This window comes from Diuraphis noxia, unplaced genomic scaffold (genome assembly GCF_037042655.1).
Source record: "Diuraphis noxia isolate RWA-SAM2 unplaced genomic scaffold, SU_Dnox_SAM2 contig0004, whole genome shotgun sequence".
NCBI classification, from domain to species: Eukaryota; Metazoa; Arthropoda; class Insecta; order Hemiptera; family Aphididae; genus Diuraphis; species Diuraphis noxia.
Genome location: NW_028301714.1, coordinates 20,015,117 through 20,075,054, shown reverse-complemented (window position 1 = coordinate 20,075,054; position 59,938 = coordinate 20,015,117). Strand labels below are relative to the sequence as shown.

The 59,938-nt window shown below is 31.0% G+C and overlaps 5 protein-coding genes and 1 long non-coding RNA gene across 6 annotated transcripts; 3 read left to right on the top strand and 3 right to left on the bottom strand.

Annotated features, from left to right (window-relative positions):
- Positions 1-6,107: 6,107 nt before the first annotated feature.
- On the bottom strand, positions 6,108-10,039 carry LOC107170780 (uncharacterized). Its single transcript, XM_015520975.2, has 2 exons — positions 9,055-10,039; positions 6,108-8,361 (listed from the first exon to the last, which is right to left on the bottom strand). Exons 1-2 carry the CDS (start codon positions 9,506-9,508, stop codon positions 8,312-8,314), a joined length of 504 nt encoding a protein of 167 aa, XP_015376461.1. The 5' UTR covers positions 9,509-10,039; the 3' UTR covers positions 6,108-8,311.
- A 290-nt stretch (positions 10,040-10,329) lies between these two features.
- On the top strand, positions 10,330-20,244 carry LOC149055823 (uncharacterized). Its single transcript, XR_016191318.1, has 2 exons — positions 10,330-10,870; positions 10,945-20,244. It is a non-coding gene; the product is annotated as an uncharacterized LOC149055823 (long non-coding RNA).
- A 10,979-nt stretch (positions 20,245-31,223) lies between these two features.
- LOC107170779 (uncharacterized) lies at positions 31,224-36,204 on the top strand. The gene is made up of 4 exons (XM_089225233.1): positions 31,224-31,381; positions 31,723-31,951; positions 33,854-34,066; positions 35,642-36,204. The coding sequence occupies exons 2-4, from the start codon at positions 31,725-31,727 to the stop codon at positions 35,790-35,792; spliced, it is 591 nt and encodes a 196-aa protein (XP_089081359.1). The 5' UTR covers positions 31,224-31,381; positions 31,723-31,724; the 3' UTR covers positions 35,793-36,204.
- Positions 36,205-38,633: 2,429 nt separating this feature from the next.
- LOC107171435 (uncharacterized) lies at positions 38,634-41,861 on the bottom strand. Its single transcript, XM_015521677.2, has 2 exons — positions 41,701-41,861; positions 38,634-39,101 (listed from the first exon to the last, which is right to left on the bottom strand). Exons 1-2 carry the CDS (start codon positions 41,741-41,743, stop codon positions 38,938-38,940), a joined length of 207 nt encoding a protein of 68 aa, XP_015377163.1. The 5' UTR covers positions 41,744-41,861; the 3' UTR covers positions 38,634-38,937.
- A 6,303-nt stretch (positions 41,862-48,164) lies between these two features.
- Positions 48,165-54,039, top strand: LOC149055822 (bumetanide-sensitive sodium-(potassium)-chloride cotransporter-like; the record flags this gene model as incomplete). Its single annotated transcript, XM_089226956.1, has 12 exons — positions 48,165-48,203; positions 48,261-48,449; positions 48,518-48,748; positions 50,688-50,823; positions 50,905-51,116; positions 51,196-51,434; positions 51,514-51,675; positions 51,968-52,071; positions 52,175-52,289; positions 53,164-53,288; positions 53,691-53,793; positions 53,855-54,039. Coding segments are annotated over 12 exons (1,785 nt in total), but the record flags the coding sequence as incomplete, so codon positions are not given.
- A 1,393-nt stretch (positions 54,040-55,432) lies between these two features.
- Positions 55,433-59,089, bottom strand: LOC149055821 (uncharacterized). The gene is made up of 2 exons (XM_089227519.1): positions 58,929-59,089; positions 55,433-55,817 (listed from the first exon to the last, which is right to left on the bottom strand). Exons 1-2 carry the CDS (start codon positions 58,969-58,971, stop codon positions 55,654-55,656), a joined length of 207 nt encoding a protein of 68 aa, XP_089083645.1. The 5' UTR covers positions 58,972-59,089; the 3' UTR covers positions 55,433-55,653.
- Between the last annotated feature and the right edge of the window lie 849 nt (positions 59,090-59,938).

Sequence of the window (59,938 nt, the reverse complement as noted above, 5' to 3'; positions counted from 1 at the left end):
ATCTAAACATTATCATTGATGGGACGTCTCTGGAGGGCAATAATAGCATGTATAGCATTAAATAATAATCTTATTTTCCTCTAATATCCTTAAATTCCGGTAACGGCTTTCAATCTTTTTATTGAAATTTGAGTACGAATGGACTAACTCAAGTACAGAAGAATTAATGATAGAAAAAACAAAATATTTAGTCAATCTAATAAAAAAAAAAATATGACTAGTTTATTTTCTAATACTTACCGCTCCCTAAAAATTAGTCTTACTAGTGACTACTCTAGAACAAAATTGAATACCGATATATTCTGTTTTAGCAGATTATTAGGTACATAATGATTGGGAATACAATTTACAATGTAATATTTTAATGCAACGACAGTTACAGTATAATATCAGAATTATTCTACTCAGTTACAAACATTTTCAAATCAAAATAAATTATCTATTAAAATATTTTTATATTTTTTACCAGACATGGATTATTTGTAAATGTGTGTTATTACGTTGGTACTTTAATTTAATGCTAGTTTACACGATTTGTATATCTAATATATCTAACAGAGGACATTGTCTTGTTGTTTGGGTGTAAACACAATTTTTTATCGTTTGGTCATAGCCATTAAATCTGTTGACCACAACAACAGCAACAATAATAGCAGAAGGTAAATAACATTCGAAAATGTTCTAAAAATAGCTACATCTGTTTTTAACCCACAGTACAAAACAACGACCCACGTCACCGGAACAACAAAATATATTAATGTACTATAACATTATTATTAATTCTACTATACCACTAATTTACTACTACTCTATTATTATTATTTTAAATATTACTAGTGACATTAGATACAAATAAATACGCACAACGCTGTATCGCACAAACACGAGTTAAATGATTTATTTATATATTTGACTACAGTAAATTTCACTTTTTATAATAAACTAGTAAGAAACAATATCCCATATTTCCACATATTGTTTACGTGCGCCTCAAATAAAAATATTATTATTATCATACGTACGGCACACAATTATTAGTACAGCGGTCATAATAACAGTTCCGACGAACTTTGATCCGAGCGTGCGCACCGTTTATAAATAAAAAAAAGTCGATATTTTAATAACTTATTAATTATCCTACTATTTACGTATATTGTTTACCTACATCATCCACAATGATTTTTTATCGTTATCAATCTACGTCTCGTTAAATGTTATTGTGATGTGAATGTCAATATTATTTTGTTTTCGATTAAAAGTACACCGACAAACCAATAAAACTATATACTTAAACAGATATTATAACAATAATAATAATATTATTATAAAAACGACGACGTGGTATTAATAATAATAATAATAAACAATAATTTGTATAGCATAACATGACGTTGTCGGTTTTTGGTAGAACGGACGTCGGCGAAAGCGAGTACTCGACTCGGCCGTTGCGAGTGCCGAGTAGTTCATATACACTAGACGGGGTGAAAATGCGTCACCGACGGTAACCGACAACCGTACAAATAGGGTAGCCCCCCTCCCGCGCCTGGTGCGGTATGGAGGTGCGACTGACGTCATGCGCCAGTCGTCTGCCGCACGATCACAATTACGGTGGAATCGTGTGAGGGTGGCGGCTCGGTCGACGGAGGGACGGCGCGGCGCCCCCTGAAAGCTTTTCACCGATCCGTCAGCCACGATGACGACCTCGACATTGACATTTCCCATTAATTCCGCCGGTGCCCGCCAATAATATACTTAAATGGCAAGCGCTGTCGCCGGAAAACACTGTGCTTTCTGGACGAGCTAACCTAAATTAAAATTTGAACGAGTCGTTCCTGATTCGGCTGGGCGCGTACCATCGGCATCACAACTCATAGCTACCACGCGCGATTATGCTCAGATATATGTTTGTATTGGTCTTGGTCACTATTCCGCACCTCTGCAACGACGATGGGCAGTAAAGCTATATTAACTCGGCCGAGAAAACACCAGGAACCGAAAACCCAGAAATTCGAAGGTGCCGATAGATTTCAACACGTTACCCCCTCCCCCTCCCACCAAAAAAAGAACTAATTTACCAAGTACCTATATCAACGGACACATTGGTCGTACCGGATGCGTGCATACATAAGATTACGAGTACAGCGTTATAGTGTTGAATTACACCTCAAACGCGGTTTATTCAGACAGAAGAAAAATTTAAATTCAAAATTATATCAACTTTATTATTGTCATACATAGGTTGTAAAAATGTGTTAAAGTATTATGTAAATTGTCGAAACTAAATTGTTTTTACCATTTATGACTCAAAAAGTAATAATTAATAATAAGTTAATGAACAGTTCGGTTCCGATTGTCGTAATGTGCCCACGTTAGTTTATTAGCAGTATGCTCGCCGCTCTCTTATCTAATCGTATCCTCTTTTACGGCTTCGACAATAATTCATATAAATCAAGTTATTATGTCACGGCAACCTAATGTGGTTTCTTCCAAAATTACGAACTAAAGAAATCATTCTTATCAGCCCGACGACTTGCGTACGTTATGCGTAGTAATACGAAATCTCCACCCATCCACTGCACACGAAGACATTATTGCCGGCCTTTCAGAATTGGGTCACCATGTCACCAACGTACATAATAATATGTAATATGATAATATTATCATAAAGCGTTTTTCGGACAAAACGCCTTGGCCACTTTTCTTCGTCAACGTTAAAAAAGCTACCAATAACTATGATATATTTAAGGTTAAGTTCCTTCTTAAGAGGACGCCACACCCGCATGTGTTGTCTCCGTCTTACAAAACGTGTAACATAGCAAAATCTGTTTAGCGCGGGACAACTTTACTCCCTTTGTATTGATAGTAGAATTACCAAAATTCCACAACGTAAAGGGGAGAATATTATCTGTGCAATAGCGTCGTTATTTTTTTGATTACTTAAGTACACTTTAAGTTATCAGTTTGAGAACATAAGTGTTTTGATTAAATTATTAAAAATTATTGGTTAGTGCTATCAAAAAATAACGACGCTGCACAGATAATATTCTCCCCTATACGTTGTGGATTTTTGGTAATTCTACTATTAATACAAAGGGAGTAAAGTTGTACCGCGCTAAACAGATTTTGTTATGTTATACGTTTGTAAGACGGAGACAACACATGCGGGTGTCGCGTCCTCTTAACTCAACAATAATTGTTGTCGAAAAACCTCATACACAAAAGAGCATTCCACAATGTCATAATATTGTCAGTCTTACGGTCACACCAGGAAATATTATAACCATGACCCACGATGTGTGAAATGTGAAGAAGAACACAACTAGGATTCCTGTACCAAGTCACGCGACTCTCCGCCAGATGTGCCTTACGCAAGGGCAACCACACCGCCAATTACAAAGGCTACCCCGATTATACAAATCTTAAACGTCCTATACCTCCAATTAGGCGAGAGCCCCCCCCCACACCTACTCCTTCTCCTAAATACAATTCTACCAGAGTCGCTTCTGGTACCACTCAGCCGTCTTATGCACAAATCGCTTCATCCGGTCAAAATCTTTCTCGACCTTCTTCAAGGATCGAAACTTTGTTAACCTCATTTATCTCCGAATTCTCGAATATCATAATACATTTGGAATTGCTTATAATTGTGACTTACCTACTTAATAGTGAAATAAGAAGCGAAAGGAGGGGTTTTATGATATTCGAAAATTACTTCACTATTAAGTAGGTAAGTCACAATTATAAGCAATTCAAATTACTACTATTCCAAATATATCTACTCCCGTAATCACGCTATACCACATTGCAGTTAACCATCTTTTCTTTATCTGAATATTAATTATTTCTTATATTTTGTACGTCTATATCTATATTTTATATGGTCTCATCGTCATCGAATGTTCAAATAAAAAAAAAAAAAAAAATAAAAAAATACTACCTATTAATATTAATTATCTTTTGTGCTGTACATCTTGACTGTTTGCTATATGTTCGTTATCTATATCTATATCATTATTACTACTATTACTTTTATTATCATTTATATATCATTACATAATATGTATCCCTAATATTGTAATAATTGTTGAGCCATAATAGTTTATGACTATAATGGCTAATGAAAAAAGTTATTTAAATTCTTTTTTTAAAGGAAAAAAAATTATATTACAAAGGTACTTATGGGTATGTATTTACAAAATACAATAAACAAAAATATTTGATTTGTTTGAGAATATGTATTTAATTCGATTAATGATAAATGAAATCAAACAAAATGAAACTATAAAACCTCTAATCAAGTAATACTTATTACCGGTCTTACCATTACCTTGTGCCAAGGTACAAAAATGTATCATGAGTTGGAATATTTTAAAGTTTTCAAAGTACTATATAATGTTATACATTTTTATAACTCTCAGTAATACACTAACACCTGATTGGGCTGATTGATATAAATAAATGCTTTTAGATGCACCTAACTAGATGCTTGGGTGTTCGTATTACACTATTACCTAATCGCGATCGTTAACGATATATAAGAATGTGTCATCACAAGTACTGTTGAAACTTGAACATCAGTACTTAAGTACTGGTGACTTATTTATTATTTGTACTCCATATAGTTATGACGTAAAAGTTAGTGTCAATTTTTTTAAACTGTTTATTAGTTACTTTGAATTGTTTAAACTAATTATTACGATCGTAATATTATGTGATACATTCATTGTATCATCTAGATCGCTTACGTTTTCTGTTACACGTCATTCAGTCTGCAGTTATAGATATCGTATTATCATAAGAATCTTGAATAATATATAGATGAATATTGTCCAAAATCCATTTAGGGACAGGGTGCTTATGGACTTCCCTAAAGACCGTAAATGCAATTTGATTTACTTAATACTTACCTACTAATAGCAATCATCATTCATCTAGTGACCTTTTCTCGATTGATTACTTAGAACAATGATCAGAGACGTATTTAGGAATTTTATGTCCCAGGTAAGAAAAAAACGCCCCTTCCAACCAAAACTTCTTTAGTAATAGGTGTATTTGTAAAAAAAAAAACATGATAATTTATTAGTTTCTGAGTGATATTAATCTTTTTTCACCTAAATGACCTAGGTCATATCAAAATGCTCTCCAAAATTGAGTGCCCACAAAAAATTTAAAACTAGAGGCTTAAGTCCTTCTAAATACATTACTGACGATGATATTAAAAATTCATAGTAGGTATTGTCGGAGTATGATACATATTATAAACAACCGTAATTGCGATTATTTCAAGCTCCATTATACGTTTTCATTACAATTTTTTAGATAACTATTGTCTATTAAAAAAAATGTTAAGCAAAACTCTTGAAACAGTCGAAAAGTATCATTGACATATCACATATTTGAATCTTTATTTAATTGGAAATCTATAAATAGTAGTTGGATATCAAACATTTGAAAAGCTACTCTTCTAAGTACTAAGAAAAAAAAGTGTAGAAGCCAAAGATGCAGAAAAAGTCAACAAATCTGAACTATAAAATTACAATCGTTTGGCTCAGAATAATATATTAATATAAATGTTCGTAGTCCGCAGTCAGTACAGTAACACTTTAGGTATCATAAGAATTTTCAGTATCGGCCGTCGGGAATACCTCCCGTAATATATTATGTATTCCAAGATGTATAATACTTTCATTTGTTGTATAATAATATTTGAAGATCGATATTTGTTATTTACTAACACCTTTACTCGAACAGATATATGAATTTTATAAAATTTATTTCTCAACATCGGTGAATCGTCATGAAATTACCATGCAAATAATTGAATGACTTGTAATTTTATTTTTAAATCACGGATACACACAGACTCGTAACTTATTTCCTGTTCCATTATAATATGGTACACCGCTAGTTGTTCAGCAGTAATTCGAGTAGGAACTACAATAAGTCGTACCAAGGTCCAATTTACATGAAACTAACCATGTGTCCAAGTTAGCTCTATGCATTGTTCGGGTAATAATTCCGAAATCGAATACAAGAGTTATATATTAAAAATAGGTTATGTGGAAATGTTTAAGGTAAAAAAGTAAAAAAATAAATAAAACAACATATAGAACAATAAAAAATAATATTTTATTAAATAAGGATTTTTTTACAAATCAAAATGTAAAATACATTTTTCTCTTCCGGCACTTATACAATAAAATAGACTTAAATAGAATTAATTTTGTTTTGCGTACAGACAGAAAAATATAAATAAATAAACAAGGTAAATCATAAAGATAATTTAACATTTTTTTGTAATACAGCATAATTTTGCAAGACATTTTTAAGTACAAGTTTTTTGAAGTTCCAAAACAATTAGGTATATTAATACTGTGTACAATAATTAGTCTATCAATCAGTCTAATTCAATGATTTGTTTTATTGAAAAAAAAACCGGTGATAAAATTTATTTTGGTATCAGACATTGACATGGCAGGAAAATAACTTAATAAAATAAAAAGACTAGTTTCTTCTTTCATCAAAATATATAGTTAAACGTAACAAATATTTTTGACTATTGTATTTCAAAGGACAAGTTATTATCACATTCAGTATTGTAAATTGTAACTTATGGTTTCTAGACAAGTAAAGTTGTTATGGTTGTTTGGGCGCCACCAAAAATAAATTAATAAAATTTAGGTATGAGTTAATGATGTAGTTTGCTATGAACAATTTAAATCAAATTTATGATATCCACACATTTTCAAATAAAAAAATGAATGGTAACATAGTTTCTAATTACAAGAGAATGAATTTAAACTTTATTAAATTAATACCATTGTTAAAATTAACATGATTCAAGAAATAATTGGTTTTAGATGAATAATTGCATTACACGAGAGTTGTAAGTTAATTAAAATTATTATAACGGTTTTTTCACTTTTTTTTTAAAATTTAAAGTGAATAATTCAGAATTAGTGATGAGGCGCCCAATGTAATAATAGTATTTTTTTAAGCCAACTCCAAAACAATAACAGTTTTTATTTTCATGTTTTAGTAAACCCTATTTACCTAGATAAATAAAGATAAAAGCTGAATATCTTAAAAAAATAGTAACAAACGTATCACAGATTATACATGGTTGATTAATTTTTACCTATTATAAACAAAACAGAGTATCAGACTTAACTTACCAACCCATTAATATAATTTTTTCTTTATGATACAACGTAACAGCCTAATGAACATCTAACAAATTTAAGTACAGTCTATCATTGAGTATCCAGGAAGGACATATTTTGCCCCTTACAAACAAAACTACATTAAAATTATTTGCAAAAGAATACATTTTGTGATATGGTATTTTGAATTTTATTTGGTCAATCAGACTTATGGAGTGCGAGTTATAAATTATTGCAGCCAAAATATTCTATATAAATACTTTTCAATACATCTTAAAAATATTTAATTTTTGATATTTTATAAAAAAAAGCTTTTGAATGAAATTTTACCCCCAAATTACATAGATATTGATATAATATTATATACATTAATTTATACACTAAAGTAGGCGGGTTGGTAAGAAAGAACAATAAGAGCCTAACACAAGTAATTTATTTTAAATCTTGCCTAGAATCCTGTTGGATTTAAATAATATTGATTTTATATTTGACAATATCAGAGTATCATAAATTTAAAAAACCCTCATTTTTTGATCACTGTTAATGCATCAAGACATTTTCAACAATAGTATAATACATTAAACATTAAGGTTATTAGACCTTGTCCCCTATTGATTGATAGGCTTAAGTTATAATTATTCGGGCATCTTCTTTATTTTTCAAATAGTATAGTATTCATAAAGAACTAAAAAAATAATATTAAAAATAAACCATAATGCTGAGATAAGCCATAAGCTGTCAATATTAATATTTACATAATATAAAATGTAACTAATATTTTTTTTATATAATATAGGCTAGGTATCAACTTAAAATAGGCTATTATTTATACATTTTTTAGAATACTTTCTATTATTAACCAAACACACGACGCATCCATTTGAAAAAAAAAGTCAGCATTTTAATAGAGATGCGACTCATGTAATAAATAATTTATTATTCTAAACAAAGTGCCGGCACTTACCCTTGCACACAAGAGCACACTATAATTTGATGCAGGTTTTCTTGACTTTTTACGGTTTATTTCGTCATAGTGCAATATTGGTGCCCAGTGGACAGGACGTGACCATATTGGATACTGGCCGGCTTTTTGCTGATCTAGTCAGATTTGGTACTGACCGTTGATGGTCGTCACCTTTGGCCATATCTCAGGATCTTCTCCTCGCAATATCCTTGCTGGATACGGTTGATGTGCTATCTATAAAACACACATAAATTCTATTGTTAGAATAAAGTCTTTAGAAGTTATTCAAATTGCTTATGTTAAAATATATTGTATAAACTAGAGGAATCTATGAATAAGACCAGACTCAGTTGGTGGTAAATAATACAACCATAGAGTAGATTATATTATTTTAGATTTAATATTAACATCAATAAGACTTATAAATGGTTGCAATATTAATGATTTTTTTTTTTTACTTTCAGAAGCTTTACAAGTAACACTAGTGCATACCAACAACAACAACAACAATGTGTTTATATTAATTTTACAAAGAAGAAGGTTAAATTGTCATCATACATAGGTGAATAGCATGCATGAGAATACAACGAAATTCAGGTCATAAAAAATACAATGAACATTGGGCCATTAGTGTTGAACATAGGGTTTATCGGTGACACAGCAAACAGACCATGTAAAAGTTTAATCGTCACAAGCTAATTACTAATAATGCATTTACCCCAAAGGGAAATATGCTCAGAATAGCAAACAAGACAGATAAACACCTATATATCGACAATTGTCTTAATGAAACACGACAAAGCCTGATGGACGCACCGGGTTTGAAACAAGCAAACTCGACATTCCTCTCAAGCCGTTCCTCCGGAGATGGGTCACGCAGGGCGTATAGGGGTTGGGATTTTTTTTAATCTAGATGCTGACACTCACTGTCTTTGGACTTGGACGTTAGCGACCGTCTGAGCTTGTCAACGAGCTTCGAGTGGAACATGTTCAGCGACGACGTGGACGACACCTTGGGCGGCGACGAGGACGACGACGAAGACTTGGCGGGGCTCTGCAGGCTGGACTGCGAGTTCCGGGACGAGTTTCTGGACGCCACCCCGTGGTGGTGCTGCTGACTGCCGTGGTGAAAAGCTGTCTGCCTGGACACGCCACCGAGCGACCGGTGCGCCGGCGAGCCGACCATAAAGTCGCTGCCGGGCGACGTGGACAGCGACGGACCGTCGGCCGACCGGGAACCGCTGTGCAACCGCCTGGTGCCACCGCATGACGAAGCTGACGAGCCGGACGTCTTGTCGTTGGAGCACTCGGAAACGCGTCTGTTCCGGTTCGATTTGTAAATATTGTAATCGTTTTTCACAACAGGCATCATGAAAGCCATAATTTTTATATTGTCCAAGTGTCAGGAAAAAGAAAAAAATAATAACAAAAAATAAATATGGAATCGACAAAGAGTTTTATTCTTCGAAGCGAACGATTTTCTAACAAGTTCGACAGATTTCCGTCCAACAATCGTAACACGATTTTTCTTTTATTCCGTTTGTTAATACTTTTTTATTTCACTTTCCGTATGCGTATTGTTATTCCAATACGATTTGAATCATTAATAATTATTACGAGTCGTTATGCGTATTGGACCGATAAAATTATTTAAATTATTATCATCAACTCACACTAAAAGATTGTTACCGGTATGCACATCAGTCGGCAACTGGCGGGAATTTATAAATTCGATTTCGGATAAGGCCGTATATTATGTTTATATACGCGCGCGTTTATATCTAGAGAAAAAAAAAAACAAAACGTTTCAGTAACGATACTGATTTCGTTTCTCTATTTTACTCCACTGGACGAATCGAACGTTAAGAACGGTGCGCGAGTCGTGACTATGTGCAACGCAATGCAACGGAATGAGAATCACTTTGGCCGTGTGACCTTTCCGCCGTGCGTGCGGGAGTTACCACCTCCACCGCAGTCGCCGACGCCGCACCATCAGCACCGCACCGCACCACACCAGCCACACCGCCGCACCGCTGAACCCGCCATACCATAAACCCGGCCCTCTTCACCGCCACACCGCGGCTGGGTTCGTTTCACCGCCGCGCCATCTCCCACCGATCGGACAACGTTACGAAACTCGTCCCGCCGCCGCCGCCGTCGGTGGCCTCGGGGACGCGTCGGTTACACCGGTCGGTCGGCGTCCTAAAACCTGATCGGTTATGGTGGGCGGGCGAGGGGCATTAGGCATTCGTCGTCTGGATGTTATTGATCCGAACCGTCCCCGCGGCACTCTTCTCGCCGCTGCACCAACCGCCGACTCTGGCGTACGTGCGTGCGTGCACGTGTGGCAACCGCTTATACCGCACGTCCCCACACCGTCGTCGCAAACCAACGGTTTTCTCTACCCTCCTCCGCCATTTCGGGACGGCGGCAACGTTTTTATGACGAGACGACGGGTCTCGCCCTCCCGTTCAACCGCACCGCCGTCGTACCGTGGGGGAATATTGTCGGCTGCATTGCAGTCCCGGTGCTGGCAGATGGCGCGACACGTACGCGCGCGCCGATCACCACGGCGAACCGAATTCCAGTGGTTCCCAAACTCCAGAACGTTAACCGTCGCCATCGTCATGTCCGACGACGGCGTTGGCTGTACGTCGAATATTCTACAATATTCCACTCGTACAAGTACAATATTATTATTATTTTATATTATTATCATCGTCGCTGTCGTCGCCGTTGTAATGTAATTAAATATGTCTGCATATTATTATTATTTTATTATTATTCGTTTTTCGTTTACTTGTCCGTGACTCGCAGCATACTCATCATTATGGTGGTTTTTATCGGAGACTCAGAGCATGTCGTCATCGTCGTCGTGCACGTCCGACGAACGATGCGGAAATCATTGGATTTTTGCCTATCGTTTCCATCGAGTACTGTGCTCGAAAAAACGTTATTGTTACTAGCGTGTAGGAGCACGAGACGCCGTCGTGAAAAATAACCGTCCGGTCGCCATTTCCGGAGCAAAATCGGAAAGAGTGACACGTCACGGTGTATTCTGCCGTTGACCCCGCTCGTAGCTATATAATATTATTTTAATAGTACGTATTACGTTTGAATAATATTGTATAGGTATCGTGGCCGTGTCGTTTCTCGGCAAAACGGTCTCTCGCTCGTCGTACGTATTATATCACGACGCGAGATTCTTAGTATTATTATTCTTAAATATAACGTTGTTCATACTCAAACTTAATAGTAATAATAATTTTAGTAATGTTACGATATTCATGACAGGATACCTAACGTTCCTGCACGAATTTTTGAGAAAACAATTAAAATCGTACGCGACTCTAGGACAGTCTCAGTAGTACGTGTCTTGACCGCATTTATTTACAATTATATTATACCTACGACGTGGATATAAAATACATAAAAATAATTATTTTATTATTGTTAATATTTTTGTCGTCCATGTTTTCACGGATCTATTACTTTCGTGTTCGATTCTTCGATATTGCACGACGACCAAACGAGAATTAGGTCGTCGTCGAGAACGAATATAATATATTTTTCTCGATCCGCTCCGTTCGGGCGGACCGCCTTTTTACTGTCTACGTGTCAATCTAACGAATTTCCGATTTCATCCGCCTCGCCAACGTTCCACATAACACTTTTATATCATTATTTCTATGAAAACTATTCTTACGGTGTTGATAGTTGATACGTATTATATTATTATTATTGTTACTATCGTAACGATCATACACAAAGCCAAACTCAGATCCATAAACCCGTAAACACGGGGGGAAAGTTTAATAATTATTATATAAAAGTAAAAGTATCCGATAATAATGTCCACCGACTAATGAATGTGCTCACGCACAGCATTATGACGGTATAGTAAGGACTTCAAGAATATATCCTCTAAATTTGCGATACGAATGATGAGAGCAGGTGCACATTTTCGTTGCTTTCTGTAAATAAAATGTATTTATGAGCGATATGAATGATTATTAAACAAAATATTATGGTAGCAATGGCGAAGAAATATGCCCGCCGGTATTTGTAATATTATATTAAACATCCATAATCTATATGAAACCCAACATATATTTTAGCACTTATATTATTACTTGGCCTTTTTTCATTTTTTTTTTAAATGTTTTTTTTCTGGATAAAATATAAATACCGATAAATATCTGTAATATTCTTTGAATAGGGTCTGCGGTGGTGTCGTGGTGACGCAACACACGACTACTGCTTCGGTCATACTCATATTATAATGTGTATAATAAATAATAATACAGTTCAAATTATTATGTGACTAATAATTGTTAATATCGCTATAAAATTATTAAGTAAATAACACGCAGACCATGAGTTATATCTCCGGACCCCGGGGATATTGCTTTATAAAATTACAAATATAAACATATTGAAATACCCATACAACTATAAAGGTGTACGGTGCTACGGTGAAATGTGTGTTTGCGAATGACATAAATAATTGATGTCTGGGAAAGTGGGAAATAAAATATTACGATGTGCATGAATAGAACTCTGGGAAATAAAAAAAAAATACTATGTGCTCAATTTGGGTCACCATGGATTCAATTAAAAGTGACGAAACGATATAGTATACTACGCACTTATATACCTACGTATTGTACTTGTGCTTTAGTCAGCCAATAATTTGTTCCATTTACATAACATAATAATTTATACTATAAAATACCAATAAGTATTATTATTATTAATATTATTACCGTAATATCAAAAACCGAGATTTCGATTTGCCGCATTCCCATTCTTATTAATAAAACATATTATCTAACGCCATCGGTATCGTCCAGGATTCTGGCCACCGAACTCATATACGAGTAATTAAGTGAAAAAAAACTGACAAGTGAAATTGTAAGATTAAAAAAGTGCCCACGTGTCCCTACTCGGCATCGTCGGGCGGGGCGGAGCCGGTTTACATGCGAAAGTACCGATTTTTGCATATTTTTACATTAATCGTTTTGGCAGAATTTTCGGTCGTGTACGGAAAAAACAACATACTTGACGGGAAGTGACGAGCTACCATGGGCGAGTGACGAATAACTCTGTGGCGGATATATACATTATACAGCGTATACACAGTTCACACAGTGATAATGTTAATATACAGGGTGTAACAGAAAGACCTGACCAAAAAAAAAAAAAAAAATGCCAATTCATCGTATGACAATTTTTTTTTAAATATTATATAATGAATAAATAATTTAAGAAATATATTCATGTCAGCAAATTTTCAAATTCTAAAAAATAAACTACTTGATTTAGATAAATCTTTTTACCATCAAATTTTTTTTTATAACCAGATTCATAAATAGGCTATTTTGAATTTATCCAACATTTTTTTAATTAAATTAATTTTTTTTATTTTCAGTACTAAAAAATAAAACATAAAAAATGTATTATACAAGTAATGCTAGGTTCACTTAATGAACCAAAAAAGAAAAGAAAAATATTAATGTGAAAAAAAGTTAGTCCAAATGTCAGTTCTATCAGTTACACCTTGTATATATATATATATTTTAATATAATAATATGCATGGAACGGCGGGCGGCAATGTGACGCCTGCGCGTGCAGTTTGTACTAAAATAACTGAAACCTATATAATTCGTGGGATTCTGCGGAAGAGAGATAGACGACCAGAAGACACGAGCCACACATAGACTAGGATCTGGCAATAAAACTAACGGATTATTAACGAAAATCTGAGTGAGATAGATATATAGGAGAACAAGGCTACTATAAAATATTATCTACTTCAAAGAGTTAATAATTTATTCATTTCAACACGTTTCACCGATTACTACTAGAACCTTCGTATCATCCAATAATTATTATAGGCATACGAAATATATAATATTGTTATTATAAACGCATATTCTCGTGCATTTCTTGATCCAAAATAAGTCCAGCAGTACGGCCCCGTTCCTGCTCTCACATTCAAGTTTTAATTCGTGATCTTAAGAGGACGTGATACCCGCATGTGTTATCTCCGTCTTATAAGTGCGTAACATAGCAAAAACTGTTTAACGCGGGATAAAACCACTCAGTTCGTAATCCTAGTAGAAACACCAAAAGTTAACACAATATAGAAGATAATATTTTCTGTATCGTAGTGTTTTTATTTATTTGATATAATTAATAAGAAAAAAGACATTTTTTTAAAAAATAATTGGCCTTATTTGAAAAATTGCAATCTATACAGTATGTACAATAAGTAATATTAATAATTTACGGACAGTTGACAATGTATATGCATGTGAATAGAAAATCACACATTTAAGACACCTCTTAATATTATCAAGTTATTAATTTTATTATTCTTAAGTTTTTAAATCGCGACACCGATTCCTTTGAGGAGTCTTGTAGTGTTTCCAAGAAGTATTAGAGAAGCTAAATCGTTTGTTTGTTGGTTGGGAATATCTTGTAACTTGGCGTCGAAGTATTTGTTATATATAGGAATAGTTTCATTGATTGAGGTCGAAATTTAAGGTCTCGTTTGAGACGAATCGGGGTGCACCAGTGGTTATCTGCTGACAAATTTTTTGGAATGTTTGTATGGTCCTTTTATTTGAGGTCTTAGTTGAACCCCAGTTACGATACCAATTATACCAGATGTCCATATTGGTTGAAGCAGATAAATATAATATGTATAAAATTATTTTGATGGGTATGGTTAGGTTATAACGAAGTAGTGGCCTTAATAGATGGAGTCTGGAATTTAGTTTTTTACGCTTATCTTTAAGATGACAAGACCAGGTTAAGCGCCTGTCGAATGTAAGATCAAGTTATTAAACTTCATTCGAGTGGGGTACGATGATACTGTTGACTGATACGGCTGGGCAGTTATGAGGTATGAGAGAAAAAGTGACAAAGGAAGAGTTGGATTCAAAAAAAGTTATAATACTTTTAAATATATGATATTTTTAAGTTTTCCAAACATCAATAATTTTTGATATCTTGGTGTTATCGAAAAAATAAAAATGCTGCGACATAGTTAAAATTCTTCTTTTTTCATGATGAAAGTTTGGTTTCTTAGTTACAAATCTATAACTATAGTCTTCTCGGTTCTTTCTCGCGCGAAATAGTTTTTGCTATGTTACTCACTTGGGACGGACGGATACACATGCGGGTATTACGTTCTCTCAACATAAGAAAGTCATATTTTAGAATGCCGAGTTTTAGAATATAAGTTTTATAAACACTATGTTTTAGAAAATAAAACTTTTAGAATTTCAATTTTTAGAAAAAAATTTTTTTTCTGTTTACTCGTATATAAAGTGTTTTCTAATAATTCTTTCATAATAAAAATAAATATAATAATTGTTAATACTTATTAGCAATAGCTCTCATAAATTTTTCTAAATTAGAATTAGAATCATTAATTATTCCGTATTCGTTTACATATTTGCAATAAGTTTTGTTCCGTGTTTCATTGTACTTTTTTCTCTTGAATAGTTGTTAATATCAATAAAATAAAAATTTGATAACGATTATTGAGTAACAAAGCATTATGTTTATAAATATTTTGCATTTTGATATTTCCCGTCTTTCCGATCAAACATTAACTATATAACTACAAATTTGGAAAAGTATCATAATTTCTACATTCTGTATCGTAAATTCTGTTAAAAAATAAGACAGCATTTTATTTAAAAACTGTATATTTTATTTATTTTATTTTATTTTATAAAAGTTTCTTATTCTAAAATATAGATTTTCTAAATCTTGTCATTCTAAAACTTGATTTTCGAAAACATGCACCCAAATCCTTATAATATTATACCGTTGTCATGGTGTATCATGTATTTATGTGTATTTGTATGAATGTATGATGCTTCTCGTAGGTATTCGATTGCTATACAGTTATACATGTGTGATGATCACATTTTATTATTTTAGTTTTTCCTTTTGACGTTACAACTCACAAAGTCGATGATATCGAGTAGATATTCCTCTCACTTTATTTGTATATATCGTGTTGAAACTTGAATTGCACACATTGGTTGTATTCTTAAACTTAAGGCCTGGCCATATTGTATACAATATATTGCTGCACGCCTGTTAAGTATTCAAGTATGAGCCATGAGGTCGTGAATTACATATAATAAATATATATTATATATATATTCACTATGTCTATGTGGCAGTGGTAGCACAAAATTTAGTTTATTGTTTCGTATAATATTATATATTATTAATTTCATACTCCGTACACATGTGAATTGTAAATGTGTAATCGTTGACAGGTTGACGTCTACTCGTACAAAATGTACATAATATTAAAATAGTAAATAATACTATAGTTGGTTATCTATACTAAAACCAATTTACATAAACTATAAAGACACGTAGACGTGAAGATGCAATGAAAATATTCCGTTTGCAACATTCAAAAAATTGCTTTGTTCATTTTTTCAATACGAGTTGTGTGCCAAAGCGTAGTACCTAGTGCGTTTTTATTACTGGATTAGTTAATGATGGGATAATATAGTGAATTAAAAAGTTTTGTGAATCATAGAAACTATTTATATTTTATTTAGTCTTTTATTGCTTACTAATAATTGATTACAGAATCTGTGACACAGATTGAAATAACATGATATGACAATGACATTGCTATGTTATTACGCACTTAATACCTATATTCATTTTTGGTCTTCCGTGTGTTTTGTCATTTAAAATAAGCAAATATTACATTTTAAAAGTACACCTCTTATTAGGTACTCTTGAAAATACTGTTATGAATAATTCAAGTGCATGATACATTCGATGATATAATCAATCAGTAACCTCTAGAAATAATCTTAAGTTTGTTGTTACATATTCAAATTTAATATTTACCTATAGGTACTTATTTACAACAAAAGTTAATTTTTATTATAAATATAATTATTCATTGTGGATAAAAATATGCAACGTTATTTAAAATAGCATGTTATGAATTAAAATCATTATCGGAATATGCATTAATAATTAACACTTTTTTTAAATTTTATGTCCGCGAGATAACAAATAATCATTATCTCATTTTATAAATTAAAAATCATTTTCATTAAATAAATAATGAAGTAATACTTAACGATTAAGTTTATACACAGAAAAATGACTGATAATAGTATTATAATAATTTATAAAATATATTCATATAAATATATAATCTGACAATATTAAATTTAATGTGCCTATTGCCTAAGCTATTTATAATACTTACTGCAAATACTATGAACTAAAGAGTAAAGAACGTAAGCTTATATAGTTGGAAGTATACTGTTAAAACTTTAAAATAATAGAACTATGGAACATATTTATTTTTTTTTACTACAATATGTTACAAGACATATTCTTGGTTATTAATATTAATCCATACACATTTATATGGTTTGTGTTTGTTTATAGTAAGTACTGTATCCCAAATTATATTTTTTTTACATTTTTGTAATACAATTTCTAAGGGCTATTATTACTTTGTATAAACATCTGACAACTGAAAATCTACTGGTTCAAATTAACAACTAAATAATGTACTGTAAAACAAAGCCACAAAGGGGTTCTTATTAAAAAAAAAAATGATGTTTGTATTGCCACTTGACAGTCCATTCAAAAATTTTAAAACAACGTCTTTATTTAGTATGTATTTAAAAATTTTAAAAATCAGATTCCGAGTATATTGATTATTAAAAAAAAAAATTGAAGTTAGCTTGCTTGGTGAGCTAGCCATTCTGTATAAATATGATACACGGACTTATGGACTATGGTATACCTATTTATAGCCAGTATATATATGTATTAATATATTTATTTTTTGTTTGTTTTAATTTTAAATTTAATTGTTATTTAAATAATAATTATAAACTTAAAACGTTGTATAATTAAATTTTAATATAGTTTAATTATTGAACGTCTAAGATAATGTGTATGTGCTAACTTAACCTCATCCCTCTTTGTAAATTAATTTTTATAATATATTATTATTGATGTTGATGTACCCATGAAACTCTTATGAACAGTTTTTTATTTTCTAAGCTTTTGTTATTTAATTAAGGATTTTTTTATTTATCCATAGTAAGTTTAATAAATTTTAATAATTCGAGAACAATACACAGTTCTCATTTGAAAAATAATAACCAGCTGTCCTGCTACCATAGAACATTCCTTAAATGGTTTGAAATTTCAAGTGTTGAAAATAAAGCCTTTAAGCGTATTTAAAAAATCCAAAAATCAGAATTTGAATGAATGCTCTAGGTATTAAAACAATTATTTGAGTACCTAATTGATGAGTCATCTTGTATTATCTTGGTTTATTATAATAATTTAAAAGCAATACTTCACAGTTCATTAAATTTTACCTATATTAATTATTATTACTGTTTAATTTATTCAATATATCATGTAATAGGTATGCATTTATGATATTATATTCTTATAAATAATTATGGTAATTTAAATTTAATATTTACTATTTATAATTGTATAATCATTAAACAGGCAGCAATACAGCATAATATAAATTATGTAAAAAAATGTGAATTAATATTGTATATGATTTGTGTAACTTCGGATACCTAATGGACCTTAATATCAATTTAAATTTTAAATTTAGATTAATATAGGTATTATTTAAATATTTAAAAATGTTAACTGGTTTCAATTTTTTTCAGCAATTTGCTAATTGCTATATCGAAAACCAATTTATTCATTAATCATATTTGCACGATTGTGCCTAAAGTGTACATAAAAGTCATAAACCATATTAGTGTGTGCATTGTGTACAATTATGATATAACATATACGATATACGAGTAGGTACCTAATCATAAGCATTAAGCACGTGTTTCCTTATATTTTCTAACGTCTTACATATATATACATAAATAATTCATACATTATCACAGGTGTGAAGGTACTGCTATCGTCCTTCATATTTTAAAATGTCTATTGCTTACTAACTGTAAGCAATGTTGTAAGGTATTAGCGACTTCTAATACTTTTATTTTTATATATAGTACTTGATATATATTTTTTACTATTATTAAATACTGAGCACTATTTTATTCAATACTTTTTTTTATTCTTTTGATATTAAAATTGATTTATGATATTGTAATTATAGTTAAATACATTTACAGTTCTGCTGAGCATTTAATGTTTAAACATAAGCGATTATAATATTATATTATATTTACAAAGGTATACTGTGTTTATTTATTCCTGCATTTATAGACAATATAGACTATAATAACGATTTATATTTTAGTACCTACACCTTTTGAGTAATACTCACATACTTAAACTTAACTATAAGTATTATTTTAGTATTTGTATAATTACTTAAATCACTGATTATAAATCCCCTAATTTGAAATAGTGTGAGTCAATCATCAGAATAAATAAAGTTTGTACTTACTGTTTATAGACAACAGCTTCAGAGATTTTGTGATATTCAATCCAATCTATACGGTTATAAAATTATAAAATGCTTGTTGTACCTTTTATTAACCATAACAATAAGTAAGGCTAGGATGCTTATGGAATTTCTTTCTACTTATCTAATTTAATGCTAACCTAGGTACAAATTTAATTCATCTTCTACTGAATCAAATAATACTATTTTTACATTGAATATTTTTGTATAATTAATGGTTTTGTATTTTAATTGCATATTTTGGGATTTTAAAAATAAAAATGCATATTTCAGTAAATTTTTTAAAAAACAAATTAAAATAACAAACTATACAATTAATTCCACAATTTGTATACCTATATATGTATATATAAGTTTTATAGGTGGTAACTACAATCTACCACGCATTGATGACTGATGTAAAATATAAATTTTTATCATCGTGTTGGTTCGCCGTTCGGTACTACGATGCTTTTACCTAACGTATATACCTAGCAATAATATAACTTTGTGTACGGAAACGACTGAACAATATTAGTGTGACTTGAATTGCCGTGTCGTGTCGATCGAAACGTGTATATTATATGTAAATTTAAAAAATGCATTTAAAATTGTATTAAATAATAAAATATTTATGTTTTATGAATTATAATAATTTTTTGTGCGTATTTTTGTGTTTTTATTGGTTAAAAATGCATATTTTATCATTTTTTAGAGCATATTTCGTAATTTTTTAGTGCAAATTACAATAGTTGTAAGTGCATACATATCCGAGCCCTAATAATAAATATTATATTATATTATATCATTTATATTAAATATAATATCTTTAGGTCACATCACGTATAATATATAACATCCCAGAAATCAATTTTTCATCAGGCAGCATATTTTTGATTGAGTCATTGGTTGAGGAGTAGTGTGGCTAGGTTAGTAATTATAAATCTGTAGTAGTATGGTAGCATGGTCTGTGTACGTGAACATAATAATTAATTATTTAGTATCATTCTATTATATTTATAATTTAGTAATTTACATAAATTATCAAAATATAAATAAATAAAACAATAGGTAATCAATTGCAAATATAAATGAACAATTTTATCCGATTTACTATAATACTATAGATTAGTAGAACTTATAGTTTAATCAAACACTAAGTCTATTGTAGTATCAAAGGCGTGGTTATTCAAAAACGAGGAACCACTTTTTCTGTATATATTTCTTAATTTAACTCCTGTTGGTTCATATACATAAGACAAACAGTCACTTCCCGTTATAATTTTTTGTTTTTAACTGTTACTTGTATATTATTATGCCAATTGACGTCCAGTTTGTCATCAATTTCCATAAATCTAAATCGATGCCGTGCATGAAAGATGTTTTTTACAATGTTGATGCAGCTTGAAAATTATAAATCACACTATGGTTGTGGAACTAACTATAATTCAATTCTACTTATTCAACAATACTCGAAGGATCGTAATAAATGTATTCGTGTTATAGAGACAAGGTTATACAACTATTTAATATATAATGAGCTTAAAACATTTCATATGAACAAGAATGAGTTTATATGTCTAAAAAATTGTTATTAAAATATTATTACTCTAAAAAACAGCGAAGAGTAGGTAAATACAGTATACAGAGACTGCAGGCTGTTTGAATTCCTGTTCACCTATAGTTTTCTACACTACGGCCACAGTCCACAGGATAATGGTTCAATAAATTACAAAAAATTGATAAATCATTTAATTTAATTGATGATTGACTAATGTTTAAGATTCAGATGTAAGTAAGTTCATATAAATATTTAGGTACCAAGGTACTTAATGCATTTTATGTATAAATAGTGAGTGTTCCAGTGAGCAGTAATATAGTAACTGTATCTAGTATAATAACTATAATATAAATAAAGACTTCAATATTTTCAATACTTACGTAATACGTCGAACCTACATATTGATTATGGTAATGTATGTAAATAATATTTTAATAATAACACTGCGTTTCTGTATAAAATCTCAAAATTGTATATATTATAAAAATAATTTTTAATTTTATATAATATACAATAATTAATTAGATAAATACTGAATAATTAGTAAGCATAAAGTAAATAAAAATAATAATTTCCGATGAAATTTCGTTTAATTTAGAATTTAAAACATAATCTATATGAAGACCCGATTAAAAATAAATATGTACTAGAATACCAAACAAATACTTACACTAAAATTATAACTTATAGTTACTAAATATCAATAATGTATTGCAATAATTTACAAACAATAAAAACTAATTATATGTTTATATTATATTTAAATATATGTGTATGACAATGAATCATTTAAACTAAATTTTAGGTACAGCACAGTCATATTAGGTAAATGGTAAATGTATTTAAATATCTAATATCTATAAGTATAACGATTTTAACGTGTACTAACATTTGATTAATTCAAAAACTATTTTTAATATATTAAAATTTGAATTTTGGACGAATAGTGTAGGTATGAGTAGTAAAGTTTATTTTATAGTTTTGATGAGTGGAATAATGGACTAACATTCTGATGTTTACTTGTGCTATTTCGATCCGTTTAAAACGGGAATTACCCGTTTCCGCCAAAATTTGAAATGACCGATTCCGCCATCGCCCGTTTTCGCCAATTTAAAAAAAGGTTCGATTCCCGTTTCCGCCAATTTACCTGTTATTCACTTTTTCATAATTAATATACACAACATTTTGTCATAGTTTTAATAAATATAATAATAAAGTAAAAATCACTTATTCATAATTAATAATATACACAATATTTTGTCATAGTTTTAATAAATATAATAATAATACATAAATACATATAATATTTTGATATTTTGTCAAACTTAAAAATAAACTAATATCGCGTTATTCGTATGTAAAGAGTGTTGCATTTAATTATATTAAATAAATTAACAAAATATTATGACTTTTTAATTATTTCAATTACTGTATTTCTTAAAATTAGGTTTGACAAAATATCAAAATATTATATGTATGTTAATTATGAATAAGTGATTTTTACTTTATTATTATATTTATCAAAACTATGACAAAATATTATGTATTTATTATTTGATTTATTAGTTATTTATATATTTTTCAAAGTTTAATGTTATCAATTATCATATTATAAACGATGTACCTACAATCATTTCTAGTTAAAACTTAAATACACCTTAAAATAATAGGAATAATACTCCAATGAATACGGAATATATTATAATAATTTTATCGGGGATCGTTCGTTTGTATCTAACATTGCCTTGTACTGTATCATATGAACGTAGTTTCAGTCAACTCAAATTAATTAAAACATATTTTTACCAAAAATATGGAATATATTACAATAATTTTACCATAGCAGGTAAATTGGCGGAAACGGGAATCGAACCTTTTTTAAATTGGCGGAAACGGGCGATGGCGGAATCGGTCATTTCAAATTTTGGCGGAAACGGTACATGCCCTTTAAAACGTCCTCTCAATAAGGGTTGTTCTAAGAAATACTTTAAATAAAATACAATTAATTATAATAATAATTATATGACTTTGAATAATTTCTAATAAGAATTATAATATTATGTCGCATTAATTAATTATTGCTTTATTAACAACGACCCAGAGCTCGACACTTAAAAAGTTTTAGTTCTATAAATCAACTAAATATTTGATATCATAATATGCAAAAAGATATAAATTAGTAAATACTGCTTTAAATCTATTAATGACTGATTTTTGAGGTTAACATACATATTATAGATTTCAAAATATCATCTTGAAGCATGTTTACTAATTTAACTGCTATTTAACCGTTATTATGAAAAAAATAGTGGCATCAATGAAACTAAACTTGTCCAATTTAGCAAAATAACAGCAAAATAGTTACAAAACTAGCAAGAACGTATAAAAATTGAATTACAATGAAATAACTAAAATTGGTAATGCAAAAATCGTTGTCATTCTTTAAACGCTTAGATTTCAAAAAAAAAAATGTTACTTTTATATCTATGAAAAAAAAACCGAGGAAATGTATTTTTGGTTAAACTTTTAAGTATCTATAAACCTATTATAGGCTATAGTTATTTATTTGGAATTTAACGAAAAACAAAAAATTGTTTTTATACAAAAAAAAAATGTTATTAAGCAATGAATTTTTAATTTTTATATCTTATACCTACATATATGTTTAGCTTCTACATAGATAAAAATATGTCTATTGAAAACAATCATATTTTTCAGTCATCTCATAAAAATACACCACTGATTTATTTATAATACAAATACCTACTAAAATACTAGATACACCAAAGAATAGAGACGGTTTAAATTATGTGTCTTAGCTTTGAAGGTTTATCTTTGTCCAAATAATGTATAAATAGAATAATGCGATTCATATATATAAGCAATAAGCATCCTTGACCTTCGTCCAACTAATTTGACCGTCACAAAACAAAAAAAAAAAAAATTTAAATTATATCGGTAGATTATTGAAATGTTGAATATTAATATGGCTTTTTTTGAACATTTTATATAATATTTATCTTTATTAATCCGTTTTGAGTTATTAAAATACAATATTAACTATTAAGTCTTATTTTTAGGATTCGGGATTGCATTTGCGTGTTTTTTTTAATGGTCATAGATTATTTTATTCAAAACATAAATTGGTCATATCTCATATAGTCATATGAAATGGTAAAATTAAATACAACAATTTATTTTTCATTTTTTTCCACATACTATTATATTTTAAGAAAAGTGTTATTTAAAAACTTGCCACCACATTATTAGTGCAACATTTTATCATTCAATTAGAAACTTAATAAATTCTAGATTCATAAATTATCAATTATTAAAATTATTGTTGACTTTTAATATTTTTGTATATATTTTGTTTTTTCAAATATATAAAAAATTTTCGCTACAATTTTGATAATTTGAATTACATAATTTTTTAGGGGAAGTGGTTAAAACAACTCTACAAGTGGGTAGGTACATACATTGACCTTGCGCGTCGTCCTTCTCTTCAGTATATACTATGTATATAGTACATTGTACAGTACTTAGAAAACCAACTTTGTATTAAATTTTCAAGTATTTTGATAGAGCCCAAACATTTTTATCGATACTTCAAAAAAAATTCTCATAAGAATCGAAAATTTCAGTTGTCTATAAATAATTCAAAATAAGTTTAAAATTTTTGAAAATTAAACTGTGTATAGATAACACTAACATAAACATTTGGTGAAAATTTCAAGTATTTACAGTGATTAGTTTTTGAATTACAACCATATAAAAAATCGATTTGGTCGAAAACTTGTTTTGCGTAAAAATGCCCGTTTTCCGTCATTTTTTGTTTTGTTTTGAAAACTGTTGGAAAATGTTTAATTTTGACCTCTATAATAATGCACCAAGGATATTCTTTTTTACATCAGAAACCACCCCCAAAGTTTGAAATTGAAGCATTATTTCGACTAGTTATGCTGTACACAGACATAAAAAATAAAAACATACATCATTATAAAATCAATACATTCATCATCATCACTCCGTCCAGAATCTAAAACAGTTTTGGCCTTTAAAACTTTTAATTTTGTTACGTCATTGAGTTTTAAACAATTTTCAAAGTTTATTAAAATTCATATTTATTTCTTGCTAATCAGTGTTTTATTATCATTAAAAGGTAGGTCATCAATAATAAATACATATATTTTATAATTTTTTAACATGAACATGTGACGCATACCACCACCATTAATCAAATAGATCTGTTACACAATGTATACTACTATGGTCACTACTATACAGTAAATATTTGTTCGAGTAATGGGTTTACGAGAAAATGTGTTATGCAAATTGCAAGTTATTACTTGTAACTTATAAGTTATAAGTGTTATAACCTTATAAGTATACCGCAAAATTAAAATTTAAAAGTACCAACGTTGACATGTATTTAAACATTTTAAATATTGGTTAAAAAAATAAAATTGTATATGTAGGTAACTGATTATTGGACAACCAGTCGTTGGTCGTTGTAGTGATCACACTGGCAGGTCACCCAGCGTAGTGGAACACTTTTTTTTAATTGATCATGAATTTTTTATTAAATGCCAATACTATTTTATTGGTTAACGATGATTGTGAATAGTGAGATTAAAACGTCATTTTTGGTAACAAAATTATAAGGAACGATTGAATTTTTATTTATTTTTCAACGTAATTTAATCGAACGATAATTTGAGCACAATAATCTGTTGATATTTATAATCAGATTAACTTAATAATGAAATGCCAGTATATAATAAAACGACAAAATACTTAAGATTCATAGTAAATATTTTTTTGGTTATGCTAGAAATAAGAATTCTAGTAATTAATTAAAACATTCAGATTATATTATCATACGTTATCTCACTATAATAAATATTATTTAAGCAATTCATTTGTCATTACATTTTTATTAGGTACATTTTTAAACATACGTATATATATTACATATTTTTATAAGCTTTAGTGGCACAGGGCGGGACTAGGTATATAAATGTATATTATACCTATAATCTATATATCTATTATCTATATATATATATAGCTTATTAGTTAAACTTAGTAGCACCATAGAACATTATTACTATTTTCGATTTAAGATATATGACTATAATTATGTTAATAATGTGAATCAGTACAAATTTTCTGAGTATTTATAAGCTCTTTCTTCTCTAGGTGGGAATATTGCAAAAATCAACTCAAAATACAATAGCATTAATGCATTATACGTTGAAGATAGTCGGTGCAGTGTTATAGTGGTAACTGGTAGTGATGATACATTGGAATTCGAAATAAAAAAATAATCATACATTTTCTAGTGCAAGTATTTAAAATTTAAATATAATATAATATGTATATACTATATACCTATTAAAATAAGTAAAATCTAATTAAATAATTATTGCATACAAATTTAAAAAACTAAATATTCTTATTTCAATGTGTGTTATATATAAATGATAAATAACAAAAACGTATGTTTCTTATTAAAAAAAAAATATATTGAATTTATCTTCTCACAATATTTTCATCATCTAGTCCTAGTGATCGTTTAAAAATTTTCTTATTAATCTCTGTGAAAAAAGAAAAATCCAATGATATTGTAATAACGCAAAAATAAAAATAAAATAAAAATAATAATAAAATATTTAAAATAACTAAAGATAATACAACTATTAAATATAACTACATTAGTATAACTATTAAATATAACTTTGCGCAGTCGACGTAATAAGATAAATAATGGTTTTTTATTGAACACTTAGATTAAAGAAAAACAACACTGTTAAATTTCGATTTAAAAAAGGAAACGGTCCAGCTGTCGCTCGCAATATCTGGTGTCGAAGAGTTTTTACTGGTGCTCTTGCACTCTTGAGGTTGTTTTAGTGTTGGATGGTGCTCATGCACTTAAGAGTGGTGCTCATGCACTGAAGACTAGTGCTCATGCACTGATGGGAGGAGGCGACTTGGTCAAGCCAGCCAAGGTCACAGGCGGCTACATCAAAGGCCTCTGCGTTTCTAAAGATTTACCATTATCCTTGGTAGCAGAGGTCCTCATTGGGCCATCCCTTGTCTCTAGCGGCACGCCGGCACACAAAATAGATAAAACGCGCGGCGACACATTGTCACAACTACGTCTGGGTTCCTACGTGACCAAACAATGCAGATCGTTCCTTCCATCAGTGATTAAATACATTTATTGGGGTTTAATGGTTATTTGCGTGCGACATCTTGACCGTTATTTATTTTATTGGATAACTAAGCAATATACAATTATAATATGTGAGCATATCATTACAATATCATAGTTATATACAGGGCCACACAAGGGGTTATGCTGTTGGACCTGCGGTAATATTGTCAGCGCCAGTCACACACGCCTTCCACCGGCACTGAATATAATATATTGTATATTATTTTAATAAGACGTATAACACGATGCAATCAATGATGGACGATGTCCATCTAATAATATATTATATATAGGTATTTATTTGTTAAAAAGTTAAAGTTCAGTTAAAAAGTTATTTTTTTTTAACATTTTAACTTAACTAGTCAGTTATTTTTGTTTTTAGGTATTTTAGTTTATGAAATAATCTGAAATATCATATTGAAAATATATAATAATTTGTTAATGCATGTTAGACCGTTAAATGAAAGTAAATGGTCTGGTTGTTTACAGAAAATAGTAGGCTGAAACCCTTCCAGTCCGACCCTTAGTTCTACTGTTCTACATATTAATTTGCATTTATAATATATACAATACATATTATATATTATATATTTGTAATAGATTATAATTATCAATTCAGACAATTTATGACTTTTTTCATAATATAAATACATAGCACATCGACTATATCGTACATAGGTATTAGACCTAATTCTTTTACGATATGATCTATACCCGTCTGTACGATCTGTTGGAGTTGAGTATTGAAATATTATCAAATCCCTTAATCCCGATAACCCACCGACTAGGATTTAATATACAAAGTAATTCACCAGGCATGTAATTTTTTCCATTAATAACAAATTCATTCAAATTCCGATTTTGAATTTTTAAATATACTCAAAAACTATATGATTTAAAATTGCTGAGATGTTTTGCAGTATCCTGTGGCGATAAAAACTTCTATTTTTCAAATATCTAATTAGGTTCTTAGTTATTAAAATGTTTGTACTAATGATGATAGTAGTCTTTAAATATATTGGACGTAATATTGTAACTATAATATTTATTAGGCCATTTTTTTTTTATGATTTATGTTAGCGGATTAATGACTAAAATATTCAAATCCCTAAAGCCCCCAACCACCATATATTATGAGCCCATTGCCATGAACCTTTTGCCTTGAAAACACAAAGTTAAATAACTCAAGAACTACTTGTAAAAATGTTGATTTAGGTACATCAAATTTTCAGATAAATTATCCACTGAAATATTTGACACCTGCTGTCTGCTGAAAGGACAATTGACACCGAATATACAATTTATAAACACTGAATATTCAGAGTATAATCTTATATTATAATAATATAGTTAAAAAGTTTATTCTAATAAAATTCAAAGATAAAATATCTTGTAAGTATTAAATAATATAAAAAAAAAAATTCTTCAATCACTTTTATCATAACAAGTTCAAAATCTATATAAAATGACTTCACCGATGAACATGTGTATTGAGAGCCATCAAAAGTTTTACATAAACTGTCTGTGTTTCTTTTTTTGGTAATTACTAATAACTCATAAACGACAGTTAAAGGTTTCAATCTATAAATTACGTGTAATATATTAAATTGATAAAATGCTTTAGGTCTAGGGTAAGACGAACATAATATGTTGCCGTACACGAACACGTGATCACTTTGTGATAATATTTTTAGGTAGTTTGGAGACAGTCGATTATCATAAAATAAACACTTTTGTTTACTGATTACTGAGTGATTAGGTTCTGATTCCTGCTGTCATCATCCACTTACTCTCTAACACGAATTTTTTGGAAGAAATAGTAGGATATGAATTGTTACGGATTCTTCTTAAATTTTTTTTTTACATTGTTTTCATTTAGCATCAAACAAGTAGCTTCGTCTGTTAGTTTGGTAACTTCTTTTGCGTACATTTTAGAAGGAATATCGAAATTTAGCAACTGTGTACAGATACTAAGTATAGGTGTAAATTGTCCGTGTTCTAAAAATATTGAGGGCAAAATGTCCGATATCGATACCGTCGGTTGTCAATTGTTCGAATCGAATAACTTCACAGCAGGATATTCCTTAATTATTACAAAAAAACTTTAGAATTCGAAAATATGGCCTTTAAGTATATTTAAAAATTCAAAAAATTAGATATTGAATAACTACAATATTGAAGCAGAAAAAAGGGGGGGGGGTGAGCATCCTTAGGGCCAGTTGTACCGTCTACGGTTAAACTTCAATTACACTTAATCAGCTGATAACAGATATTTAACCATGCAAATTTGGCCAATTAAACTCCGGTTAACTTTAATCAGAGACGGTACAACTGGCCCTTAGTGATTAGTGAATCATCCTGTATACCTAATAATTAAAATTAGTCTTTTCCAAATTGACGATTGAGAATTTGGAATTATTTCGATAAAAATCGTTAATAAAATACAGAATAATTATCGCGAATCACTGTCAATGTCACAGACTCACAGCCCAAAGTACAGCTGACGTTTAGGCCATTAGGCACACGCAGACACCATGACGATAGATTTTACGAAATATCATAGACCAAAGTACACCAGCAGTCCAGCACACGGCATTATAGTGTATTACCTAACATTTTAATATTTTATTGTGTGCGCTGCACCGCACGTGTGTTCACCAATTTAGGGAACACTGTATTTCTTAGCCAGATTATGTTGGAATAAATCGATTTTTTTTACAAGCTAATGGTATATAGGTAAATCCACATTTTCAGATAAATTTAACATTTTTAACCCTCTCGGTACGCGCATGCGCAATGGAACTTATTTTTCTTTTAATAGCGGTATTGTTGATACCGAATTCGGATAGACTGAATTTTTTTACCAATTAACCATGCCACCATGGTTCTAAAACCAAAATTGACTGAATTAGAGCCGTACAAATTTTAATAAATAATACATTTTTACAATTCATTATAAGATGCATAAAACCATTAATAATTATTTATTATTGGTTACTATTTGAATACTTTTACGTATAAGGTTGTAATCAAATTTAATTAAATAATTTTACATCCATATTATGTTAATCTTATTTATAACACGTATACAAAATAATTCATACAAATATTCAAAAAGTAACCAATAATAAATAATTATAAATGGTTTTATGCATTTTATAATGAATTGTAAAAATGTATTATTTATTAAAAATTGGATGGCGCTTATTCAATCAATTTTGGTTTTAGAGCCATGGGGTCGCAATGACTTTAAAAAAAATGAAGTCTATCCGAATTCGGTATCAAAAATACCGGTTGCTATTAAAAACAAATAAGTTGCGTTGCGTATGCGCGTACCGAGAGGGTTAACATTTTTAAATTTATCTGAAAATATGTAATTATGTACAACTATAGTTTGTAAAAAAAATTCGATTTGTTCCAACATAATCCGGCCGAGAAATTCTGTGTTCCCTAAATTGGTGAACACACGGTATTGCATAACCAAACGTATTCAAACCGGCTGGGTCCAGAATTCTTTCAATAATATATTAAAATATTAGATATTTATTATATTTATTGTAACTAGATATTTAATATCGATACGAACGCGATTATCGCAGATCACAGTTGTACAGGACGCCTTGTATTCAGGTTGTTAAGAGCATACCGGTACACCATAGTTTATACGGTATGTACATATTACCGTTTATAAATTGTTCATCAATATTATTAACATTTTATTGTATGCACAAGTTAGTAGGTATAATCAAACGTTTTTAAACCGACCGGTTCGTGTGAAAAACTCTATTCTCTTTGGCGTACTTGAAAAATCCCCGGAATCGGTCACACTGACCCGCTGTAAAAATCACGTTTCTCTTTCTTTTTTTTTTCCTTTTTCCTCATGATACTTGTTCGTTGACGAAATGTTCTTTCTTTTCGACCCGGTGTCTGCTAGCGTTCTTTTCACGTTTTTTAAAAATTAATTTTTTTACATTTTTTCCGTTCGTTTTACAAATAACCGACCAAATACAGGTATTTATGAACGTCTTTCTTTTTTTAATCGCCTTTGAACGCTACGACGGCCGTGACAGTCACTGTTGAGTTCTTTGTAATGTTTTGTCTACAGCAAATGGCCGAGGTGTCTTGCAGTGAGAGGCATGTCACAATAGACGGTGTTGTTCCACATGGATTTTTATTTTCTATTTTCCCGTCACGGTTGTTAGTCCGCTCGAGTTGTCGCTCGTTAAGCATTATCCCATATCACATATTATGTTTTAAATTTTAGTTGCATTTTTTTTTTGTATCAGCAGTATTCATTTACTAGGTACAGTAATATAATATTTAAGTGTTATTTGTGTTTTGTTTCCCAATAGTCATGAGTGCTGGAGTTATGTGTTATCGGTGCAACAGGTCTGGTCATTTTGCCAGGGATTGCCGTGACAGTGGTTCTGTAAGTAGTGCAACTTTCAGCAGAGGCGGCAGAGGAGGCGGTGGCAGTGGTGGAATTGGTGGCGGAAGTAGTGATCGTGAAACAAATTGTTACAAATGCAATCGCAGTGGTCATATTGCCCGTGACTGCAAAGACAAAGACAGATGTTACAGGTACCTAATATTGTTTTACATTTTCATAGTTCGTTATGACAAAGCTTAATCTATAACTTACCCAAATGTTGCCCCTTAAAATGATCTACTTGTTGTATAATTTAATATCAATAACTGTGAGATATTGATGATAACTGAATCATTGTATTGTGATGCATTTTATCCATAGTGTAGGAAATATGATCACTACATATTAATATACTGTATTAGTGTTTATCTTTGTTGAATTATTATTATATGCCTACTGTGTATTCATTTTAATAAATTTGATTCACTTTATTTTTATTCAATTTTTTGGTTGGTATATAATTGTAAATCTAATAAATTTATTTTAAGCTAATGCTTAATATATTGTTTATAGATATACCTAATATGAAAGTTAATTGAAAAATGTTTTCTATCTGTTTTCACATTATTATGTATAATTTCATGATTGAAGATTGAGGTTATGTGATCATATTATTTTTATTTAATGGGTGTGTATTGAACCAGGTGTTTAAGGTTTAATATTATTTCTATTGTTGCATGTTGGTCATATAACTTATAGTTTAACATTGTATTGGTTTTTGCTTAAAAATTTAAATTGTACTTTGTATTTGGTACTTTCTTATACAATTGTGTATATATAAATTCCCACCTAAAAATTATATTGTTATGAAAACTAATTTGAAAGACATTCAATGTTCGTTGTTTTTTGTTACTATGTTACTATAATTTTAAAAGTACAGAAGATTTTTAATTTTGACCTACTACCTACTAACAATCACCGGTGAAATTGATGATCAGAGCATTTTTCTTCAAAAATAAACTAAAATTGTTGTATAATCATATAGGTATACATATTATATTTGTAATAAATTAATATAATAACAAATTTCATATTTTGATACATTATTAATTCTCAACATAACCTTTATTATTTTAAATTGAAAAAATGTAAGAAAAAAACCAGTTGATGACCCTTAAAATTTAATGGTTTGTAGACAGTATGCTCAAATATAATTAAAAATGACCTAGTTTGTTAAATAATTTTATCATAAGATATGTATAAAAATAAAAATACAGGTTAGAATTATTTAGTTTCAGCTCGACAAGTCAATTATTGATAAACAGACATTTTTAAACATGTGCTTACTTATTGTAATGGTATGTAACATTATATAATATACATGAAATATGTATGCGCTGTAGTTGAAAATAGACATATCTAGTTAAAAAATATGGTATTTGTTTAGTATGTGGTCTACTAAGATCATTATCTATATTATGTGTACCAATCTACGTAAAAACAAGATACATTTTTAAGTGATACACAAAAAGTATACACAATATTGCAAATCAATTTTTTTTTTTAAAGTAAAATTTTTGTTTTAAATAATGAAATAATTTTATGATGTTTTTGGAATATTTTGACATATTGTTGTAATATGCAAAACAGCAAAAGGCACGTGTATTCAATTCAATAGGTACCTATACATATTATATTATATTACTGGTATTTTGTTTGATTGATTTTTAAATTATTTAATGCTATTCTGTATAATTTTATGATTTTTAATTTGACTAAAAATATTAAACAAATACCCAAACATTAAGTCATGTGCTAAACAAATAGCAATAAAATAAAATAAAATCTGTTAAAAGAATAAAAGAATAGGGAACTTAATAAAATGTATTATTTAATTATTTATTTTTTATATAGGTAGGCATTTACTAATATCATAAAATTTTAATTTCACATCTTATCAATAATTAATCGTTTATTATTTATTAATGATCATTAAAAATAAATTATTTAGAATTATTCTTAAATATTGTTTAATTAAAAATGTGTTTTTTAGTTGAACATTTACTAAGTTCATAATGTGTGTTTTTAATTATAAAAATATTGAAATTTTAAAGATGTGATGGCGTTGGTCATATAGCTCGTGACTGTTCTCAATCTGCTAGTGAACCATCATGTTACAACTGTCGTAAAACAGGACATCTGGCTCGTGAGTGCCCAGATGAACGTGCTGAACGTGGATCAGGTGGCATGGGCGGTGGTGGTAGCAGTTCTACTTGTTACAACTGTAACAAGATAGGACATTTCTCCAGAGACTGTATGGAAAGCAGGTAATTGTTATATACTACCAGTTATTTGGAATAATTGTAAAGAGTAATAATTTTAATTATTATCCAAAACAAAGAGAAAACATCAAATAAAGCTTTTAAAATAATTTATAATAATATGCAACTTTTTCATTAAAGGAACACAAAAATAAGTTGTTTTAATTTGAAAGAAAGTTAAATTTTAAAGGTTTAACATTTCTATTTGCATTATTCATTGAGTTATGACAAATTGAATAAAAATGCTTGACTTCCTTTTGGTCCTGGCTTGCTGTAACTATCTTTTTCTTACATATTAAAATTGCATGAATGATTTACATTAAATTGTACTTATATTTAAAATATATGATTGTTGCACCATATATAATATGATTTTATGCACTGAGTTGTTGGTAGGATTAGAAATGTTAAGTTATTTTGAAATATTTAAAATTTCATAATAGCCATTTTTGTTACATACTGTACTGTGTATCAGTCACATATCGCTACACAATATGGCACAAACACCATAATTATTCTTTTAGTGATAACATTTTTCTAAACAACCAAAATTTATTGAAATTCTGATATTTCCATAGTCATAAAAACAAAAAGATACCCATTTATATGTAGAGCAAACATCAAAAACTTATTTGCAGATGGCTAAATCTTGTGAAAGTTAGTGCACTTTTAATAGGCAAGCTCAATGATATAACCTGGCTATTCTAAATGTTACTTTATTTCCTTGAATAATATATTTTTTACAAAGAATTTTGATCAAATTGTTCTAATTGCAATAGGCTATTTAATATTAAATATTAATTAATTGAAAAAAAGTAATTACCAAATAACTTAATAACCCTATAATAAATCTTATATTAATATATAAATACTTATATAAAATTTATAGGTATGATTGTTACTTAGACAACCTCATATGATTTTTATTATATTTAAATTTTAAAGCAAGTTATGAGTATTTCAAGATGCTTAAAAAAATTAAAATTTTAAAATACTCGCTTTTAATTTAATATATAATAAAAAGCATATGAGGTTGTCTAGATAATAATCTTACCTTTGAATTTTATAGAAGGTCAGTTCACTCTAATTTTTAAGCTAACGGAGCTACACGTGTTCTGCAGAACGTAAAATTTACTATATAATGCACTTGTAAGACGGAGACAACACATGCGGGTATCACATCCTCTTAACAAAAATTCATTTTACTCTGTTTTTAAAAAAGAGTGAATTGACCCACTATAAAATTTATAAGTAGATTATTGTCTAGGGCACAATATATGATTTTATTGATATTATTACTCTTACATGATCATTTTAAAATGTACAAAAATTGTAGTTTCAATAAAGTCATAACTTACTTCAAAATGATAGGTATCAATTAAAGGTTACATTGTACCCTAAATGATAATCATATGTAAAAGTTAAATTATAAGTCAATCACTCAAATATCAAAATTAACAGCTCGCAATTGAAACTTGTGAACTAAATCCGTTATTTTGTGTGTGTGTAAACATAAACATTTTTTAATTTTGTGTATTATCAATAAATAAAATTTATTAATTTATAATCATTTTATTTTAGAAATGGTGGTTCTGGAAATTATTCGGCCCTTTGTCGTAACTGCAATGGTTCTGGACATATGGCTCGAGATTGTCCGGAAGGTAACAAACAAAGTTGTTACAATTGTGGTGAACAGGGGCATTTGAGTCGTGAATGCCGCAAACGTAACTAGTTCCAGAGTTTCTACACCTAATCTAATTATCACATTTTTCAAATTCGAAGCCAGGAAAAAAACAAGGATAAACATATATCAAGAAAAATTATAATAAAATCTTGTTTTACATTCTTCTATCAATAGTGGTAGAATTTTTTTTATAACAATCATATTGTTCACATTATATTTGTGGGGATTAAGCTTCAAAATTTGATTTTTAATTGAACAAAACTTATGTATATTAATAACAACAACAAATTCAGAAAAATTGTTCAAATACTACATCTCAATGTTTATGTTTGTTCTTTGTCAGTCGGCCTGTTTTCTATATATAAATCAAACATTTATTGTATGTAAGGGATTTGTTATTGTATTGGTCTTGTTTTTTTTTTTATTTAATAAAACCTGGCTACACCGAGTTTATATCAAAGTGTTATCTTTAAGTTACATTTTGATGTAACCCAACAAATATTATTTTTTATAAAATTGTTCACAAAATAGTTTTATTTTTTCATATTCTTTACAATACTAATTTGGTATATACCATGAAAATAGGGAATCAGTTAAAGTATTAGAAATATTTATAAAATCAAAAGAAAAATATTTAATATCAATTTTCCAACTCCCTAATTTAATATAACAAATACATTTATTAATATTACTTTCTCTTATATATCGACACTAATTTACAAATTTAATTTAAAGTTCATATTTTAAATCTTGAAATATAGTACTCAACTGATTTATTGTAGTTCTATTGATTTGCGTGTTCAAAATGTTATTGCTTTGGTTAAATAAAAAATTTTGTGAACTGCATACAATAAATTGAATTTATAATTTATTAGTAAACAACAAGCGTCATCATTCCATTTACTTAATAAATATTTTAATCTCGATATAAATTATATATTGACAAATATTAAGTTTAATGTAGAATTTTACCTCAAGAATCTTTTGTTACTTAGATACTGTTGCAAAATATCCAATGATAATTCCCTTTTAATTAGGTTATTAAGCATTTAAATATTTGTTAGCTACAGGTATGAGGTTATTTTTTTATACAAAAATTCAAATTTGTTTTTATTTATTGAGAATATTGTGTTAAAATTTAAAATTGGTGATTGTTACAATTTATTATTTTTGAGATGGTTTCAAGTTGTTAGTAAGGATTAATTATTAATTTCTCATATAAAATTTACAATTTTTGTATCATTTAGTTTTTCTTAAAATTATTCTTCAAGTACCTATGTTAAATTTTATATAAAATGAAAAAAAATTATTTTTTGTTTTTATTTAAAATTTTAATTCATGACCTTGGTATATGATAAATAATTATGATAATCTTGAAACTGCCATAAAATAAATTTGGGATTCAGAATACTGGAAATCTAAGAATTGCTGATTAATTAGCATGAACTAAGAGTGTTCAAATATTGGATTTTTATTTATAATATATTTGTAGTTATGACTTAACACTCCAATAAATATTTGTCTAGCTTAAATATTTATTATTTCAATAGTTAAAACTAAATAACTTATAAACTAAAGGGGGTGCATAGTGGAGCATATTATCATGAAAGTTAGAGAATTAAGACAAAGTAGTGTCCATAATTTGTTGCCATGCTTGGAGGTATACGTAATTGTGAAATTAAACATCTTGATCTTTACTCACATTTATTTCTAAATACTATCCCTAAATTATATTTAAGTATTATAAAATATAAATATTTTTTCATATTATCATAATAGTATAATTTTGTTAAAAATCCAAAAAAAAAACTGTGATAGAATGAATTGAAGAAATTGAAGAAAAATAAGCAGTAACACAGTGTATGACTGCTGCGGCAGGTAGGTTAGGTTAGGTTAAAAATGTCTATAGAAGTCATGACTTACTATAATACCTATAATATATAAATATATAATATCTAATGTATTCAAATATTTTTTGGTGTTACAGTATAAATTATTTATGAGAAACCTTGTATATTAAATTTTCAATCCTTAACTATAATATTTAACGTTTTATCAAAATAACTTGCAAATTTTCACAACATACTGAATTCCTTCATATTCTAACTTTAAAACATATTATAAACAATATATGACTATTTCTGATAGTTATAAGTTTTAATTGATAGACGAACTACTTAGGTATTAAGAACCTTGAATTAAATTTTTTATCGACATTTACAGAAAAAGTACCTACTGAAATTATCAAATGTTAAATAATAAAGAAGAAGAATAAAAATATTTTTTAAAACGACCGCAATTTGAAGAAAAAGTTGATATATAATAATTTGGTCAAATTTACAAATGTCTATGTCTAAGGCTTTTAGGTCAAAAAAACAATCGATTTGTTAACATTTTTGGATGAATTTTCCATTTCAAATCCACTGTTACAATTCTAATATAATATATTAATATATAACATATATAATATATTAATATATAAGTAGGTACCTAATAGGTAATTGCTATTTGTTTAAGTAAAAAATATTTTTAATTTAAGTAATAGATGTATATATGTAATATTTGTATTTGAAAAAGGTCAAGGGCCCCACAAGGGTTTGTTCCATTTAAATGTGTAGAATTGTAAAGCCTGTGGACGTAACTGGAAAAAAATTTCGGGGATCCCTTGAACTTCTCCCCAGTATTACGGTAAAGCTCTCTAATTTAAAAACTGAGATAGCACTTATAACCTATAGGTCGGTTCTTAGTATATTAGAACTATATAATGTTGTTGAAGGCATAATATCTGCTGTAAAATGTTTCACCTTTCATAAAACTCTTGTTTAACTTACTTGATAAAATATTCTTGCACTTGTGTACCTATTTGAATTGGAAATTTTAAGGACAGCATTATTGTTTTTATGTATAAATGAATGTTTATTTTTTAGATACAAAAACAAGAAGTATACGTAATACTAATATGAACATTTTTTTTCTAACTAATAAAAAAATTAAATGTATACAAAAATTCAACAAGTTAATAAATCAATAATTATTTACAGTGTTTATATACGAGTGTCGAGTATTAATATAGGTATACATTATTACTTATAAGTAAATAAACGCGTCTTACAATTAATTGTGAGCAAGTATGAAATATATAAATGATCCTACAGAGTCATATGTATTGAAAAAAAAACACTTAATAATTTGATCATTTGCAGCACTGTTCAGATTTTCCCATCAATCCGTTACACCGTCGCCAAGTTTTGACCTTCCAGCCGGGTCCGAGTATGTTGCACCAGTCTCCGGCTGAATGTGCATGGCAGTCGAGCCAGCGACACTCAGCATCGATCGTTGTGGCTGCGACCAGTAACACTAAAAATTAAAAACAAAATTATTATTCCAGTGTACCTACCTTCATACATTCTTGTATTGTACGAACAGAAAATACAGAATGTCAACAATATTTTTAAGTTTAATGAAATAGTTTTAGCTGTTTATGCGTTAAAACTTATATTTTATATATTGTATATTACCATCGGCGTTAATGAGCATAGTAAAGTAAAAACTTTACACTCAACTTTTTAGCCTTCTTATTGCATATATGTTTTTAGCCCGTTCTAGTTAAAATCTTAGTTCTTGTGTAAAACAAATATATAATGCTTTAAATGAATTCGACAATTAATAATTAAATTTAATATGTAAGTGTAGGTATAATATACCGATAATCATTATCGGATAATGTGATCAATGTGGATGTACCATGTACGACTTTATATATGAGGAGAATCAAACTTCAATACGAATCAACGATAGCACATCAGGTCGGATTTGACCAAAAATACTAAACAGTGATGTGGCTATAATATTTAATATACAGTCTTACAAATTATTAATTAACAAACAAGATTTTCGATAATTGTATTCTTTACAAATTTTCATTGAAATAGGGGTAAACAGTTATAAGACAGGTAGGTATCAGGTATATTTTATATTTATTTTATTCTTAATGATTAGTTAGGACGAGTAAGAGACTTAAATTTCGATATTATTGAAAATAAATTTGAAATAAGACTAGGTATTGCTATACCTAGTCTATTATATTAATTTTAGAATAATAAGATTAATGATAGTATAATTTAACATAAAGAAGTTCATTCTTGAATCCTTTCTGCTAGTCTGACCCTCTGACCCATTCTATAGTATAAATACAGGCAATACAGCCTAATTTTCGAAATTGCTAATTGATTATCTATGAATTAGTTAAAATACCTACAAAATATGAAAATGCCAACATTTTTAGCTAAAAACGTCTGATAATTCAGCACTAAATTTTTTTTTTTTTTAAGTGATTAAAAACATTCATATTAGGTATTTACTTCAAATTGCAGGGAGGAGGGTCATATACGATCTAAAGCTTGCGCTAAGGAAATATTAGAGCTGTACATTTTGTTTGTTTGTTGTAAAAAAAGTGAAAAAATTTGACGATAATTTCGCTCGAATAATAAACATAATACATAGGTACTATCATAAATTATTAAAAATAATGTTATATTATACTATTAAACGGCATAATGTGTATAGATATTAATAATTTAAATAATAAATTCCTTTAATCAAATTTTAAAATTATTTAAATTGTTTAGGTTATTAATTTAATTTGTTTGTAGGTTTTTGAGTAGGTAGGGTAGGGTTGTCGTGTGTGTGTGTATGTGTGATAAGGATATGGGAGTTTACCAATTGCGCTCTGTCTTTTTTGTGGTCGATCGTCGATAGACCAATAATTGTGCTCAGTTGTTTTCAGGGATTATAAATTATAATATTATTCTACATTACACCTAGTATATAAAAATACTTTTATAAAAATATGTATTATAAATAGACTTTTTCAGTCAATACAAAAAAATTATACAATGAACGTCAATATTAATAATAATTGTACAATATAAATCTATACCAAATCATACACATAGATACACGTCAATAATAAATAATTAATATACATAAAAATATAAAAGACAGTGTGTGAAACGTACAAATTAGGCAGATAAAATATAGGTAATAGGTAGGTGGATAACGATCATTAATGATACCTAATGAAAACTAATAAACTATTGTTATACTAGTAATCTATCTCTCAAATTCATACTTTATAATATGTTCGTTAATAATAATAAATAAAATATTTTATATTTCGCCCTACGTCGAGTCGGGTTAGGTACTATTATCAGCTTGTAGCTTGTCGTATTTTCCCGTAATTTCGTATATTATGTTTTGCTTTAAATTAAGTATATTTGAATGTATATTAGTTAGCTTTTTTTTAATTGTGTATATATATATATGTAACTTTTTTCGCCGTGTAGTAACTTACTTACATATGTCCATGTAAAAACAAGGAACCTAAAATATAAGTAGCGCAATTGGTATACTGACCTAAAATACAAATATTGTTTTAGGCGCAACTGGTCCATGCCCAAGGATCATGTATACGTTGCTAAAAACCCAGGGCGGTCCCCCATTCGGGAGCTAACAACTGCGGCCGGTACGTACACTCAGTGCGTTTCCGCAGAACGAGCTTACGACCACGCCTCACGTTTAAAAATGTTTCGATCTCTTGATATTCATAGATAAATATTTATCATCAATATTTTAACGCTGTGTCTATATACGTCCGATCATGGTCGGTAAGATAAGGAGTGCCAGACTATGGTATATAGGAAATAAAATGTACACCCGACCCACGATTTAAGATATTCCTTAGATCGTGATATGACCTAATAGTTCCGTAAAACAAAATTTTATGAACTGCACATTTTAATTTAGAACTGCAGATCAGCACAAGGTCTGGTATGCTTACACGAATACCTGTCACCTTAGCGTTGACGTGGATGCATAAGTAGCTTGGTACCTACCTACTATTATAGGGCCAACTAAATTGATTAATGTAATAATGGTTAGGTAATTAATTACTTACCCACTGTGACGACCAAAAGAAGTACAGACAAGTTGCGATTCATGTTGATGTTTGAGTTGTTAAGCGAATAGTGAGTTGATAGAGTAAGTTCTTTCGACAGATGAATGGTAGATTATGTTGTCTGGGGTGTTAGACTTGTTCTTTTATAGGACGAATATTGATGATTGGATGATTACATACTAGGTGGTAATATTGTATTCATATTACAGTTATTAAACAATATTTGATTACTAGCCAATAATAATAATATCCGACTTTGTATGAGGATAAACGCTCACAGGAAATTCCCAATAGATAATAAACGAATAATGGTAGTGACTAATGAGTAATGGGATAGGTAATCAGTAATCAGTCGAGTCGTGGCAGCTCTTCAGAGCAGACGTACCTAGTGGTCGGTAGCTCTCCAGAGGAAGTCACTATCCAAGGCATCGTCAAATCCGTGCGCGAGGTGTGTTCTAAACCACGCCCAGCGTCCAAAAGCAGCAGCCACACGCACGCAGGCGTAACCACGCCCAGCGGCCAACCACGTCCGTTCCCGTGCGCGCAGGCGCACCAAACCACGCCCAGTGACTAACCACGAGGCACTCCGCGTGCACATGCGCAGATACCTAGCCGTTGGCTACTAGACCTCGTGTGCGACCACCAAGACAACAGTTCAGCCGGGACAGTGAACAAGACAAGTCGGACCAACAAACAGGCAGCCGAAGACAACACATTGCACCAGCGACCCGGGGCTCGGGCCCTTGGTAGCACAATGTCTTACACCAGCTCGGACGGTGAAATGGACCTCACTAACCGGGTCGTGGCGGCAATGACTGGTGCAGACGCCCTCAGTTGGAGCTCCGGCGCCCCGTTCGAGCCTGAGAAAAAAAAGATGAAGACCACAGAGACCTCCCAAGCCACCTTGGAACCACCTCAGGTCAACGGGAGCGTCTGGTGCGTGAGACTCAGAGAAAAACTGAACAAAACAAGGTCCATTCTTAAAGCAGCCGCCTCCGATACCAAGAAAATCATCGAAAAAACAGCGGACGTTTCCTTGAAGGGATACTTACATAGCCTGCTAGTTCAAACTGATGAGGCGCACCAAACGGTAGATTCCCTTCTCTCGAAGAAGGGGAATGTGCTGAACCTACCAGAGTTCGGACCACTTCACAGAGAACATACCAGCAACAAGAAAGTCTCCACTGCTGATGCCTCCACGGACATGATTCTGACCCCAGGTTATTGGGATAGTCACGTGGTCATAGAGTCGAAGGCGGTAACTGCTCGTAGAAGAACACGGAAACCAAAGTTGCCAAGCGGCCAGCTCCCGCAGGAAGTACAGACGGACGTCGCGATGGAAACTGACACGGAAGACTGGTCCCAAGTTGTCAGCCGACGCACCGGGAAAAATCTGACGACGGCAGCGCGTCAGCCCACCGCCGGCTCCCGCTCGCAGCCTTCAGGTTTTTCCAAAAAACCACCAGCGATACTCATTAAAAATGCCGACGGGAAGAGTTACAGAGACACAGTATTGGCGGTACGCAATTGTGGCCTGACCAGAGCAGAGATCGGCACCAGCGTCACCATGAGACAGACGCGGGATGGATGTCTTCTTCTGGAGCTTCCCAAAGGAGGAAACTCAGTCACAGCAGCCAAACACATAGTCTCAGCCATGTCGCTAAAGCTAGGAGACACCGTGGGTAAAGTTCTTCAGCTCGGCGTACAAGTGGAGGTCGAGGTGCTGGACATCGACGCAGCCGCCACCGCAACAGAAGTTTTGGAGGCTCTCCGTAACGCCATCCCTGGTCAAGGCGACCCAACCGTCAAGATCGACCGGGACGTAGTCAGTGATGTCAGGATATGGGGCACACGATCTGGACAACAGATTGCCACGGCAAAAATGCCTAAACACGTTGCCACCCAAATATCCAGAGTTCCGATCGGGTGGACCATGTGCCGGGTCCGACCCAGGACGCAGCCACCAGAGAGGTGCTTCAGGTGCCAGGCCTTCGGACACAACGCCAGGACCTGCACAGCAGAAGACAGGACTGGCGCCTGCTGGAAATGCGGTGTGATAGGCCACTCCATGAAGAACTGTACCGAGGCGGACGACCGTTGCATAGCGTGTGAAAACGCCGGACTGCAGAAGGTCACGCATAAGCCGGGCTCGGGCGCATGCGCTGCCAGGAAACAGTCGGGTGGAGCAAAGACGTCAGATGATTAGTTTCCTGCAAATTAATCTCAACGCAAATTGGTCAGCGGAGCAGCTCATGGCACAGACGGCGGACGAGATCGGGGCGGACATCCTCATTGTGTCTGAACCAGCTACCAATCACGGGCACGAAGATCGATGGTGCTTCAGCGCCGACCGCAAAGCCGCCGTGGGAACATCGTGTCACACAGCACTCAGCCACGATGGCCGGGGCTCCGGCAACGGGTTTGCTTGGCTCTCTTTCCGTGAGCTGACCGTTTTTAGCTGCTACTTCAGACCTGGGGCCACACTGCTGGACTACGGACTCTTCCTCGACGACCTCGAAGCGGCGATCCGCGCTAGGGGAAATGCCTCGATTATCCTGGCTGGTGATTTCAATGCCTGGAACATCGAATGGGGCTCGAGGACTAACAACCCTAGAGGCGGTCCGTTGTCCGATCTCGCCACCAGCCTAGGACTGATCCTGGCCAACTCGGGTACCACGCCCACCTTCGTGAGAGGGGCAGCCACCTCAATAATAGACGTCACATTTTACCGAGGTGTCAACGTTACGGGATGGCATGTACCTGAAACGGAAACCCTGAGTGACCACAATTACGTCTGCTTCAGCACGGCGAATCAGGCCCAGGCCCAAGTTCAAGCCGAACTCCCCGCCCATGCCCACCCTGGCTGGTCCGTGAAGAAGTTGAACGTTGACGCCTTGCGCGGTCACCTCAGCACCACGCGCCTAGGAGCCACAGTCGGACCCATATGCGTTGAGAAAGCCTTGTCCTCGGCGAATTCGCTTGACACTTTCCTGTTCGGCACCTGTGAGGCATCAATGCCCAGAAAAAAAACGGGTCCCCAGGGCAGGCGACAAGTGTACTGGTGGTCGGAGGAGATCGCTGAGCTGCGGCGGCAATCCCTGGCCCTCCGCAGGCGCTACCAAGCCTGCCTCAGACACGTAAACCAGCCTGGCGTCCAGGAAGCGAGGTACTTCTACATCGCTGCAAAAAGAAAGCTTCGCATAGCCATCCGAGAGGCGAAGAGCAAATCCTGGGCTGACCTCTGCGCTCAGATCGACTCCGACCCCTGGGGTAGACCATATAAACTCGTAATGAAGAAACTAGGCTCCCGCAACCCAGCCGCGGACTCCAGGGGCAGAGAGGCTGTCATCGCCGATTTCCTGTTCCCGGCAGCCCCCGTCACGGATTGGAGCTTGGCTCCTTCCGCAGCGGTGCACAACATCTTTCAGGCGTTTGACCCGGTGCTGAACACGATAGAGTTTACCAGAATCATTCCGGAATTCAAGCCAGAAGAACTCAGCAGAGCAGTCAACAGACTCGCATCGGGCAAGTCAGCTGGACCTTCGGGAATTCCCAATGAGATCCTCAGGGCTACCGTGTCCGCCCAGCCCAGCGCAGTCCTTAGCGTTTTCAATGACTGCCTCGACGCGCTGACGTTTCCAACATGTTGGAAGAGGGCACGGCTGGTGCTGCTCCGTAAGCGCCCAGACAAACCTCCGGACGCCCCGTCGAGCTATAGGCCGATCTGCATGTTAGACACCCCAGGCAAGTTGCTCGAGAGGCTCCTTCTCCAAAGACTCGAGGATCATCTGGACGAGCACGGGGGACGGAGAAGAGCCCCTAACCAGTTTGGCTTCAGGAAAGGATTCAGCACGGAGTGTGCAATTGGCAAGGTACTCGGCATCGCCGCACAGGCAGCCACCACCCCGAGAAAGAAAAGTATCTGTGTTTTGGTGACTCTGGACGTCAGGAATGCCTTCAATTCTTTGAGGTGGCCTGTAATCGATGCAGCTTTGAGGCACATCAACACCCCGGAGTACCTGGTGGAGATGCTCCGGTCTTGGCTGACTGATAGAACGCTGCTGACTGGTGAAGAGATGGCGGAGAGGCCGGTGACCTGCGGAGTGCCGCAGGGCTCCGTTCTTGGCCCAGCCTTGTGGAACGTCGCCTATGATTCCCTCCTGACGATGGACACGCCACCCGGGGTGCAGCTCGTCGGCTTCGCGGACGATCTCGCGGTCGTGGGAATGGCCGTGACCGGGCAGCAACTCGAAGACGCAATCAATCCCACACTCATGGCCATTGACGACTGGATGCGTAGCAGGGGCCTGGAGTTGGCTCATCAGAAGAGTGAAGCGGTGATCCTGTCTCGGAGACGGGCGTTTGTCCCACCTCGACTGACGATCAACGGCCACCTGATCCCACTGCGAAATGAAATCAGGTACCTCGGGGTCATTCTGGACAAGCGTCTGACTTTTGCAGCCCACACGAACACTGTCGCAACGAAGGCAGCCCGCTCAGCCGCTGCTCTGTCCAGGCTTATGCCGAACATAGGTGGACCGGTTCAGTGGAAGAGGAGGCTGCTAGCGTCCGTTGTAGAAAGTCAGTTGTTGTACGCCGCTCCTGTCTGGATCTCCACCATCACAGACGTCGCCAGAACGAGAGCGATCTTGATCCGTCCACAGAGGACCGCCGCCATGAGGGTGATCCGGTCCTACCGCACCGTGTCGGACCAGGCCGCTCTGGTTCTGGCCTGCATGCCGCCCGCCGATCTGCTCGGATTGGAAAGACGCAGTATCAGGTCCCGACTACGCGACGTTTTGGAACCCGGCGAACAACGACCTTCCAAAGCAACCGCAAAAAGCGAAGCGAGAAACGCTACGATCGGTGCCTGGCAGGCTAGATGGCAAGCAACCTCAAAAGCCGCATGGACGCGCTGCGTCATCCCTGACTTGGGGAGATGGCTGGGGAGGACCGTCCCGTGGGTGCCTCTGACGTTCCACATGACACAGGCACTCACGGGCCATGGTTGTTTCCAGTGGTACCTCCATCGTATGGGCAGGGCCACCAGTCCACGTTGCTGGCAGTGTGCAGACGACTCGGACACCGCCGAACACACATTATTCCAGTGCGTCTACTGGGAAGGATTTCGGGAAGCTCTAACCTCCCGGCTAGGTCGTCGTCCGAACACCATCGACGTGCCCGACATAATCTGCGGTCCAGTGTTCGAGACTCTGCCGCTGGACCCAATCGATAGGCAAGTGGTTCTCATAGAAGCCGAGGAAGTTTTTAAACTTTTTTACCGTATGGTGGAAAACATCCTTACCACGAAGGAGGATGAGGAAAGGCGTCGTCAGGCCACAGAAAGACCTCCGAATTCACCGAACTAATTAAAATTACGCATACCTATAGTTAAGTTTCAAAAAAATGTAGCCGAAGGCAAGTTCTTTACTATTGTACAACATCCATTGTAATAGCTAGCGAACGGGAGACTGGCCCGTCGCAGCTACTAAATGTGTAATTGGTTATTTTTATCAATAAACGATGGGGGCCGGAGGAGAAGTATTGGCACCATGGTTCCTCCTCCGGTTCTCGATACTAACGAAAAAAAAAAAAAAAAAAAAAGGTAATCAGTAATCACTAATCAGGATATTAAACACTTAATTAATCTACGAAGTCTACGAGAACTGAAAAAAGAATGAATTTTAATTTCCATTTTATACATTCGTATTTACCGACATTACGTATTCCAAAGATCGCGGGTAAGTAAACAATCAAAATATTAATTTATTCACATATTATTGTAAACATCACGCATTCACGTGTATATATCAATTAAATTATTGGAAAATCCCGAATAATATTTTGTATAATTATTAATTACCTACTAACCAAACTATGTTTGTGTTTTAAAATTATTGTGTATAGACATTATTAGTTAATGGAATCAAACCACTACAGGTTATTATAAGGTTAGGTCATGATATATTATCTCAGAGGTTTCTATTCATTTATTTTTTTTTAAATAGGAAAATCTCTACACCTATTGGTGTTCTTATTATCAAGCAATATTATTAGTATTTTATTTTGATTGCATATGATATTAAGAGCAGTTAGCATGTACCCAACTATTATTTCTATGTTTTTTTAGATTCTGAGTGGAGCGAGGAATGTATTGATTTTACCATGATGTGTGTTTTTCAAAAAAAATTTTTTCAGTTCATCACGTTTTGGGGCAGTAAAAGTGCTTCGATTTTTTGACTTCAAGTACCTCGTTCGATCAGAAAGTGAATCAAGTTGGTACTTTGGGGGGTCAAAAGTAAAAAATTCTTAATATTTTTCTAAATAATCGGAATAAACAAACTAAAAGTTAAAAAAGGAAAAAATGGGAAATTTTACGCACAATCAGTTTTCCACACAATTTCGATTTAAGTAGAATTATTTATAGGCATATGCAATCTTCGATCATTATTAATTTTTTTTAAATTCACGCTGGAGTTAAATATTCATCGGGAGATCTTGAAGTAAAACACAAAATAATATTAATTCGTCAAGAGAGCATAAACTTAATATTTATTTAGGTTCCTAGTACTTCAATACCAAAAGGAACATTACTATCAATACTTATTACTACAACTACGTATATATTATTAACAGTAATACCTGGATCGGTTCAATTGAGAGAAGCTAGTGGAAATGAAACCGAATTACATGATGGTTCTTTTACAAATTGTTCCTATAGAAATTGCTATGGAGGATTGAGCCACGATGTAGACATTTAATTAATGTGTATACTTGTCAAGCATGGAAATTAACATTTATTTTCTTGTGTTTTTAGTACTATACAACGATTTCCTTATGGCCGATTTCTATAGATTTAGCTTGTATTGCAGCTTCTATTAGTAATATTATATCAACATTAATATTTGTACCAAAGTTATTACAAATAATGGGACAAGATGATGTATTTCCACTTATTAAATATTTAGCGAAAGGCTATGGGAAAAATAACCGACCCTATCGTTCCATGATTTTCTTATTAATATGTATTGTTATAGGTAAAAAAGGGTAAAGTACGGCCAGCAAAACTAGGAGGGTGACCGTCGCGCGCATATAGTGGCAAATTGCCAGCTATTTTTGATGTTACCTTATATGATAATATAGTACATGTTGCACGGATACACAACATTTTTCATAAAACAGATGAAACATAGTTGCGATGATAACTATTCATTTAATAAATAATACGTTTAAAACCCTCGGCTTACATGAAATCAGTAGCCTGAAGCGCAACGGTCGTCCGTCTAGTTTTGGCGGCCGTACTATTGTTTACGTACTATTTACATAATAATATTTTATTTATACTAATTTGTAATTGTTAGCCATAATTAATAATATTTGATTAAATTTCAAGAGAAACTTGATTTTTTTAAATTTGAAAATATTCAACATTTTTATTAAAGAATATTATTATAGTTTTAATGAATAACAAGTAATAAATAGTGTTATTAATTAATACTTAATAAATAAAATGTCTAGAAATAGATTATCATTTTCAGAAAATTATATTTTAGATTCTGAACGAAGTGATGAATGTATTGATTTTACAATGATGTGTGTGTGTGTTTTTTTTGTGTCTGTGTACAGCATAACTAGTCGAAATAATGCTTCGATTTCAAACTTTGGGGGTGGTTTCCGATGTAAAAGTGAAGATCCTTGGTGCATAACTAAGTTTATAACTAAGGATTAAAAATACAACACTAAGTTTTCCATAAGTTTTCCATAAGTAGCTATAGAGAAAACTCGAAGTATCATTATAGGAAAAATTTTAAGTGCGTTTGAATTTTAAATTTTTACGAAATAGCGTAACGATAACGATTTATCCTGAAACGATTTTAAATATTTGTTATTATTCCCTAAAGTATAAGTCGTATATACTTGAAAATTTTATCAGTTATTTAGATTGGCATTTTCTTTACATGATTTAATTTTCAAAATATTTTGACTTTTTTTGAGATATTTATAGACGACTGAAATTTTCAATTTTTCTGAAAATTTTTTTTTGATGTGTCGATAAAAACTTTTTGGCCCTATCAAAATACTTGAAAATTTAATACAAAGTTCGTCATAGGTTATTCTTATAGTGAATAAAAAATCATAAGAATACATAGGCACAATTTTTTTTTACAAGCGTTTATAGTTCAAATTTTTACGAAATCTGTCGAAAATGCGAAAATTTGCAAGTAATTTTGAAGCTGAAAAATCATAAAATTTTTTTTGTTTATAATTAAGGATTAAAGGAATATATTGGTGTTTAAGGTCTAAACGCCCACTAGAAGAGAGAAGATATATTTTTAAGATTTCTACAAGAAGTATTAAATAACTCCATATTTACAGATTATAACTATACGGAATAAACAGGTATATATAAAGATAGATAAACAATAGTTAATGTATAAGGTGTTTATTGAGTATGGAGTTATTGGAATATTGAACACAGCAGTGATTATAATAGTGTATAATAGATTTTATGCCAGATATGGATTTGATAATGACAATAAAAAGTTTTAGAATTATCAAGTAAACTATGAGGTCTAAGATCTGAAGTAACATAAGCATGATTGGCCTGGTGAGGACAATTGAGATGATCAGAAAATATCTCGTAAATGATTGAATATTTTTTTATTTTTTTAAGGCTTCAAATACAAGGTTTATTAGCCTACAATGGTTTACATGTCTAGTGGTAACAATTAGTTAAAAGAAATTTGATTTTTTTACATTAAAAATTTAATTTACATATTCATTGTTTTAATGTGGCGTTGTTGATCCGTTGTGTTATATGTTCGTTGTGAGATTGGCCAACTTGATGCAATTTGTAATGGTTTTTCTTGTCTTGGTCCCGAGTGCGTCTTTGAGTGCGGATTGTATATTGTAGATTTAAATAGCTATAATTCACTACGGACATTAATATTTTATAACAATAACATATTAATTAATTGTGTTTTTAGATTTATAACAAATGGATAAGTCTTGCTGCAGCTGTTATCTGTATTTCATTAATGATATTTATTAATACAAAACAGTCATTAATTATTGCTTTTGCTGTATGTGTTATATATATAATTGCTCGTATAAAAAATGAAGGTTTGTTAAATTACATATATTACGAGCCTAACTAATAAATTAATCGATAGTTCCAATAATAAAAATTATATTCAATTAAAGTAAAGAAACGCGATTCTTCTATGAAAATACAACAAATTAAAACGATTATAAGAAGCTTGTACAAGGCCGATACTATAAAATACCATATTAAAAACTATTTACCTAATTTAATAGTGTTTTCTGGAAATCCTGAGTCAAGGAAAAAGTTAGTATCCTTAGCTCATTTGATCACAAAGAATAACGGTGTTCAAATGTGTGTCAGCGTTGAAAAGGTTAGATATAACAAAAAATGATAAAATGTGTAACATAATATAACTACTATAATAACATAATGAATATATATATTTAAAGATATCAATGACACCGAGACAAAAGAAAATATGCATTGACAAAGGGTATCAATGGTTGAGGAGTTCTAGAATCAAATCCCTATATGTTGTCCTTGATAACTTAGAATTGGATTTAGCAACTCATATGATATATAGCTGTGGACATGGACAATTAAGACCAAATATAACAATGATTGGATACAAGTCCGATTGGTTAAATTGTCCGTATCAAGACCTTCAAACTTATTTAAATATTTTCAAGTAAGTATAATCTTAATTGTTTTACAGTAAAAACCCACACATTTAACATGTTATGTTGAAATTAATAATTCCTTATTACTGTTGTAAATATGAATGACATGTCAACAATCGTGGTTCGTGTGTCATCAACCGAGGGTTATGATCTTCAGAATTTGTTAATTCGTGACTTTAATCACTTAGATCGCAACGAAGATATTTCGTGCGAAACGCAATCAAGTCAAAATATTGGAAATCAACAAAAGTATAAATATCTTAAAATATTATTTAAATTGTTTTATTCATTAAAGTTTTAAATTTCTAAACATATGTTGAGTTGCTGAAATACTCAGTCCGTCCGTTCGTTTAGAAACCGGAATTCAGCACGCTCGTAGAGTGAGCTTTCATAACTTGTTTAATTATAAGTTTTGACATTTTATATCCTAGGTGTATCAGGCTTTAGCCGAACTCAGTATTCGAATGTTGTTCATTATTAAAATAATAGGATTTATCTAATAATAGAAAGATTGAAATATAATCTAGGAAAATATTTTCAGGTCGGATGATTGCTATGTTAAAATAAACAATGAGGAATTTTCATTCGAGACGAAGAAACGAAATAATGGGACTGTAGATGTGTGGTGGCTGTACAACGATGGCGGTCGATATATTAAATAAGTATACTTATTTTTAAAGTAAATTATCTTAAATATTAATGTAGACAACTTGTTGAAGTAAAAAAACTGTTTTCAAATTGTATTTAGGGTTATCGTTGATCATTGCATTTATATTAAAACATAGTATTACGTGGAAAAATTGTAAATTTCGAATTTTTGGAGTTACAAACAAAGTTGAGTGTTTGTCGGAAGAAAAAAACAAGTAAAAATTATGATTTTATGAAAAATGTTCAATTAACTAGTAATTAAAGTAGGTACATATTTATTACGCTTTTTCCAGAGATATATTGTTTTCATAGTACTAAATAATTATTGAAATTTATTTTTTATTATTTTTAATTACATTATTTTGTGTAGGTATATAAAATCTAGAAATCAAATATGTACAATAAACATCTGTGGCTTGTACTGTATGGGAAATCGTTAAGTGATTAAAACTCCCCTCCCCCTTAAATAAGAAATTTAATCTTTCTTCATGAAAGTTACCACTCCGTTATACAGTATTAATAGTAATTTATGAAAAATTATTGTTAGCACAACTTCTTAACAAAATAATCCTGTGTGTATTACTGGTTTGTTACGATACCTACCAAATAGCTTATATGATATGACTTGATAATTAATACACAGCTTAATTACGAAATAAGCAGCCAGACATAAATTAATACTTAAGAAACTGAATTGTATAATATGAATAAAAATTAGAGTTTTTTCCCGGAATGAATAATTAGTTAAGTTTTTACTTTTTGTCCACTTTATATTAAGTCTTCTATAAGAATATTATTTTGGTTAATAATTTCCATTTTCCGATAATTATATCTTATTTGTTTTTCTTCAGAAATTTGGTTAAAATATTTTCATTTTCAAGTAATAAGTATAAATAACAATGCAAACTGTTTTGGAAAATTATTCACTATATTATAGTTTTACCTAATTTAAATGTCCAAAAATTAATAATTATTAAATTGAACATGACACATTATGATATTATAGATTATTTCCCATAAGTATAATTAAATATAAAGCCAAAAAAATAAATATAAATATATATAAATACACATTTATTTTTATTTTAGATTAGAACAGTTGCTATCACTGTATCGAATAGATTTTGACTACATAGATATAATTTTAAAAGAAAACACTGGTACTACAATGATGGCATATTTCAATTCTTTATTGGCATGCGCAGCTTCCAAAGGTAACATAAACTCATTGTTATATGTCAATTATCTATGATATATTATATAGGCATTATATGTAAAATTATCATAAAACTCTCTATATTATGAGTTTTGGTCCGTGTATTTACAAATAACAGGTTAAAAATGTTTTATATTGCACGTATTTTAACTAAAAATTCTTTATTATTTAAAAGTCTGGTTAAGGGCGGATAAGCTTACCAGGAAAATGGAAATTTCCTGGTGGGCTCTCATCCCTATTTTGGCAATGGAGCCTTTTATTTCATGCAGGGGCCTTTTTTAAAAATTTTGTGGTTGACCAAAAATTACCCACCAATGATCCCAGTTATTTATGAAATTAATTAATCAACCGTTCAAAAAGCAAAAATTACTTTATATAATAATTTGAATTTATTTTTCAGACAATCAGGATGATTTCAAATTACAAACAGAACATATTTCTGATACGTTATTTTTAAGAGATTTAATTGAATTACATTCATTTAGTTCTGATCTTATCATCTTGTAAGTATATTATTTAAGTTTATTTTTATATAAAAGATTGATTTAAAAAAATTAATTCCAGAACGACTCCAAAAGATGATGAGGGTATCAATATATTATTCATGTGTTGGATGGAAACGATTACTAGAGGATTGCCACCGTGTATTATAATCAATGGAAGTACAGAGCAAGTTCTTGCCGTCAATTCTTAAATCATTAATATATATATATCTAATATACATAGATTATACTTTATTTATGTATGCACTTTTGAACATTTTTCTTTTTCAATAATAACTAATAGGCATCTACCTACCTATTGTGCTATATACAAGATATAGATTATAGTACAACTGTTTCCAGAGTTGATATTTTCCAAACAATTTTTTCTGGGGTGCCAGGATGATGTTACCGCAACATAAGCACTGCTATTACTGAACAACGAGTTCTATAAATATTATTATTTTTCATTAAGTGCACCATTATTTGTACCAGTTAGTACCACTGAGATTGAATTTGTATACTTTACATACATTTTAAGAGTCATATCTACTTAGGGTTGCCAACTTTTAAATTGTTTAATGTAGGACAATTTTTTTCATATCCAATTTATATACCATAGTTTTAGTGGCATAGCCAGGATTTTTTTTAGTGGTTGATGGTGGGGGGGGGGGGGTACAAAGTAAAAAATTAAAGGACAACTAATATGGTAATTTATCCTGGTTAATGGTTATATGTACATATAAACAATTTCCATTCCCGCTATGCGCCATAATTATATTATGATTTAATGAAAAAAAATATACATCTAAGACTAATACACTATATTTATATCACTTTTATTGAATTGCTTATTGACTCTTTTGAATATTTGACTTAGAGAATTCAACATATAGTATATCATGAAAATTAATAGTAAATACATATTTAAATATTTAAAATAACAGAACAATATGGTTATAGGTCTCTTAGATTATCACAGATTACCACGATTTAAGATTAAAAAAAATATAAAAAGAAAATTCATTATGTTCAATATACGAGTAAATAGGTATTTTCGTAAAATGTAGGATTGTCCTACAAAAATTTATAGTATTGTTGGACGTAGGACAATTCAAAGAAATGTAGGACAATCCTCCCCAATGTAGGACAGTTGGCAACCCTATTAAATCTACTTTTTGTCATTGTAAACGACAATGCTATTTTGCTATTTTTTTAACAATCAAAAGATAAATACTTATTAATATCTATTATTAGCTTTAGAAATTATTCAATCATTGGTTTTTGTTATTTTATTATGAAATTAATTATATATATATTTATAATGCAAATAACATTTGATATCGTTTAATATTGATTCTTTTATTTAAATTTTAAAATGTTCAGATTTTCACTCAGTAGACAGTATAACAAGTCACTTAAATAGTACATCTTTGGAACTTCGATTAAATTAAATGAAAATGAAATTAAGATACCTTTTTTTATGAAACCTAATATATATAAGAAACCATTTTGTTGAACAAATTTAAGGCGGGTTTGACAATAGTCAATAAACACTTGAATTAATTCTGTTGGTGATTAAATCTATGAAGTTGTATCCTTGTTGGTCTGGAACTATAATTAACAAATATGGTGGTTCCAAAAAATCAATGGTACAGAATTATTATGTGAAATATATTTTTTGTTTTTTATTCATAAAAAAAGATAATTACAATTTACAAAACTCTAATAAGGTAATAAATCAATAATTGTTTATACCAGTAATAATGAAATTAAGTAAATGCGTCTTAAAACTAATATTGTGCGCTGGTATCAAATATGTAGATGGTCCTACAGAGTCATATAATATGTAATGAAAAAAAAAAAATAATATTGATTTCATCATTTGCAACACTGTTCAGATTTTCCCATCAACCCGTTACACCTTCGCCAAGTTTTGATCTTCCAGCCGGGTCCGAGTATGTTGCACCAGTCTCCGGCTGAATGTGCATGACAGTCGAGCCAGCGACACTCGGCATCGATCGTTGTGGCTGCGACCAGTAAAACTAAAAATTAAAAACAAAATTATTATTCCAATGTACTTTCATATATTCTTATATTGTACGGACAAAGTGTCAATATTCTTTAAGTTTGCAAAATAGTTTTAGTTCTCTATATATTATAATAATTAATAATAATAATCATAATAACAATAAATTATATATAGAAAGGAATATTATCATTGGCGTAACTGAGGTATTGGGAACTGAACTTCTTGAACAATATACTTAACCCCATATAGACGTTTTGTGCCTTTGTAGACGTCCTTTGCCCTTTTTGGTTAAAATTCAAACCCTTGCATAAGCAAAAAAAAAACTGCCTTGGAATTAATTCATAAGATGATTAATTATGATGTATTTATACAGGTATTTAATATACTAAAAATAGATTGTTAAATAAATTATCCAACTATAGAAAATAAAAAGGGAACTACCTAGGTAGTTCTCTCAAGAAAATTAGAGATAATAACATAATTGATGCGAAAATAATGGGTGTGTACAAATATTTTATAGAATAAAAAAATTCAAAGTATAGTATTTTGTGAACTATGTGACATATAATGTATTTATGTGCTACTTATAACTATATGATACTACTATTTACTGTGATGAATCTGAAATGTTTGTTTCTCAGAACAGAGTACATATTACAAATGTACATTGTTCGTTATTACCTATTATGTTTGTGGCTGGGATGTTTTGAATTTCCCAGTGTACAATAGGAAGATTATTGTGGTGGCTACAGGCGCTACAGCCTATTTGAACCCCAGAGTAGTACACTTGCGCACCGAGGGATATGGACAGATGCGCGCGAAAGATAAGGTGCTACCTGCCGATTTATAACCCATATATGCGCCCATTTCGTATTCAACGTTGTCGTTGTGATTCTTATTATTATAGATTATATTTATCTTAATAAATACTTAAATTATGTAGATTAGTAGATTATATTATTATAATCTATTATTTAGACAATTATTAGTACTTTAATAATTATAATTGTCTTTAAGATTATAATTTAAATTTTATAATTTTTTTAACATTTTGGGTTTAAAAAGATTAGTCAATATAACAATAACTAACATTAAATTTAAGAATTCTATGTTAAATAACACTTAATTAATTCACACTAAGTTTGATTTACTGTAGTCATAATTCATCTCACATAAAATGATTTAAAATACAATATATGGTTAAGTACATGCAATTATTATAAAAATTAATACTGTTGTTTTTTTCACACGTCATAATATAATAAAAAATTCGATAATTATGAGTGTAACGTAAGAATTAAAAATAGTTAAAATGGGAAAAATAATATGTTCAATAGTTTTGACTTTATAAGGTATTAAGAATATTGCTTGTATTGCTTGTATTCCAGAATAAAGTTTGGCAACGTCGCACGGGTTTAACACATTTTTATTAAAAATATTTCGGGCGCAAGTGGGTTATAAAAAAGGTGTGATAGGCACAAATAGTTTGCACCGATTGTGCGACCAGATTGTGGTAATGATATTATGAAAATAAATTAATGAACATTCGAATCCAATTATGTGTTATGCAATTATCAAACATAATAAATTATATTATAATTTTTTTAACTTTTTAATGACATGTGGGTGATGCTTCTAGCTTCTATACATTAATTATTTTGAACTTTGGTTTTCTAACACCCTAGTCCATGTAGCTATTAAATCCTATTATAGTTACACCCATTTGTATTTTGATATATGTTCAACAATATAATAGTTGCACATAGTTCTACGACGAAGATGGATAGTTTTCTTTCTTCAATGGCATGCGAAATGTGTGTCTACAAATCTAGGAATGTGACTACTGACTGGTGATGGTGAAGGAAAATAATCGTAACAAATTGTGAATCGCACAAAATTTTTTGAAATAATTTATGGCTATGAAATAACAGAAAAATCTTTTAAATTTTTTATCATAATATTTGTAATTTATAATACAACCCAAATGTTAGTAAAAATTACAATTTTCGTTACACTAAATATTCATTTCTCGTGCGTGTAACTTCTATAGAAACATCACTGTTAATCATTACAAATAAATTAGTATAGCGTCGTTTTAAATTATCGTACAATTTCCAACCACTGTGTCAATATTGTAGTATTTGGTTACAGATTTTGTTTAATTGTTTAATATTATCAAAAATAAATAAAAGTAAGTTTATGCTGAAGTAATGCCATGATAAATATAACTTTTTAATTTTTAAATATTCAATCCGTAAAAATGTAAAATAGTTCTACAATAGCATGTGAGTTAAATGGATATCATTATATTTACTATAAAATACACTTGAAAAAATAAATTCCTTAACACCCAGTGGTTATACTTTATATGTTTTTGGACTTTTGGTTAGTTTCAACTTAATTTTTGAAAGTATATTTAATAGTTAATGGTAAAAATATATTAAGCACCTAAATTTGCGTATACCAAATATTTATACACTTTTTTTTTATTGTTGTATACACAATCTGTATCTCAAAGATAAATAATAGTATTAACTAAAATATAAACTAAAAACATGAATCAACTTGATAAAAGTAGCCACCGATGATACTTTTAAATTATTTTTTTGAATTATTTACTTAAATATTAATACATTTAAAATTTAAATATAATGTTTTCTATAAAAATAAATAGTATTTATTTAAGTACTAAATGACTAAATTATTATTTATTACTCAAGCTCTAAACTGTCAACAATTATTTCTAAATTTCCAATTAATGTTAATTATAACACAAGTTTTAAAAAGTTTAGATTAAAATACTTTTATTTGTAATAATAAATTTAAATATTTTGCAGAGTACTTATATAATTAAAGACTAATTAAAAAAATTAGGGTGGGCACCTAACCAGTAATTCTATTTAATTAAATTATATTAAGTAGATTTTTCCTAGTTATCAAAAAAAAAGAATAGTAATTATGTAGATGCTTCTACTTTTAGTAAAAGTTAACAGTTAAAATGTATGATATGCTAATATGATACTATGATACTATATACATGTCGGCTGTCACCCGTTTTAAAGTGAGTACATAATAGCACCACTATAATTATAGGGCTAAATAAAAAAATGTAGTTAGTACTTACCCACAGCGACGACCAAAAGAAACAAAGACAAGTTGCGATTCATGTTGATGTTATTGGAGTTGTTTAAACGTTATTTTAACTCTTGAACAGTGAGTTGATATTGACGTTTGGAAGGTTATGTATACTATATATTATATACTTGTTCTTTTATAGGAAAAATATCACAGATCGTATGATTCATAGGTACTATAGGTAGTATATTCCTACAATAGTTATTAAACGATAATAATTGTTTACCACCTACCTCATAATGATCACAACAACAACAATAATATGGTTTCTTGTATGTTGTTAAATGCTCAGGTAATTCCCAATAGATAATTAACGATTGCAAATCAGATTTTTAAACGTTATTATTAATGGACAAAGAGTACAGCAATTAGATACAGGAAAGTGCTATTTTTAATGATGTATATTTTAATAATAAGTTTATAATGACATTACGTATTCAAAAGACCGTAATATAGTAGATATTCAAAATATTTCAAACATCACGCATTCTTGCAGATATCGTTAATGTTAAAGGTAAATCCCGTACCTACGTTTATAATGTTTATATTTACTAAGCAAATAGTAGTTTAAAATTATTACTTAATAAGATCAAACTCTAGTAATTAAGTTAATTATTCATTATGTAGTTTTTTTTTTATTTTAAATAATAATAATACTTTATGCTGATTGCACATTATAATATTATGTATGCGTATAACATAGCATGTTCTATAATTTATGATATATTACATATTTAGTTAGTTATATCATGGCATGTACTAAATTATCATACATAATTACTATTTTTTATTATTTCTCTGGTCCAAAACAAAAATACATACCTATATTATATTTTATATATTGTGTACATAACATAATAAAATACTTATTTAAAATAATTTTCAAATTTTAGATGTATTTTTTTTTAAATTTATTGATTTTACAGTGATATTTGTACCTAAAAAAACATAACTTAAATATTAAAATTTTACCCCTTAAAAAAATAATTTGATTTTCGA

Bases quoted from the DNA above. Each gene is read 5' to 3' on its own strand.
- LOC107170780 (XM_015520975.2), bottom strand. From the start codon at position 9,508: ATGGCTTTCATGATGCCTGTTGTGAAAAACGATTACAATATTTACAAA. The intron at 8,362-9,054 runs GTGAGTGTCAGC...TGTGTTTTATAG, and splicing joins AACGTCCAAGTCCAAAGACA to ATAGCACATCAACCGTATCC.
- LOC107170779 (XM_089225233.1), top strand. From the start codon at position 31,725: ATGAGTGCTGGAGTTATGTGTTATCGGTGCAACAGGTCTGGTCATTTT. The intron at 31,952-33,853 runs GTACCTAATATT...GAAATTTTAAAG, and splicing joins GACAAAGACAGATGTTACAG to ATGTGATGGCGTTGGTCATA. The intron at 34,067-35,641 runs GTAATTGTTATA...ATTTTATTTTAG, and splicing joins AGAGACTGTATGGAAAGCAG to AAATGGTGGTTCTGGAAATT.
- LOC107171435 (XM_015521677.2), bottom strand. From the start codon at position 41,743: ATGAATCGCAACTTGTCTGTACTTCTTTTGGTCGTCACAGTGG. The intron at 39,102-41,700 runs GTAAGTAATTAA...TTTAATTTTTAG, and splicing joins TCTTTTGGTCGTCACAGTGG to TGTTACTGGTCGCAGCCACA.
- LOC149055821 (XM_089227519.1), bottom strand. From the start codon at position 58,971: ATGAATCGCAACTTGTCTTTGTTTCTTTTGGTCGTCGCTGTGG. The intron at 55,818-58,928 runs GTAAGTACTAAC...TTTAATTTTTAG, and splicing joins TCTTTTGGTCGTCGCTGTGG to TTTTACTGGTCGCAGCCACA.